This window comes from Helianthus annuus, chromosome 4, assembly GCF_002127325.2.
Source record: "Helianthus annuus cultivar XRQ/B chromosome 4, HanXRQr2.0-SUNRISE, whole genome shotgun sequence".
Lineage (NCBI taxonomy): Eukaryota > Viridiplantae > Streptophyta > Magnoliopsida > Asterales > Asteraceae > Helianthus > Helianthus annuus.
Genome location: NC_035436.2, coordinates 194,824,036 through 194,896,124, shown reverse-complemented (window position 1 = coordinate 194,896,124; position 72,089 = coordinate 194,824,036). Strand labels below are relative to the sequence as shown.

At 37.8% G+C, this 72,089-nt stretch overlaps 4 protein-coding genes and 1 long non-coding RNA gene across 5 annotated transcripts; 1 reads left to right on the top strand and 4 right to left on the bottom strand.

The window, feature by feature from the left end:
- Nucleotides 1–23,434: 23,434 nt before the first annotated feature.
- On the bottom strand, nt 23,435–24,628 carry LOC110937727 (protein SRC2). Its single transcript, XM_022180182.2, has 2 exons — nt 23,813–24,628; nt 23,435–23,649 (listed from the first exon to the last, which is right to left on the bottom strand). Exons 1-2 carry the CDS (start codon nt 24,543–24,545, stop codon nt 23,627–23,629), a joined length of 756 nt encoding a protein of 251 aa, XP_022035874.1. The 5' UTR covers nt 24,546–24,628; the 3' UTR covers nt 23,435–23,626.
- A 15,764-nt stretch (nt 24,629–40,392) lies between these two features.
- On the top strand, nt 40,393–47,940 carry LOC110937725 (LOB domain-containing protein 30). Its single transcript, XM_022180179.2, has 2 exons — nt 40,393–40,789; nt 47,394–47,940. Exons 1-2 carry the CDS (start codon nt 40,478–40,480, stop codon nt 47,793–47,795), a joined length of 714 nt encoding a protein of 237 aa, XP_022035871.1. The 5' UTR covers nt 40,393–40,477; the 3' UTR covers nt 47,796–47,940.
- A 28-nt stretch (nt 47,941–47,968) lies between these two features.
- Nucleotides 47,969–56,351, bottom strand: LOC110937726 (RRP12-like protein). The gene is made up of 17 exons (XM_022180181.2): nt 55,769–56,351; nt 53,940–54,468; nt 53,543–53,797; nt 52,908–52,999; nt 52,244–52,822; nt 51,969–52,147; nt 51,785–51,878; nt 51,637–51,693; nt 51,359–51,493; nt 50,926–50,997; nt 50,695–50,808; nt 50,441–50,602; nt 49,669–49,797; nt 49,483–49,584; nt 48,813–48,895; nt 48,625–48,717; nt 47,969–48,545 (listed from the first exon to the last, which is right to left on the bottom strand). Exons 1-17 carry the CDS (start codon nt 56,246–56,248, stop codon nt 48,080–48,082), a joined length of 3,621 nt encoding a protein of 1,206 aa, XP_022035873.1. The 5' UTR covers nt 56,249–56,351; the 3' UTR covers nt 47,969–48,079.
- Nucleotides 56,352–57,518: 1,167 nt separating this feature from the next.
- LOC110935207 lies at nt 57,519–58,393 on the bottom strand. The gene is made up of 2 exons (XR_004890747.1): nt 58,109–58,393; nt 57,519–57,801 (listed from the first exon to the last, which is right to left on the bottom strand). It is a non-coding gene; the product is annotated as an uncharacterized LOC110935207 (long non-coding RNA).
- Nucleotides 58,394–59,043: 650 nt separating this feature from the next.
- On the bottom strand, nt 59,044–62,471 carry LOC110937724 (pentatricopeptide repeat-containing protein At1g01970). The gene is made up of 3 exons (XM_022180178.2): nt 61,850–62,471; nt 59,849–60,696; nt 59,044–59,390 (listed from the first exon to the last, which is right to left on the bottom strand). Exons 1-2 carry the CDS (start codon nt 62,285–62,287, stop codon nt 59,905–59,907), a joined length of 1,230 nt encoding a protein of 409 aa, XP_022035870.1. The 5' UTR covers nt 62,288–62,471; the 3' UTR covers nt 59,044–59,390; nt 59,849–59,904.
- Between the last annotated feature and the right edge of the window lie 9,618 nt (nt 62,472–72,089).

Below are 72,089 nucleotides of genomic sequence, written 5' to 3'. Positions count from 1 at the left end.
TCAAACGACACAAAGCGAGCAGTTGATGTTGAAGGAGCTTCGAACGTACCATTAACCACGTTGTTATCCCAGAAACCAGCTTTCACTCGCTTGTCGTTGATCTCGGCGGCAAGCAAGTAAGTCTCTTCAATCGATGAGGTTTTCGCGGCGTGAACAAAATCGGCAACACAATCGGGTAGAGCTCTAATGTACTTCTTGATTGCTATCTCGGGCGTCTTGACTTGATCGGGACCGATAATGCTGAGCTGCTTAAAGCGAGCAGTCAAGGCAGCGTTGTCTCCATCCTTCTGCTTAATGTTCCAAAACTCATCCTCCAGCTTTTGGCGTTCATGGGGAGGGCAGAATTCGTCCATCATAATGGCTTTCAGCTCTTCCCAAGTCAGCTCATAAGCTGCATCATTCCCGCATTTGTTTCGTTCGGCCGTCCACCAGTCTAGAGCTCGGGACTGGAAGACGCTGGTTGCGTTTAGGGTACGGAGATTTTCTGGACAACCGCTTTGGCGCAGAGTGACTTCGACGGAATCGAACCATTGAAACATAGCGGTAGGGCCATCTTCTCCGGTAAATTCCTTTGGTCCGCATGCCTTGAACTGTTTGAAGCTGAAAACAGTCTTGGTAGCATCTTTAGGAGCTTCGGTTCTCGACTCCTCAGACGATTTGTTGACGTTCTCATAAACCTCGCTTACAGCTTTTGCTACTTGTTTGGCGATGATAGCAGCAAGACGTTTGTCTCTCTTTTCTTGGCGAGTAAGTAGGTATCGGGATCCAGATGACATTGTCTGCAACAGACATCGTCACACGACTCAACACATCATAATCGAATCTCACCTCACACGTCTAACCCTAACTAAAGCTCAGGAACACGATAGAGCATACATCACATAAACATACAGGCACGAAAATCACATAATCACAGAAGCACATACGCACATAGGGCACAAAATCACAGAAGCACATAAGCACATACGCATTTAATCACAGATGCAGTCAGAATACAGAAACCTATCATTCAGAGTTCGCGTGTCGTTCGTATATAGAGTTTGCGTATAGCATATCGAGTAATATAGTATGATCGTATAGCATGGCGTAATGTCGTTCATATCGTAGCGACTTGTTATCGTTTTGAGATAGAAGAGCAATGCGAGTCGTGTGTGTCGATCGAAGTGATAGCAAAGTCGAATAATTCTTCAAAAATTTAAACATATAAACAGATAAATACACATAAAACACATAAAATCGACGAATTATCAGAGTCAGCAGTTGCGGCTCAGAATTGAAACTCATAAAATCAGGGAGTAGATTGTCTGTGGCTATTACACTTTGACTACCCAAAGCGATTCGACTATCCTCAATGGCTTGTCGTCACAATTCGACTTTTAGGATCGGCCTCTGCCTCGATTCTTGGGCATCCGACACGCATTCCTCTAGTCATACTTCTGAGTTCAGGTCGTTGGAGTCCGTCGAGGCTTTGGTGAGATAAAATTAAAGACGGAACAAGTTGTCAAGGTTAGGGTTTCACCCCTAGCTTAGCAACTTCTTCCTTGTTTTTAGTAAAATTGAGGAGATTATTCATCTAAATATGGATTTCACTCCTGATTTGGTATAATTCTCTTCGTTGAACAAGCGTTCATTATTGAAAAAGAATAATGAAGAAATCATTGACAAGTTGATAAAAATAGCATTGATCAAGCAATTTAGTCGAGAGTTTGCGGTTTTCACACCTAATCTTGACTAAATCACTCGACTTTATTTGAAAATTCGAGTGCAGTGATAGTGTAGTACAGGCGGGAAATAGCAGGATATAGCACATAAACTTGGTCTGTTGGTTCCTAACTATAGTCTAGGTCTCTAAGACATCGACCCGGACTAGGTCATGTCCAGCCTAATTCCCTATAGTTATGGCTCTGATACCAATCTGTCACACCCCAACCGATGGCGGAATCATCGGGGCATGGCACTGAGCGAAACAGATTGTCCAGAAGTTTCCATAACAATTATCATTACTATTCAATTGATATAATACGTCCCATACCGTACCTCAAATAGCAAACAAATTATTACAGATAAAAACCAGGCAAATATTCTGTTCCGACAACTCAGATTTAAATATAAATATTGTTTATCTATGTCTAGAGACTCATGCTGCAAGATCTACAGACAACTATGCTCTAGACTTTTATTCTGGCCTTGCCTTCCTAGCAGATAAGCATCTTAAAAACCTGTCACATACGTTAAAATAAAGTCAATACATAAAATGTAAAGGTGAGCATACAAGTTTGATAATAGCATATAGAGTTTGAAATAGTTTACACATAACCAGCACGTACACAGAGGAAAACGATGCATGTTAATTATCGACATGGATCTATCGATACCAATGACTGCGGGTTGACTGCCCGAGGCAGTTCGCAATACATGATTACCACCGTAATCTATGCAAGTAATTGTCCTTAACAACCCCCGTGTGAACGGGTGCTGAGTCCAAACTATAGTATTATCGTCGTTAAGGCAGGTAGACAGCATTCCACGTGTAAACATAACAACAAGCATTCATTTAGTCACGTAATACATGCGGTAACGGTTAGCGTTAAAGTAATTGCGTAATGTGTTCAATTGTGATTTAGAATAAGTAAAGTATGTAACACCCAAAAGTGTTAAAGCAAAAAGGGTTCGAGTATACTCACAGCGATTGATGGATTGAAGGGAGCGCTTGAGAGTAGGGTTAGCCTGAATAGTTCGAGAGCATAACGGTAAGCAACGCATAAAACGGAAACAAGTGTTGGAGGGTCGGACAGCTGGTCGATCGGACGGTAGTCCGATTGGACGGCTGACCGTTCGGTCGACAGTCCGTTTGGACAGTCTGTCCGGTCGGTCGGTAGACCGATCGGATGGCTGTTCGAGTGGATTGTTTCTTCCTTTGAGTAAGATGTGTTTGTGTATGATGGTTTGACCTTTTGAGGTTTTTCTTGCAGTATTTGATAACATTGAAGTATCTTTACCTTTCAGGTCGGTCGATCGGACGGCTGTTCGATCGGCCGGCAGCCCGATCGGTTAGGTACTCCAGCAAATAAGTTCTCAGCAGGGTGTCACCTGATCGGACGGCTGTTCGATCGGGTGGCACTCCTAGCGCGTTAACCATGTTGAAAAATTGATTAAGTGTTGAAGTATAGTATCTCATGATCCGAAGAGTAATCCAATCGGACGGTAGTCCGATCGAACAACAGTTCGTTCAATACTAGACTTCTAAGTAGATTAGGTGTGGGACCATGTGCTAGCCAATCGGCTGGTCGGTCGATCGACTGCCTATCCGATCGGCTGGCTGTCCGTTTGGACAGCAGTCCGATCGGTCAACATCCTGACCTGTCGGCCTGTTCGTCTAACACTTGGCTGTTCTGATTTGTCTGTCGTTTTATTGAGGTATTTTGAGAACGAGTTGAACAACAGAAAACTCGCCTTTGCTTGGTTCTCCTGATCGGACAGGAATCACCCAAACCCGGTCAGTGAACTGTTCAGGATGGTTGTTTGACGTTTAACCCGAAATCGGTGAACCTCATGGATAGAATCCGGATCTTGAGCCATGCAACCACCGGAATGATTAGCAAGTCGGCACAAGCCCCGTTCTATCGGTTTTTGAAGGCATTGGGTGTAAAAGAGTTGAAAGAAAGTTGGAAAACCATCTTTCAATCCTTTTCACTGTGTAAATGTTTAGATCTATCATCTATAACAGATCTTTGTTTGTTTATGTGGAAATCGGCTAGATCCAAGTCATTCTTGGTGGATTGAGGCCAAAACATGAAGTTCTTCAAGAACACAATGATGACATCATCCTAGAACACTTGAATCTTGATGATTTCACGGTTAAAAGTTAAGATTTGAAAGATAGAAAGGTGTAGGAGTGCGTTTAGATCAAGAAAGTACAAGATTTAGGATGAGATCTTACCGGAATCGAGAGAAATCTAAGTAAAGGTTGAGTTGAGCATGCTGGTCGGACAGAGGTTTCCAAAAGTGGAAAGGATGACAATGACAGTGGTATTTATAGGATGCCAAATGAGGAAAGGGCTGGCCGATCGGTCAGGCAGCTCGATCGGACAGCCTGTCCGATCGGACAACAGTCCGATCGGCTGGCTGTTCGATCGGCTAAAAGCCTGATCGTTCAACTGCCTGATTCGAGTGTTTGGTGCGATGATTTTTGATATTTCGATTTCGATTGAGGACGATGCAAGTACGATTGGATTTCCTATTCAATTTACTTTTAATCCCAACTACTATATCTAACATGCAAGCATCTATATCTTGCACTGTCTTTTCTCCACCAGTTATGTAACACCCCGTGCTTTCGAATGTCAAAGTCAAAGTCAAAGTCCAAGCCAACTTTGACTTAATTTGACTGTAGATAGTCGATTTTATGTTTTAGTTGTATTATGTGGAGTAACTGTTGTAATCAGCAAGAATCGAAGTAATCGAATGTGTTTTTAACGCGAACCGATCTACGACTGTGAATAGTAGGAAGTAACAATGCGATAAAGTTAACTAATCAGTAATCAAACCGATCTAACAATCATCGAACTCGAGACTCGAATTATGCGAATTGTGGTATTGTTATACGTGTGTGTGTGTGCCTTATGTGTTACTTGTGCATGTTTACTTTATGTTTGGTGTGGTATTCAAGCAAATCAATCGAAAATCGAATCGAAACTCGAAAGGCAATCGAACTCAATCGAAACCGACAACGAAACGCGAAAAGTAGATGCTTGTATGTAGATATAGTGGTTGGGATTAAAAGTAATTTGACTAGGAACCCTATCGTATTCGTATCAGCGTCCATCGAAATCGAAACGTCGAAAATCGTCGCAAAATACTCGAAGTGGGTCGCGGATCGAACAGGAAGCATCCGGATCGAACAGGCCAGCTGATCGCTTAGCATCTTGCCAGCCGATCGAGCAGCCCACTCGATCGGAGCTCCTGGCCGATCGGCTACCACTTTCCTCTTTTGGAGCCTATAAATAGGACTGTCATTGTCATATCTTCCATTTTTGGAAAGCTCTGACCGAACCAGCTATCTTCTTCACCTTTTCTCAGATTTCTCTCAATCCCGGTAAGTTTTCACTCTAATTCTTGTACGTTTTTTATCATTACTTGATTCTACACCTTTCTATCTTTCAAAACTTGGATTCTAACCGTGAAATCACCAAGATCTAAGTGTTCTTGGGTGATGTCATTATGGTGTTCTTGAAGAACATCATGTTTTGGCCTCATTCAACTATGATTAGCTTAGATCTAACCGATTTCCACATAAACAAGCTAAGACCTATCAAAGATCTAAACATCCACAAGTTGTGAAGGATTGAAAGAAGGAATCTCAACTTTCTTTCAACTCTTTTACACTCAATGCCTTCAAACCGATAGAAACGGAGCTTGAACCGGCTAACTAATCATTCTAACAAGTTAAAAGGTTCAAGATTCGGGTTCTATGAACAAGGTTCACCGATTTTGGGTTAGACTCTAAACCAACGTTCCGAACCGTTCACCGGCCGGACTTGGGTGATTCCTGTCCGAGCCAGAGAGACGGGTAAGAACGAAGGTATCATAGTTCAACTCGTTATCAAACTACCTCGATATAATGACAAGTAACTAGACGACCAAGTGTTAGACGAAAGGCCGACCAGGTCAGACTTGCTGGCCGAATGGCTAGGCTGATCGAACAGCCCGGCCGATCGGACACACCAGCCGATCGACCGTGCCAGCCGATCGGCTAGCACATGGCGTCCCACTTTTCCAAACTTTTGAAGTATAGTATTGACGAAGTAGTGCTCGATCGAATATGGCGCTCGATTGATAAACATTATTGTTCGGATCATGAGATACTATGCTTCAACACTTAATCGTTTTCACAACTCGTTCGTGGTAGGGAATGCAGCCGATCGAACAGACTGTTCGATCGAGTGACATTCAGTTGAGGACCAATTCTGAAGTTTCTAGCCGATCGAGTGAGCTAGCCGATCGAACGAACCGTTCGATCGATCGACTTGAAAGGTAAGAACACTTCAGTGTTCTCATATACTACAACGAAAACTTCAAAAGTTCAAATCCCCAATCACAAACACACCAGAGGAAGAAACAATCCACTTGAATGGCCCAGCCGATCGAGCCTACCGGCCGATCGAACAGGACTGTCCAACCGGACATACCAGCCGACCGAACAGCCTGTTCGATCGAACCTGCCGTTCGATCGACCAGCCCATTCGATCCATTCACACTTGTTTACCTTTCCGCGTTACTTATTGTTGTGCTATCGAACTATTCAGGCTAATCTTACTCTCAGCGCTCCCTTCAATCCACAATCAATCACTGTGAGTATACTCGATCCCTTTTTGCTTTTAGCACTTTTGGGTGTTATATACGTTACCTATCAAATCACAATCAAACACAAACTATTTGAACGCTAACCAAATTGCATGTGCTACTTGACTAAATGAATGCTGTTTATTATGTTTACACGTGGAGTGCTATCTAGCTGCCTTAGCAACATTTTACTATAGTTTGGACTCAGCACCCGTTCACACGGGGGTTGTTAAGGACAATTACTTGCATGGATAACGGTGGTAATCATGTATTGCGAACCGTCTCGGATGGTCAACCCGCAGTCGTTGGTATCGATGGTCCCATGTCGATAATTAACATGCATCGTTTTCCTCTGTGTACGTGCCTGGTTATGCGTAAACTATTCGAACTCTATATGCTATTATTAAACTTGTGTGCTCACCTTTACATTTTATGTATTGACTTTATTTTAACGTATGTGACAGGTAATTAGGATGCTTATCTGCTAGGAAAGCGAGGCTTGAATAAGTTTCTAGAAGCCCCCAACAAATAGTTGTCTGCCAAGAACAAGCGTCTAAGGCATAGTTGTCTGTAGATCTTGTCCTCTGGCATTACAGCCAGAAAGTCAACAGAATAGGGGTCTAGAAGCAGATAAACAATTGCTGTAATAATATTTGAATCTGAGTTGTCGGAACGGAATTTATTTGCCTAGTTGCTTTCTATGATAACTTGTTTATTTATTTGGGATACGGTATAGGACGTATCATTTAACTGAATTTGTAATAATAGTTGTTGTGGAAACTTCTGGACAATCTGTTTCGCTCAGTGCCGCGCCCCAATGATTCCGCCATCGGTTGGGGTGTGACAGATTGGTATCAGAGCCATAACTATAGGGAATTAGGTTAGACACGACCTAGTCCAGGTTGCTGTCTTAGAGACCTAGACTATAGTTAGGAACCATCAGACCCAGCTTATGTGCTTATTCTGCAATCCTTCACTATCACTGCACTCAAATTTTCAACTAACGTCAGGCGATTCAGTGAGGAATAGGTGTGAAAACCGCAAACTCCCGACTAACTTTCCTGACTTATGGGGATTTTACTCCTTTATCTCAATATTTTCGCCAATAAACGAGGAGAATTATACCAAATCAGGTGTGAAACCCCCATTTTGATGAAAATTCTTCTCGATTTTACTAAAAACAAGGAAGAAATTGCTAAGCCAAGGGGTGAAACCTTAACCTTAGCAGTTTGTTCTGGATTTTATTCATCTCACCAAGGCTACGACGGACTCCAATGACCTGAACTCACAAGTATGACCTAGGGAACGAGTGTGGAAAGCCCAAGAGTCGAGGCAGAAACGCGACCTCTAGAGTCGAAAGTGATGACAGGTCCACTGTGAATAGTCGAGTTGCCTTGGGTAGTCGATGTCTAGTAGCCGCAGACAATCTACTTCTCGATTTTTTGTGTCTCGATTCTGAGAACCGCAGCCGCGTACTTGATGACCCGTTGATTTTGTGTGTTTATGTGTGCTTTCTCTGCTTTGTGTTTATATTTGCTTTCTCTGTTTTATTTTGGGATGATATTCGATTCTGCTATCATTTTAATCGACACCCACAACTCGTACTGTTATTCTATCCCTAATCGATCCCCAGTTATCGCAATTCTAGACGGTATCATACTATGTTATACTATGCGACTAAGTTAGACTATACCATATGATGCTATTCGATACGATATTCGAACGACACGCGAACTTTGAAGGATAGGTTTCTGTTTTCTGACTACCTCAGTGATTAAGTGCCTAGGTATTTACGTGTTTCTGTGTTTTGCGCTCTAGGTACTTATGTGCTTATGTGCTTCTCTGCTTCTGTGATTCTGTGCTCTGTGTACTTATGTGTTCTATGATTATGTGTATCTGTGATTATGTGCCTGTATGTTGCGAAATATGTGATTCGACGTGATTCTAAGCTTTAGTAGTCTAGACGTGTGAGGTGAGATTCGATTTCGTTGTGTTGAGTCTCGTGACGATGTCTAATGCAGACCATGTCATCGTCTGGATCCCGACACCGTTTGACTCGCCAAGAGAAGAGAGACCGACGCCTCGCTGCGATCATCTCCAAAATGGTGGCGAAAGCTATGAGTGAGGTGTATGAAAACGCTAGTAAGTCGTCAGAAGAATCTCGAGCTGAATTCCCTAAGGATTCAAGCAAGCCTGCTTTCGGCTTCAAGCAGTTCAAAGCATGCGGACTAAAAGAGTTCACTGGCGAAGATGGTCCAACAGCCATGTCTCACTGGTTCGACTCAGTCGAAGTCACTCTGCGCCAGAGCGGATGTCCTAAACATCTCCGCACCCTCAATGCTACAGGCGTCTTTCAGTCCCGTGCTCTAGACTGGTGGACGGCCGAACGAAACAAGCGCGGAAATGATGCAGCTTACGGGCTATCATGGAAGGAGTTGAAGGCGATTATGATCGAAGAATTCTGCCCTCCTTATGAACGCCAAAAGCTGGAGGACGAGTTCTGGGGAATCAAGCAGAAGGATGGAGACAACGCTGCACTCACTGCTCGCTTCAAGCAGCTCAGCATCATCTGTCCTGATCAAGTCAAGACCTCAGACCAAGCCATCAAGAAGTACATTTGAGCCCTGCCCAACTGTGTAGCCGACTTTGTTCACGCCGCCAAGCCAGCAACGATCGAAGAAACCTACCTACTCGCCGCTGAGATCAATGATAAGCGAGTAAAGGCTGGTTTCTGGGATAAGCCAACCAAGTCTCTGCATCAAGCCACTGCAACACCCACCGACTCGTCTGCTCAATCCTCCAAGTCTTCAAGAAGGAAGAAGAAGAACAACAATAACAGCTCCAACAACAAGAGCTGTGCTGCCGCAACCACTGCTACTCCTCTACAAGCTGTACCAGCTCAACAGCAGCAGCACCAGCGCTTAGCTCGAGTGATCAATGCACCGCCAGCAAAGCGTGCATAGACAGGCCCTCACCCACTCTGCCCGACATGTTCGTATCATCATCCAGTGGGTCTAGCTTGTCGTTTTTGCGCTCACTGCAACCTCTACGGTCATTTCACTGCGAACTGTCGCTATGGTCCTCGTCAAGCCCCAGTTCAAGCTACTGCCAACCAAGCTCTACTCCCTGCCCCTCAAGGCCAACAAGCAGCTCAAGCACCAGCAGTCAATGCTCGAGTCTGCTTTGCATGTGGTGACCCTAACCACTTTGCAAACAGGTGCCCGAACAGGGTGGTTAAGCAAGAGCCCCAGCAGCAACAACAGCAGCAGCAGCAACAACAGCAGCCTCAGCAACAGCAGCAAGCAGCCCATGCCCGAACCTTCAACATCAATGCCCGTCAGGCTCAGGCGGATGACAACGTGGTTAATGGTACGTTCCTTGTGAATGGTATTTATGCATCATGTTTGTTTGATACTGGAGCCGATAACTGCTTTGTGTCATTTGAATTCGAGAAGCTTCTTAGTCGTAAGCGCTCCTATCTATCCTCGTCATTCGAAGTCGAAGTTGCTACAGGAAGAACTATTACCGTAAATTCAGTACTCCATGATTCTACCCTCGAACTCAACAATCACATCTTCCCAATCGACCTTATTCCGATGCAACTCGGAAGCTTTGATGTCATAATAGGCATGGACTTTCTTCGTGATAACCATGCTGAAGTTGTGTGCTTCGAAAAGATGATTCGATTCTCACTCGCGAATGGTGATCTTCTATGTGTGTACGGTGAAACAGCGTCGAAAGGCCTCAAGCTTATGTCGTGTATTTAAGCCAGCAAGTATCTCCGCAAGGAATACCGAGCCTTCTTGGCCAACATTGTAGTAGCGGAGAAGGGAAAGAAAAAGAAAGTTGAAGTCAAAGATGTTCCAGTGGTTCGTGAATTTCCTCAGGTGTTCCCTGATGATCTTCCCAGACTACCACCGAGTTGTGATATCGACTTTCGTATCGACCTCATTCCTGGAGCTAACCCCGTAGCCAAAGCCCCTTATCGACTCGCTCCGTCCGAAATGCGGGAACTCTCGAACCAACTCCAGGAATTACTCGAAAAAGGCTTTATTCGCTCAAGCACCTCTCCTTGGGGCGCGCCAGTCCTTTTCGTCAAAAAGAAGGACGGGTCGTTCCGGATGTGCATCGACTATCGGGAATTGAATAAGCTAACCATCAAGAACCGATACCCCTTACCCCGAATTGACGATTTGTTTGATCAGCTACAAGGTGCAGCATGCTTCTCTAAGATCGATCTACGTTCAGGATATCATCAGCTACGGATTCAAGAGGAAGACATACCTAAAACCGCTTTCCGAACCCGTTATGGCCATTACGAATTTGTAGTTATGCCATTTGGTCTAACCAACGCACCCGCGGTTTTTATGGATCTAATGAATCGCGTGTGTAAGCCTTATCTTGACCGTTTTGTCATCGTGTTCATCGACGATGTCTTGATTTATTCCAAATCGAAAGCCGAACACGCGCAACATCTACGTTTGGTTCTCGAGTTACTCCAGGGGAACCAACTCTACGCCAAGTTCTCCAAGTGCGAATTCTGGTTGGAGGAGGTTCAATTTCTGGGTCACATAGTGAATAGTCGGGGTATCCATGTCGATCCTGCGAAGATTGAAGCTGTCAAAAGCTGGATTACGCCTAAGAACCCGTCTGAAGTTCGTTCTTTTCTCGGACTAGCGGGATATTATCGACGATTCATTGAAGGATTCTCCAAGATCGCTGTGCCACTTACTGCTCTTACTCATAAGGACAAGCCTTTTGTGTGGGGAAACGCACAAGAGACTGCCTTTCAAACCCTCAAGCATATGCTGTGCAACGCACCGATTCTTACGCTGCCCGACGGAAGCGACAACTTCATTGTCTACTGTAATGCTTCTAACCTTGGTCTCGGCTGTGTTCTTATGCAGCGAGACAAGGTTATAGCCTACGCATCTCGTCAGCTCAAGATCCACGAGAAGAACTATACAACCCTCGACCTCAAGCTAGGCGCGGTTGTCTTTGCATTGAAGATCTGGCGACACTACCTGTATGGCACTAAGTGTACGATCTACACTGATCACAGAAGTTTACAACACATCTTTAATCAGAGAGAGCTTAATATGTGTCAACGCCGATGGGTAGAACTTCTCAACGATTACGACTGTGAGATTCGTTATCACCCAGGCAAGGCGAATGTGGTGGCTGACGCGCTCAGCAGAAAGAGTTACGTGCTCAGTACCCGAAACATCCAAGCCCAGCACAACCTCGAAACCCTTATTCGCGAAGCCCAACATGCTTGCTTTAACGAGCGTACATTGAAGAGAGAAAGAATCTATCACGATGGAGCTCAGTTAGTAAGCAAATCAGATGGGATATTCTATTATCTGGACCGAATTTGGATCCCTAAGCGGACCGATTTGCGAAAGATTATCATGAACGAAGCCCACAAGTCCCGATATTCTATTCATCCCGGTGCAGACAAGATGTACCAGGATCTTCGTTATAAGTACTGGTGGCCGGGTATGAAAAGGGATATCGCTCTGTACGTTGGAAGCTGTTTAACTTGCGCAAGAGTCAAGGCTGAACATCAAAGACCTTCTGGCTTACTCGAACAACCACCGATACCTATATGGAAATGGGAGAGTATAGCTATGGATTTCATAACGAAACTCCCGCCCACGCCATCAGGTCACGACAGTATTTGGGTCATAGTTGATCGTCTCACGAAGTCAGCCCACTTTTTGCCGATACGAGAAGACTACAAGGTGGAACGACTAGCCCAAATCTACACCGACGAGTTCATTCGTAATCATGGTACGCCTCGTGATATCATTTCAGATCGTGACGCTCGGTTCACTTCGCGATTGTGGGAAACGTTTCAAGCGGCCCTTGGTACGTCGCTTAATCTAAGTACTGCATTCCATCCTCAAACCGACGGGCAGACTGAAAGAACGATCCGTACTCTTGAAGACATGCTCCGAGCGTGTGTTATAGATTTTGGTGGTATTTGGAACAAACACCTGCCATTGGTCGAATTCTCGTACAATAATAGCTATCATGCCAGCATTCAAATGGCACACTTCGAGGCTTTGTATGGTAGAAGATGTCGATCGCCTATTGTGTGGCACTAGATCGGTCACTCGCAGCTAACCGGTCCCGAGATTCTACAAGAAACGACTGACAAAATCCACCAGATAAGAGACAACTTGGTAAAAGCTCGGAACAGACAGAAAAGTTACGCCGATAAAAGACGCAAGCCCCTTGAATTTGAAGTTGGTGACTACGTACTCCTAAAGGTATCACCTTGGAAGGGTGTAGTCCGATTCGGCAAGAAAGGGAAACTAGCGCCTCGATATGTTGGACCTTTTAGGATTCTGGAAAGAATCGGAAAAGTCGCCTACAGACTCGAACTACCGGAGGAACTCAGTAACGTCCACCCGACTTTCCAAGTCTCTAACCTCCGAAAATGCCTTGCTGATCATGATCTAATCATACCGCTCGACGATCTTCAGGTCAACGAAACGTTACACTTCATGGAAAAGCCTGTCGAAATCATGGATCGCCAAACCAAGCAGCTCAGGCGCTCTCGCATCCCGATCGTGAAGGTCCGATGGGAAGACAAACGAGGCGCGGAGTTCACTTGGGAACTCGAAAGCGACATGAAGGCCAAGTACCCGCAGCTGTTTAAATAAATAGATCTGAAGCATCAAATTGGTAAATCACGGCGTTGTGTAGCCTTCAAGCCTAATTTCGGGACGAAATTCCCTAAACAAGGGGAGGCTGTAACACCCCGTGTTTTCGAATGTCAAAGTCAAAGTCAAATTCCAAGCCAACTTTGACTTTCTTTGACTGTAGATAGTCGATTTTATGTTTTAGTTGTATTATGTGGAGTAAGTGTTGTAATCAGCAAGAATCGAAGTAATCGAATGTGTTTTTAACGCGAACCGATCTACGACTGTGAATAGTAGGAAGTAACAATGCGATAAAGTTAACTAATCAGTAATCAAACCGATCTAACAATCATCGAACTTGAGACTCGAATTATGCGAATTGTGGTATTGTTATACGTGTGTGTGTGCCTTATGTGTTACCTGTGCATGTTTACTTTATGTTTGGTGTGGTATTCAAGCAAATCAATCGAAAATCGAATCGAAACTCGAAAGGCAATCGAACTCAATCGAAACCGACAACGAAACGCGAAAAGTAGATGCTTGTATGTAGATATAGTGGTTGGGATTAAAAGTAATTTGACTAGGAACCCTATCGTATTCGTATCAGCGTCCATCGAAATCGAAACGTCGAAAATCGTCGCAAAATACTCGAAGTGGGTCGCGGATCGAACAGGCCAGCCGATCGGCTAGCATCTTGCCAGCCGATCGAGCAGCCCACTCGATCGGAGCTCCTGGCCGATCGGCTGCCACTTTCCTCTTTTGGAGCCTATAAATAGGGCTGTCATTGTCATACTTTCCATTTTTGGAAAGCTCTGACCGAACCAGCTATCTTCTTCACCTTTTCTCAGATTTCTCTCAATCCCGGTAAGTTTTCACTCTAATTCTTGTACGTTTTTTATCATTACTTGATTCTACACCTTTCTATCTTTCAAAACTTGGATTCTAACCGTGAAATCACCAAGATCTAAGTGTTCTTGGGTGATGTCATCATGGTGTTCTTGAAGAACATCATGTTTTGGCCTCATTCAACTATGATTAGCTTAGATCTAACCGATTTCCACATAAACAAGCTAAGACCTATCAAAGATCTAAACATCCACAAGTTGTGAAGGATTGAAAGAAGGAATCCCAACTTTCTTTCAACTCTTTTACACTCAATGCCTTCAAACCGATAGAAACGGAGCTTGAACCGGCTAACTAATCATTCTAACAAGTTAAAAGGTTCAAGATTCGGGTTCTATGAACAAGGTTCACCGATTTTGGGTTAGACTCTAAACCAACGTTCCGAACCGTTCACCGGCCGGACTTGGGTGATTCCTGTCCGAGCCAGAGAGACGGGTAAGAACGAAGGTATCATAGTTCAACTCGTTATCAAACTACCTCGATATAATGACAAGTAACAGACGACCAAGTGTTAGACGAAAGGCCGACCAGGTCAGACTTGCTGGCCGAACGGCTAGGCTGATCGAACAGCCCAGCCGATCGGACACACCAGCCGATCAACCGGGCCAGCCGATCGGCTAGCACATGGCGTCCCACTTTTCCAAACTTTTGAAGTATAGTATTGACGAAGTAGTGCTTGATCGAATATGGCGCTCGATTGATAAACATTACTGTTCGGATCATGAGATACTATGCTTCAACACTTAATCGTTTTCACAACTCGTTCGTGGTAGGGAATGCCAGCCGATCGAACAGACTGTTCGATCGAGTGACATTCAGTTGAGGACCAATTCTGAAGTTTCTAGCCGATCGAGTGAGCTAGCCGATCGAACGAACAGTTCGATCGATCGACTTGAAAGGTAAGAACACTTCAGTGTTCCCATATACTACAACGAAAACTTCAAAGTTCAAATCCCCAAACACAAACACACCAGAGGAAGAAACAATCCACTTGAATGGCCCAGCCGATCGAGCCTACCGGCCGATCGAACAGGACTGTCCAACCGGACATACCAGCCGACCGAACAGCCCGTTCGATCGAACCTGCCGTTCGATCGACCATCCCATTCGATCCATTCACACTTGTTTACCTTTCCGCGTTACTTATTGTTGTGCTATCGAACTATTCAGGCTAATCTTACTCTCGGCGCTCCCTTCAATCCACAATCAATCACTGTGAGTATACTCGATCCCTTTTAGCTTTTAGCACTTTTGGGTGTTACATACGTTACCTATCAAATCACAATCAAACACAAACTGTTTGAACGCTAACCAAATTGCATGTGCTACTTGACTAAATGAATGCTGTTTATTATGTTTACACGTGGAGTGCTATCTACCTGCCTTAGCAACATAGTACTATAGTTTGGACTCAGCACCCGTTCACACGGGGGTTGTTAAGGACAATTTCTTGCATAGATTACGGTGGTAATCATGTATTGCGAACCGTCTCGGACGGTCAACCCGCAGTCGTTGGTATCGATGGTCCCATGTCGATAATTAACATGCATCGTTTTCCTCTGTGTACGTGCCTGGTTATGCGTAAACTATTCGAACTCTATATGCTATTATTAAACTTGTGTGCTCACCTTTACATTTTATGTATTGACTTTATTTTAACGTATGTGACAGGTAATTAGGATGCTTATCTGCTAGGAAAGCGAGGCTTGAATAAGTTTCTAGAAGCCCCCAACAAATAGTTGTCTGCCAAGAACAAGCGTCTAAGGCATAGTTGTCTGTAGATCTTGTCCTCTGGCATTACAGCCAGAAAGTCAACAGAATAGGGGTCTAGAAGCAGATAAACAATTGCTGTAATAATATTTGAATCTGAGTTGTCGGAACAGAATTTATTTGCCCAGTTGCTTTCTATGATAACTTGTTTATTTATTTGGGATACGGTATGGGACGTATCATTTAACTGAATTTATAATAATAGTTTTTGTGGAAACTTCTGGACAATCTGTTTCGCTCAGTGCCGCGCCCCGATGATTCCGCATCGGTTGGGGTGTGACAAGTTATCATAATTCGATTTCGGTTGAGTTCGATTGGGTTTCGATTTTGATTCGAGTTTCGATTGATTAGCACACATAACATAAAGTAAACACGCACAACTAACACATAAGGCACACACACACGTATAATAATAATACCGAAGTTGCACAATTCGAGCTTCGAGTTCAATGATGATTTGATTAACTTGGTTATTGATTAATTGACTTTATCGCATTGTTACTTCCTATTATTCACAGTCGTAACGCGTTTCACAGCGATAAACATTCTATTACTTCGATTTTATAACTACTCCACATAATACAACCAACGTGAACATAAAATAGACTAACTACGGTCAAAGAAGTCAAAACAGTAATTTGAACAAGGAGTGACAGATCGCAATTAGCGATCTTTTCCTCCTTTGACTTCAATCTTGACTTTGACTTTGACTTTTGAAAACACGGGGTGTTACATTTCCAAACGCTAATCAAAATGGCTCTCTCTCTCTCTCTCTCTCTCTCTCTAAAGCACATGATGATCCTATAAATGCCCTTTATAGACCTCCTATTTTCAATAACACATTGAACAATATCTCAGTCTTCATGGCGCGAAAATCCGCTCTCATGTATGGAGACTTCTACAATGAACATGTACCGATTAATTTGTCACACCCCTAATTTTCGCATGTCACCGGTAGGCCCGGTGGGGGAGTATCGTGACGTAGTTGATATCATCATAGTCGAACAACACAAATTATAATGCACAGCGGAAGCAAAAAGATAGATTTATTTCAACCAAACAAACTGTAATATCCAAGTATCGCAATGTAGCTGAAATAGATCCACCGGCGGATCAAAATAAAAAGGAGAAACTGTTCAACAGATAATGGCATCCAAGCTTGCGAGACTCTAACGATGCTAAGGAGTGGCCAACCTATTACGTGTAGAACCTGCACTTAATCTTTTTGGGGAAAATACGTCAGTTTACACTGGTAAATACAATTTAACTGACTCATTTTGAAAACTTTTAAAAATTGATTTGAATGCACATGGCACAAAACTTTTTATAACTTGGGATATTTAATCAATTTTAAACTTGTAAAAGAATTACATGTTTGTTATGCGTTTAGTCGCCCGGTTCGTGCCGGGTTTAAGATTAATAGACACACCACATAGTATAAATCCGCGGCGGGAAACCAACGGAATATACCTTAATAAATATGGACACATTGTCGGGTGTACGCCTACACCCGCGTGTCAAGGTCGTGGCCATTTCATGAATGATGCCAAGGATATCCGGGACATGGTCATTAAACTCCCAAAGGCGTAAGACAAACAAAACCAATTTTTAAACGGGTCACATTGATAATACCCAACTACTAATGAGTTAGGGTCAATTGCCCGACCAAGCGGTATTTTATATACCGTACCCCAAGCCCGTATAAGGGAAAATAAGTTAAAAGTATTTACCTAAGTAAATATAAACCACAACAAGCAAGTGTAAGTATCTTTTACTGGGTCTCCTATTCTGGAACGAAGGTTTACAATAACCTATTAGAATCCTAACGGGTCTTTTACTTAGCCTAAGCTTACACCGGTTAGTTTCAAAAATAAATGCGGTTTAATCGCATGAAAGGCGAAAACCGGGAAGGAATGTGATTTAGACCCAACAAGTTTGGAGACTTGTATAATATGGGTAAACTATACACATTCTGGATTTTGAGACAAAGATGATATGGTTTGACCCGTTTCGGCTAATATGTGCAAACTAGTTACATAAGCCGATCCGAACGCGAGAGTGCGTAACGGGTAACCATATAAATCATATACAAGTTTCCTGAGATTATATGCACTAAATATGTTGTGACATCAGTAAGATATGTCCAATCATGCCCAAAATAATTTTAAACTCAATTTATGCCTTATAAGGGCGTTTTGGTCATTTTAAAGGGTATAATAGAGTTAAACTAGTAACCTGAGTTACATATCTGAATAAATCAGTAATTACACTTAATTTATTATGTTATAACAGTAGGGTATCATATATATGTGAATTTTATTAATTATAACCATCCTATGCACCGAAATGGCACTTTGGTAATTTCACATAGGCCTAAAAGGTCAAAACTGGAAACCTGAGTTTAAAACTTTAGTTTACTGTTATAATTATAGAAATTTACTGAATATATCAGTAGGTATCACTCTTATATATATAAACTAGTTTCGACACATACTATGTCGTAAAAATGCCTAAAAAGGCGATTTGGAGCCATTTCCGGATTTTGAAAGAAAAGCTGATATTTTTATAATTTCACAAGGCTCAAAATAATATATTTAACATAATAAATCAGTAGAAAAAGGTTTAAGGTCAAAAGGATTTATAAAACTCATTTTATAGCCTAAAAGGGCATAATCGGCAATAACCGAAATAAGCTTAGAATTCTAAGTTATGCTCAGTCTAAAAATAAATAAAAATCTCTAAAAATCCCCAAATATTATTATATATCAGTGGGTATAAAATTTGATATAAAAATTTGGGTTTAGATAGGCTACATGCTAATTATGCAAATTAATTACTAAGAAAGCTTCTAATTACGCTAATGAGCACATCTCTTAATCTAGACCTCAAACTGATGTCAAATTTTAGGTACAAGTTTATAATTCAGTAACTAAGATGTCTACCCTTTTATATTTTCAAAAAATCATATTTTATGGACATTTGGGCATAATGGTCAACATATGGGCATTTAACGGAAACTTGCATGATAATTAGACAACTAGTGAACCAAGCCGTATAATCACAGAGGGTTATACTAACATGTTACTAGGTCCAAAAGAAGCTCAAAGGCAATCCTAAACTTGACTAAAACGGGTCAGAACTGAAAGTCAAAGCGAAAGTCAAACTATGCGACTTTCAGTTCCAAACCGGGACTAAACAGAAAATTGTCGAGTTGAACATGTTGGGACATGTTCTTACATTAGTTACCAAGTTATATTAATGATCAAACATGTTGCATGTATCCTACATTGCTAATTATGTGTTAATTTTGATTTAAGCATTCTGTTGACTTTTCAAAGTAAGCTTTGACTCTACAATTATCATGGTTAGAGTGGGAATCTGAAAATACCCTTTTAAGGGTTTGTTACCCACATAATTACCTACTTATTGGTAATTTAAATTCGAGATTTGACTGAGTAATTATTGCCTAATCTTGAAATCAAACCTTAATTACAATGGTTTGACTTTTAGCTAATTAACTAAGCTAAACTTAATTATGAATGATTAGGATCACTTACAAAGGTCCTAAATAGGATTAGGGACTTAAGAGGAACTTGTTTGCTGTCCAGAGAAGCTCCAAGAATGCTCCAAGTGAGTTGCAAATGAATGATTCAAATGTTGCAAACCTTCACTCCTTTATATAGTGACCAAAGTGCCACAAGATCAAGCCAAGATAGTCTAGGATAGTTACAAGATCATCCCAGGTGCCCCTATGTGGCTAAATACTGCCTAGCAAGTCCCTGATTTCGAAAACCACTCATGAAAGGCGGTGCAACTGGCTGAACAGGCAGCTATCCATTTTCTGCTGCCAGCGACAGCCTTACAGACCGTAAGCCAAAGCTCTTGCGGTCCGTATGCTCCTCTTGCGGACCGTATGCTTGAACGGTTGCGGTCCGTAACCGACCCTGGTCAGATACGCCCAGATATGCACCTTGCGGACCGTAAGCCTAGGGCCTTACGGTCCGTAACCGCTGACCAGAACCAAAATTTTTTTATAAATTTCAAGCCTTGACCATGCAACTTCGTGGACTCCGAATTTTCATGCTTTTACTGCAGTAGGAGGGTCCCTTGCTCAACCTTTGCATGCCCTTACACTATTTGGCCTTTTGTGTCAAGTTTTTTTGAAAGTGTCGGAACATAGGGAATGCATTCTTATTAAGTTTAAATTTCTTAAAACAAGAATGCAATCTTTCAAATGTTTACAACAATATTCTAAAAATCAAATTTTCCATATAAGATGGAATTTTATTTATTTAAAACAACCGGCTAATAACAGATGTTTATCGAAATGATTCAAGGATCTTGGGATTTACAACTTGGGCCGCTCAGAGGTATTTTAATAACATGTCGCCCTTAGGTCGTTCAGAGGTATTTTAATAACATGACGCCCTTTTTCAAATCCTACCATAAATCTTTATTCGATTCGGTTTCTGTCCCACATGACACGTGTCTTTATTTTATTGGGTATGAATTTTCGAGGTGTTACATAATTTTTCCATGTTAATCAGATGCGATTAGTCCTTGGATTTAGCAGTTTCATGTTTTATTTTGAACACTCCATTGTTTCATTTATAGATTCAATTACTGTAATAATTTGTTAGTTATTTATATTATCTAGATGACAATAAAATTTTGTGTGTGTATAAGACTTGATTTGTTCGTTTTGGGGAAATTTTGGTAAGTGTCGTTGATTGGATATGAGTTAGAATGTTAAAGTGTTGGCGGAGCATGAGTGTAAGTAGACATTCTTACAGGCCTACATTGATACCACATATTCTCTATTGTGTACCTATTCAAGATGCAAATAGAATATTCTCTCCCAAATGGAGGAATTGCCGGAAAAAAAAACGCCTAAATTAGTTTCTGGAGAGGACGCCTTTGATGTGGCAGGGCATTTTTATGTTTTGAAACAAACACATTTCTTTTTGCTAATGGCACTTTGGTTGTATTCTATCCAACAAAAAAACTTTTGGATTTTTTTGGTAGCCATTATCTTGCGCATAACAATATTTCTATTAACTATCTGATCAAACTTATGGAGAAGCAACCGATGAATCTCCCAGCCAAACCCATCAGGAGCTTTTAAAACGGCTTTGCCTTATAAATTAACTATAACTTTACAGTTCAGAAACTTCTCCTTCTGTTAATAGGTTTCTAGCCCAATTCCAATGAACATCTAAGTTAAACTATAACTTTCCAACTCCGGTTGGTGTTTTCTTTAGCTGGAAAGACCGTCGGTTTAATTACCAGCCAGGTCTTCAAAATTGCATGTTACATTTAGCATTCTAGACTTTTCCATAGATGTTTTGCAAAATAAGATTATACAGACTTTTTATATAAATTATAGCATTGATATATGTATAATAACTACAATATGTATCTTAGTTTTAAAAATATTAACAACTATGATTATATCTATTAAACGAATGGGCATAAATATCGAGTCAAGCTTATGTTTCTTATTAGATGAAAGCCAACTATTGTAATGTAATCCAAACCAAAACTCCAAAAGGTTAGTTTAGTAGCCCAATTTAAGATCTGACGGTCTTCTGCCAACCAACCTAAATACACATACCCGAGTGACTTTTTAGTCTACCGTAGAGACGGTGTAGCCGACGGTAGAGACAAGAGGCTACGGCAACATGAGGGAGTTGTACGATAGAGATGATCGGTTTTTCAGGTTTCAAGTTTTGTCTATATTGTTTCGAAGGAGTTACCAGGACCTGTCACTAATCCCCTATGAATAAGGGTTAACCCAAAACAACCCCCAACTTGTATTTGAAGTCTAAATCAGCATCAATTTAAACATTTGGGTCAAAGTTGTCTGGTGTTTTTTTTTTTTTTTGGTCGGGTGTAATTATAACGAACTTTTAATATGTTCAACTACCGTTTATCTCCCCGCGTTGCGGGGCATGAGTTGTAAAACCGTGCAAGGTTGCAAGCAAACGGTGACTAAAATCGACAAAAAAATGTAAAGCAACAATGTTAATTTATGTTGTCACGTGACGTAAAACGCAGGTAAAGACAAACGTAAACTTATACCACGACCCGTCGTAAAATGTAAACAAACTAAATGTATACCAACACGATTGATTATACTCTTAGATCAAAGATACAGTTTTAAAAGAGACAAATACCAATTATTTAACTAACTAATATTACTTTTTATAAACATAAAAAATCATTTAATATTTAAAAGTGTTCACTACCCTTATGTGTAAAAGTAAAGAAAGAAGTAGCATATTCAATTCAATTCAATTAAGTTTCAAATCAAATAAGTACGAAGTGACAGTTTTGTAGTTAAGTAACAAATGAAGGGTAAACTAATTACTGTAGCTAAGATACTACTTAAATTGTTATATAGAATAATAATAGCATGTATAGAGTTCAAAAAATTATTAGCCCGTCCTCATGAAGACATATCAACACCACCTAACAGGAAATGATATTAACAGAAAAAAAAAAAAAAAAACAAACAAAAAATATCGGCACTTAACGACATGGTCAAAAAGCCCATCCACGAAAGTATATCAAAATAGTGTATGAAGAAATAACAACCCACAAGGCCCTTATAACAATATTAATTAAATAATTAACTTGGCTTTATATTTGCAAGGCACTTACAATTGATAAACGCAACCCAAATTGTAAGAAATAAGAGTAAAGAGAGACACATCATCACATGATCTTACAACAATCGACGAATGCAAAACTAGAGAAACAACTCAATTAGGAAAATCATAACGCACTTACAATTGATAAGCCCAACCCAAACAGTAAGAAATAAGAGTAAAGAAAGACGATAACACATGATCTTACAATCGACGAACGCAAGACTAGAGAAACAACTCAATTATGTCGTTGACCGAGTAATGGAAAAGTCACAATAATACCAATAGTCGATGAACGCAAGCAAGTGAGAGATCATATTTACCGTAAAAATCAACGAAGACTGCAAGACTAGTGACCCAATCGTCTACATATGCGAGAAAACTTGAAAGCTATTCAACCGATCATGGATGTAAAACACTTCAACGAATGAACCACAATCAGGGATTGTGTGTATAATGTAGATGATTTTAATTTTTGAAAGTTAATCACACAACAGCTGCAAATACTTGTTTGAGCCTTTTACCAATCCCCCAAGTAGATAAGAGCAGCTATATTTGTTCACAGCCTTATGTTTTCCTTCTATTTTCTTTATTTATCACAGGCAGAGGTGTAAGACTATACGTGGTGGAGAGCTTGAAAAAGAGACGTTATACGACACGTTGACATCATGTCAACACACGTCAGAAAAGTGACGTAAGACTATACGGGGTGGAGAGCTTGAAAAGGAGACATTATACGACATGTTGACACCATGTCAACACACGTCAGAAAAGTGACATGATGCCAAAAAACGCAGAGTGGGATGTGGGTGAAAGGGTGGCATGGTGTAAGACATGACACACTTTTTGTATTTTCATTTTATAAAACAAATCTATTAAATAATAAAAAAACAAACAAATCTCCAACTACACCCAATCACCATCGCCCGCACCATTATCGTCAAAAACACGCCTATGGAATTTCTTCCGCCCCTCTCTCACGCCAGCCACAACGCCGCATCCGGGTGGTGTTTCTGCGTAGTTTTCCATACCTCCAATCCGTATGGTCTAATGCGCAACACTTGCAATAGAAACGTAAAATCAAACCAAAGTAGCTCACAAACAGCTAAACTCGTTCAATCAAACCAAAGTAGCTCACAAACAGCTAAACTCGTTCAATCAAACCAAAGTAGCTCACAAACAGCTAAACTCGTTCATACCGTTACTTTTCCTTTCTAATTTCTTTATTCATTACAATTAAAACGTATACCAGGCCATATGTACATAACACGTAACATACTAAAACCATAAAACCAAACAAAACATATCCACTCAAAAACCACCACAACCACCACCTCCACACAGTGGCGGATCCAGCAATTTTTTCACCGGGTTCCTTTTGATAGATTCTCACTAATTTTTTCCAAAGCATACAAGGTTTCCACTAACTTTTTCCATTATTTTCCAAACCGAGGGGGTTCCTGGGAACCCCCAAAACACCCCTAGATCCGCCCCTGCCTCCACAACCACCACCGCCACACCCTCCACCACCACATCCCCCACCACCACATCCCCCACCACCACCAGACATCATCTCACCAAGCAACATCCCACCAAGCGCACCACCCAACAACCCGGTTCCAAACCCCATACCAGAGTTCCCCATCCTACCTCCACGCGGCGGAACCACCACCGGCGGCGGAGGAGGATAACCACCATACCCCGACGACGCCGGAGGCGGTGGAGGATAGTAACCGTAACCCGGTTGTTGCTGCTGGTAACCGTAACCTGGTGGATACGCCGTCACCGGTTCTTCCGGTTTACCGGTAAACTTCTCTCCAACCTCATACGAAAAACTCAAAACCCCTTTAACTTTCCCCGACGGTCTTCTCACCTGATAACTAACAACCTGCATCGTCTTCCCTTCATCTTTTACACCTTCTAGAAGCTCCTTCACCGGAACGTGAACTTCTCCGAGGTTCCTGCCGCCGAAAATCCCCGCCGCCTTAATTTTAACGACGAGTGTGAGGCGGTTTTGGAATCCTGCGGCTTCGTTGATGATGAACTTCATCGGAAAGTTCCATGTGGGGTCGGAATTACCGTGTTTGGATATGTTGGTTTTGAGCTTTTGAGGGTTGCCGACGGTGCCGAAGATTGAAACGACGGCGTATACGTCCATTTTGCCCATGAAAGTGGGTTTTTTAAGGCCAGATGCGGAGATGATTGTGAGGTTTAAATTTCTGTAGTTCATTGTTGGAATCTGTATGAAATCTTGATGAAGTGATATCAGTTATGAAAGATCAGTTTAATACTGAAACTGTGTAACCGACTTGCCTATCAGAAAAAAAAAAAAAATTGTTTAACCGACTCAAAGAATTGCTATTTAATATTATCACGAAAAAAGATATAGTAAATAATTTGATTTAAATAATATTAAAACATAAAAAGATATTATAAATAATTTGATTTAAATGATTAAAGAAACATACGGTTAGTCGGTTGTGATATTTCGATCGGACTATTCAGTTCAAATATAAAATAACGAACAATTCAAAACCCTAAGAAATCTCACAGTAATACTAAGAATCGATCGATGAACAGTAGCGAGTGAGAGAGAAATCGGATTTACCGTAACAGTAGATGAAAGCTTGTGGTTGATCGGCGATGTAAAACAGTAAACGGAATGAAGTTGATCAGGTATAAACGTGGGTAGAATCAAGAATGTAGATGATTACAATTTTTTAAAGTTAGAGAAAAATGCCCGGATAGTCCCTGTGGTTTCGCCTTTTTTCACCTATAGTCCCCAACTTTCTAAAATTACCTGAATAGTCCCCAAGTTTTCATTTTTTGTTCCCGGATAGTCCCTGGGTCTAACTTCAGTTTGTTTTCTCTGTTAAGAGGGTGTGAAATGACAAAAATACCCTTACCTTAAAAGGCCAAACCATAGGGACTATCCGGGCATCTTCTTCATTTTTATTTATAAAACCCCACCACCACACTTCATCTTCAACCTTCATCCACCATCACCCTCCTCCACCCTCCACCGTCACCGCCACAGTCACCATCACCGCCCCACCCCACCCCTCCAAATCAAATTTATTAAAACCCCCCTGCCTGTTAAATCAAAATCAAAATTAGAAACAATAAGCCCAACTCATCTTTCACAAAAGTAAGTGCAAGAACACAAGTGTTGTCAAGTATCAAACAGTTGGTGGAAAAATACAAAAATGAAGAAATCAACATAATCACCACTTGACACAGCCTTGTTTTCCCTTCAAATCCCAGCCCTACATTCGTCACACCTCCAAATTATTATTCGACCTCTGATTCAATCTCTGATTTCACCATCTTTCCTTTCAACTAAGGGTTCCAGTTCTCACTCCATCGTCTCTGGTTTCACCATCATCTCACCCAGAAGCAACACGTTTCACCGGTTCATCACCAGTTTCAAGCTACAATTCAGGTATTGTTTTTGTGGGGATTGTTTAGTTCTTGTGTAGTTCATGTTTAGTTCAGTTACATGGTGTGAAAATTCTCAGTTTGGGGCTGAATTGACCAACAAAATGTATTCTTTTTTATTGATTCAGTAATGCACTCCAACGGTATCACAAACATCCCAATTTCAGCAATCGTGTTCGCTTCACCACACGTGGGTAACCAAGCATTCAACGATCGTCTCAATCAATTCTCCAACGTCAAGATCCTAAACATAAGGAACAAGATCGACCTCATTCTGCTTTACCCAAGCAGGTGTTGGGATATGTGGACTCGGGGGGTCAATTTGAAATCGATACCAGAAAGTCCAGAAGCCTATAGGAATCAGTTAACCCAAGTGATAGGGTTTCAATAATTTTGATTTGGGGGAAGAAGAAGACCAGTGGTTGGTTGGGAAAGAAATGGGATAGGGGAGGGGTGGGGTGGGGTGGGGTGGGGCGGTGATGGTGACTGTGGCGGTGATGGTGGAGGGTGGAGGAGGGTGATGGTGGGTGGAGGTTGAAGATGAAGTGTGGTGGTGGGGTTTTATAAATAAAAATGAAGAAGATGCCCGGATAGTCCCTATGGTTTGGCCTTTTAAGGTAAGGGTATTTTTGTCATTTCACACCCTCTTAACAGAGAACACAAACTGAAGTTAGACCCAGGGACTATCCGGGAACAAAAAATGAAAACTTGGGGACTATTCAGGTAATTTTAGAAAGTTGGGGACTATAGGTGAAAAAAGGCGAAACCACAGAGACTATCCGGGCATTTTTCTCTTAAAGTTATAGACTTAATTGAAAATGGGCTGCGAAAGATATTGGGCTTTATCATCGTTGGTTACCTGCTTAAATAATTGAAAGTATGTTTGGCCCGTCATTTGTCTAAAACTAAAAAAAGGGTAGATGCACGGTACCCTGACTGCGGAAGGGATCCCCGTTCCCAAGCTAGTGATCCGACAATACCGCCTGGCGGCCAACCCGAGGGGCTGAAACATGTTTCGAACCCGTGACCTCGAGTGTCCTCGGGCCGGTTTAAGGTGGGGGTCGGTGGCCACTTAGCTGACACCCAATGGTTAATTTGTCTAAAACTAGAGGTGTATAAAAACCGGTTTGGCCCAAACCGAACCGTTTTTTTTAAATGGTTAAAATTAGTTTGGGTTATAAACAAATCCAACCCACTCAAACTGATTTGGATTGGGTTCAAACCGGTTGGACCATTAAAACCATTTTTATAGGGCCTAAATCGATTGTTGGAACCGGTTCTCAACACAAAAGTCACGAACATATGCCAAACCAGCTTTTTTTTTTGTTTTTTTGGAATCAGGCCAGGTTGAAGACTAGTTATCAGACCCAAACCGGTTTTTTTACACCACTAGTCTAAACTGGCTTCGGATATAATGTTCGACTGGTTCGTTTACACTTTTACATTTTCTTTTTAATTTCTACCTTTTTAAATCAAAATATGAGGCATGACTGTCAATGTTTAAATACAGGTGTGATGATTACATACATACAAACATGGGTTAATCAACTAAGGACCTATCGGTAAATTTTATTATACGTTATATACACATGCGATATGTTGGAATTTCCGTGTAACTTTTAGAAAATAATTTTAGTCAATTTGTCAAACAAACTGAACGCAGCGGAAAAACTTGTACACGAGGTTCGGTTCTAAACCGTTTCCACCAGTGATCTCTTTACAATCAAAACAGGTTATAATAAAATTAAAGAATCGTGACATCCAAGAAAGACACCTTGGTTCAACGAACGATCTCGCTAGATGATCGTTGACCACGAAATTTGATTTGTTCGTTTGAAACGATTTCAAACGAAACCTAAATCTAAAGAAAATAAAGTTTGAAACTTTACTTACCTTTTTGCGTAATCAAAGAAACAAATTATTTGTTTGTAAATTGTTGCTCCTCTCCCTTTTTCCCTTTTGCGGCAGCCGATAAAAAACCGAAATCGAAGTTCCGCAAATTGAAGTTAAATATATTGTTTTTCTGTTTCTTGTTGACTTTTCGAAAAGCACTATCAAAGGAATCGAAAAATATCCTCCAAAAGCAACGTCCAGAACCATATATATATTAACTTGAGAGGTATATCTCTAGATTAATTAGTAATCCTTTTTATATATAACTTCCATATATCCTTTTTATATATATATATATATCTATCTAGCATTTGATAGATCATATAGTATGGAAGTCTTTTTATTGAAAGATATAAAGGATTAGGAATTATAATCTAATCATAATTCCTTTATAATTATCTTATAATTAAAATAAGTATCTCCTTTTTAATTATCTAAATAATTAACAATATATATATATATATAATTTTTTATAATTAACAAATTAATTATAATATTAATCTGGCTCACTGTAATTATTCTAAATAATTACCAGTTTCTTTTATTACGCTTATTATTTCGTGATCCAGTGATTAACGATTAAAATACCGTGAAATGTTCGTTGCCCAAAGTGTAACTCTTTGGGTCGTACCTTGACGGTAACGTTGAATTTTAATCGACAATTGAACATTATATCCAACAATCTCCCACTTGGTCGATTGGCCGATTAAGTTTCAATGTAGACAATAGTGGGTGCCTAGCTGCATCATATTGCCCCCGACAAGGTATGACAAATTTATGTCAACTAATTCTTTGCACTAATCAAACCTTTGGTTATGCAAATACTATAGCCCTGGTTATCGACTCATTTATCCCTCTGTATTGAACACTTGTTGAACATGAGACATGGATCATATTCATTCTCATATATTATTCAACCATTTCTAATTTCGTTCCTGATTTAAAGTGGTTTATCAAACTACTACTAGTTCGAGCGTGGCCACGCATTTAACACCAGTTCAAATCAACGAAAGGCGCCAGAGTGTTCTTCTTCTAAGTATAGAAGTACAGATCCCTTTGGCTACAAACAACTCCCACTAAACTTCAGATCATTCCCAAAACTATCCTTATTACTGCCAGTTACGTACAGCGTTAGATAAAATCAAAGAGCAACCATTCATTTAAGTTAGTTCTAGTATGTACCGCAGGTCTAAGGATACAATGATCGTACCTATTCAAAACGTCTTATGACTAAGATCCATGAAGATCATTTTGAAACGAGTTACGCCCAATATGATTCAACTAATCATATCAGTGAATATGGTTCTCAACACTTTGAGTATCCATTATATGGATCAACCATCTAATTCACAATAGTCTTTTACCAGATTGGTTCTCACGAATCTGATAGACTACGGACATTTTAGAATACAATATTCATAGATACTTAACGTACTAATATTTGAACACAGATATAATAGTTTAAAAGACATTCAACCATTAAATTCAAATAAACATAAAATACTGTTTACAGTTCAAAATGCACCAAATTACTAAATTACAAAATCAGACCCACTGTCTAGCATATCTAAGACCTATACAATCAGCATGCTTCTCGTGTCTCACTTGAGGTATAGGCTTAGTAAACGGGTCCGCTAGATTCTGATCAGTATCAATTTTCTCTACTACGATGTCTCCTCTTTCCAAAACTTCCCGTATGTAATGGAATTTTCTGAGAATATGCTTCGTGCTGTGATGCGACCTTGGTTCCTTTGCCTGAGCAATTGCACCTGTATTGTCGCAAAATATCTCGATACGCTTCTGTATGCTTGGTATAACTTCGAGATCAGCAATGAACTTTTTCATCCAAACAGCTTCCTTAGCAGCTTCTGAAGCCGCTATATATTCTGATTCAGTGGTCGACTGGGCCACCACGCTTTGCTTAGAACTCTTCCAAGTTATAGCACCACCATTTAAAGTAAAAACATAGCCCGTCTGAGATCGTGAATCGTCACGATCCGTTTGGAAGCTTGCGTCAGTGTAACATTTTACTTTCAGCTCTTCTTCCAAACCGCCAAATATCAGAAACATATCCTTAGTTCTTTTTAAGTACTTTAGGATATTTTTCACAGCAATCCAGTGACTTTTACCAGGATTTTGTTGATATCTGCTAGTCAAGCTCAGAGCAAACGATACATCCGGTCTAGTACATAACATGGCATACATGATGGAACCGATAGCAGAGGCATATGGAACCTTTTTCATATCCTCTTTATCTTTGTCCAATTTGGGACACTGATGACTATTTAATACGGTTCCACTTGCCATTGGCAAGAGACCCTTCTTGGAATCTTGCATCGAAAAGCGCCGAATGACCTTATCGATATACGTACTTTGACTAAGTCCAAGTAGCCGCTTAGATCTATCTCTATAAATCTTTATTCCTAGAATATAAGCAGCTTCTCCAAGATCCTTCATTGAGAAACATTTACCAAGCCAGGATTTAACGTCCTGCAATATTGGGATATCGTTTCCAATGAGAAGTATGTCATCTACATACAGGATTAGAAAAGTAATAGAACTCCCACTTGCCTTCTTGTAAACACACGGCTCATCTTCATTTTTGATAAAACCAAATTGTTTGATTTTCTGATCAAAACGAAGATTCCAGGTTCGAGATGCTTGTTTCAATCCATAAATGGATTTATTCAACTTGCAAACTTTCTTAGGATTCTTAGGATCTACAAAACCTTCAGGCTGCTCCATATAGACATTTTCTGTAAGGTGTCCATTTAGGAACGCGGTCTTGACATCCATTTGCCATATCTCATAGTCATAATACGCGGCTATGGCAAGTAGAATCCTAATAGACTTAAGCATGGCTACTGGCGAGAAGGTTTCCTCATAATCAACTCCTTGAGTCTGAGTAAAACCTTTAGCAACCAATCGAGCCTTATAGGTTTGCACATTTCCATCCATATCTGTTTTCAATTTGAAAACCCATTTACTTCCTACAGTCCGACATTCGGGAGGAAGTTCAACCAAATCCCAGACTTGGTTGTCATACATGGATTGCATCTCGACGCCCATGGCTTCGAGCCATTTTTCAGATTCATTACCTGAAATCGCAGCTTTGTAGGTTGAGGGCTCTTCTTGATCAATTATCAAGACGTACCTATCAGGTGAATACCGATTAGGTTCATGACGATCCCTCGTACTTCTGCGGACGCCTAGTGTTACATCAGATTCCTGAATCCTATCAGGTTCAGATCCAACAACATTTTGTTGAGAGGCAGATTCGACTATTGGTTGATTAATTTGTGGTTCTCGAATTTCCTCAAGATCCACAAGATTATCTCCAATTCCTCGCGCCATAAGCTCATCCTCTAGGAATGTTCCTCGACGCTTAGTGAAAACTCTATTTTCAGTAGGATTATAGAAATAATAACCAACCGGGTATGCATATCCAATGAAAACAACTTTTTCACCGCGAGGATCAAGTTTGTCCGAAGACTCACTGGTAACATAAGCGTTACATCCCCATATGCGAAGGTTTAGGTGGTTTACCATGCCACATCTTATATGGTGTCTTTTCTACCTTTTTAGTAGGAGCAATATTTACAAGACGTGTAGCAGTTTCAAGAGCATAACTCCAAAAGGAGTGTGGTAAGTTTGTACGACACATCATTGATCGAACCATATCTAATAAGGTTCGATTTCTCCTCTCAGACACACCATTGAGTTGTGGTGTTCCGGGTGGAGTTAGTTGGGATATAATCCCACACTTCTTGAGATGTTCATCAAACTCTTGATTAATGTATTCACCACCTCGATCGGATCGAAGTGCCTTAATCGTTTTCCCTAGTTGATTCTGTACTTCATTTTGGAATTCTTTGAACTTTTCAAAGGTTTCATGTTTAAACTTCATAAGATAAACATATCCATATCTACTATAATCATCAGTAAATGTAACGAAGTATCTTTCCCCGTTCCTTGACATAGTCCTGAATGGACCACATACATCAGTATGTATGAGTCCTAACAGGTCTTTGGCCCTTTCACTAGTTCCGGTAAAAGGGGCCTTAGTCATCTTGCCACTTAGACAACATTCGCATAAATCATAAGTCTCCTGACCCGTGGATTCTAGAATCCCTGCGGTCTGGAGCTTCCTCATGCGATTGATGTTAATATGGCCAAGACGACAATGCCAACGATATGTTTGATTAAAGCTAGTTTTAACACGTTTAGAGGAAAGAGAGCATACTATATTATTTGATCTACTGTTAGAAGTATCTATTTCATAGACACCATTGTGAGGCTTAGCCTCAAAATAGAACACACCATTTAAAAATGCAGAAATGCTACCATTAACATTATCAAAAGCATAATTAAAACCTTGTTCTCTTAAAGCAGAAACAGAAATAATATTCTTAGTCAAACTAGGAACATAAAAAACATTGTCTAAAGTAATAAACAATCCAGAAGGTAATTCAAGAATAAATTCTCCAACTGCCTTCACAGCAACATTCTGCCCGTTCCCAACGTGCAGCTCTAAGTCACCCTGCTTCAGCTTCCTAATCCTTTTTAGTCCCTGCAAATCATTACAAATGTGAAAACCACATCCAGTGTCAAACACCCAAGATTTGCTCGAAAAGGAAAATAGATCAATAACATGTATACCTGAGGATTCTCCAATCTGCAGCTTCTTAAGCTTCAACTCAGCCAGGTACTTGGGACAATTCCTCTTCCAATGCCCGATCTCATCACAGTGAAAACACTTGGCATCTTTATGAGGCTTTGCCTTCGGAGTGGCAACCTTTTTGCCTTTGCCCTTGTCTTGCTTACTCGCCTTGCCTTTTCCCTTGGATTGCTTCTTCTTGGTAATTCTTCCTTCCCTGATCGCCAGCACTGGATTGCCCTTAGTTGGGATGTTTATCTCAGCAGTTTTTAGCATCTGATGCAACTCTGGGATCGTTCTTTCCCACCCATTCATGTTATAGTTCATTACGAACTGATGATATGAATTGGGTAGCGAGTTAAGGATCACATCCGTAGCTAACTCATTACTAAGGGGTGCGTTCAGACGCTCCAGTTGATCAACGAAAGACTTCATTTTCAGTACATGAGCACTGACCGAAGTACCTTCCTGCATGCGACATGTAATGAGAGATCTCATCACCTCAAAACGTTCATGACGAGCTTGCTGCTGAAACATGTTTTTCAGCTGCTCACTCATCTCATATGCTCCCAAGTTTTCCAGATTCTTCTGAAGTTCTGGAATCATCATAGCAAGCATAAGATATGTCACATCTTGGGAATCATCAACATGTTTTTCCCATGTCCTACGGGCTGCACCCGTATTAGCAGCAGGTGCTTCGGGAATTGGTCCTTCAAGGACATAAGCCTTTTTCTCCGCCCTGAGAACAATTTTCAGGTTGCGGTACCAATCCATGAAGTTAGAATTATCAAGTTTAGCATTTTCAAGGATGGACTTAAGCGAGAATTTGGTGTTATCAGAATTGTTTGTAGACATCTGTAGAATTTAGAAGAAAATTTTATTAGTAATTTTCATGCATTAACCTAATTCAATTTTGACCCAAGATATACAAAATTTTAGGAATTAGGATGAGATCCCATCTCCCCATAACTCAGTGAATGGACTTAGCACTCTTCACTGGCATAGATTGAAGGGTAGGTGACGATCACCAATTGTGTCAACTACACAATTCTCGGTTTGGGGTCGCATGACGAGTGTTGTCAAGCATTGGTACGTTAACCCCAACTACGCCCACTTTCACAACCGTAGAAGACGAATGCAGGGTAAACACTAACATTCGCTCTCGTGTCGCAGAAGTGATATTTGTCCTCAAATAAGAACTGTAGCCCGGCCCATGTAAGCATGGAAATCGCGGAACTACCCCTAACCAAAACCGTAGGCCTGGATGCAGGGTAAACACTAGCACCAGGGGTTCGGATAGATCAGTTCGGGTGTTCTTAATTTAGGGTGGCGTAGAATATCGATTCTAATTTGGGTTATATTTTAAAATTACCAGTTCGGGTCGTTTTAAAATACTTGTACGGCCTATGGCATGAACATAGGCTATACAATTCCTTTGTAAAATTCAATTTTACGTTTTAATTTGTGACGATTTGAAACACCTTTCAATCACTCGACCGATTAATTTTAAATACCCTATTTAATCTAAGTTGGTCGTGTCGCAAATTTATTTTAATTAATAACATTTATTAATTACGGTTTTCAAATTAACTTTTATTTTTTTTTGAAAAACCAATTTTGATTTTTGTATTTTAAAATAAACTGTTTATTTTAATTACCTATCCAATACTTAATAAACCTTTTATTAAAATTGTCGTTTTAATGATCGTGTATTAGTTATTAATTTTATGGCGTAATAAACATCTCATGGCAAAACGCAAAATAAATAAATAAATATGCAATTCCGGGTTCATAATATGTTCGGTTCGTTCGAGCCCAAGAACGTGAACCGAGCCCATTAAGTGTAGCAAAAACCTTTTTGTGCTCCCACTTAATCTTGGATCCAATCCCTAAAAAAAAACTTCCTTTTTTTTGTTTGTTTAAATTTCCGATTGGAAAAATTTAATGAGTTCTATATTTTTTTTAATAAAAAAAATATATATATCGCTTTCATATTAAAATCATTATTTCAATATTTCCAACTTTTTAATTTATTTAACCGCGTAGCTAAAAAAAAACTAATTTCGTACGCGTGTCATAAAAAAAAAAAATCTAAACCCGGATTTGCATAGTACGATCATTAAGCTAAACGAAATAGGTTAAGGCCAAAAATTATTTCAAAGAAGACTTTGACAAGTGTTAGTTTTGGCCTTAATACAAACTTGCCTATAACTATTGTACGCGACAAGTTCCTATGCCAAATCTACTCGATTTTAAGCATGCAATCCTATAAACTATTTTATAGATCTACAAACACTATAACCTACTTTGATTTGTAAGGTGGCTCTGATACCACTGTTGGAATTTCCGTGTAACTTTTAGAAAATAATTTTAGTCAATTTGTCAAACAAACTGAACGCAGCGGAAAAACTTGTACACGAGGTTCGGTTCTAAACCGTTTCCACCAGTGATCTCTTTACAATCAAAACAGGTTATAATAAAATTAAAGAATCGTGACATCCAAGAAAGACACCTTGGTTCAACGAACGATCTCGCTAGATGATCGTTGACCACGAAATTTGATTTGTTCTTTTGAAACGATTTCAAACGAAACCTAAATCTAAAGAAAATAAAGTTTGAAACTTTACTTACCTTTTTGCGTAATCAAAGAAACAAATTATTTGTTTGTAAATTGTTGCTCCTCTCCCTTTTTCCCTTTTGCGGCAGCCGATAAAAAACCGAAATCGAAGTTCCGCAAATTGAAGTTAAATATATTGTTTTTCTGTTTCTTGTTGACTTTTCGAAAAGCACTATCAAAGGAATCGAAAAATATCCTCCAAAAGCAACGTCCAGAACCATATATATATTAACTTGAGAGGTATATCTCTAGATTAATTAGTAATCCTTTTTATATATAACTTCCATATATCCTTTTTATATATATATATATCTATCTAGCATTTGATAGATCATATAGTATGGAAGTCTTTTTATTGAAAGATATAAAGGATTAGGAATTATAATCTAATCATAATTCCTTTATAATTATCTTATAATTAAAATAAGTATCTCCTTTTTAATTATCTAAATAATTAACAATATATATATATATATATATATAATTTATTATAATTAACAAATTAATTATAATATTAATCTGGCTCACTGTAATTATTCTAAATAATTACCAGTTTCTTTTATTACACTTATTATTTCGTGATCCAGTGATTAACGATTAAAACACCGTGAAATGTTCGTTGCCCAAAGTGTAACTCTTTGGGTCGTACCTTGACGGTAACGTTGAATTTTAATCGACAATTGAACATTATATCCAACACGATATTAGTGACACCGATTCATAGCCGGACCTACCTCATGATATTTTATATCTAGTGTATAGATGATCCAATCTCAACGGACTCTCAAGAATTATTGAGATGAACCTCTATGAAATTTTACGCGGATCCCGAAGAAAATATTGACAATAATCCTTAAGAATTAATAATTTAAGATTTTATAAATATACAAACGTAAACTAGTTATCAACTTATAAACCAATTAACTACTTTAAAAAATTGAGCTCGTAACTTAGCTCAATAACCATTATTATACTGAATTCCTAGTTTAAACATTTAAATTGTTAATCTAATAAACAATTAAATTTTAATATTCTTATTTTGAGCGACAATTGAAGCCTGAAGAATGAAGGGTTGCTGTCGGGGCTGCCTCATGGACATATTAATCGATTTCAAAAATGAAAAACATGTGCATTTCTAATGACAATTGATGTATATTTATTATGCATTTGATATTTAATCTGTATTTTTTTCCCTTTTAAAATGTGACCCACTTGGACATGACCCGAATCAAAAAAAATCTTAAATTTAACGATAGAGAATCGAACCCAAAAATTTCTAACTCTCGTAACAAAATTCATGTAATCATCTATACGCCATGTCCCCATATACATTATAAGTATAGACTAGGGCTGTCCAAAAAGCTCGCTCGAATTTAGCTCGGAAAAAGCTCGCTCAATATGGCTCGGTTTGAAAGTGAGCCAAGCCGGCTTGGCTCAGTTAGAAAGTGAGCCTAGCTCGGCTCGGCTCGTGACGAGCCAAATTGGCTCGGTTTGGCTCGCTTGGTAGCTCGGCTCGGCTTAGCTCGAATTGTTTTACTTATAATATATTTTATTTTTATATACATATAATATATTACAAAAAAGTGATTATTATTTACATGTATTTAGGCTTATAATTTGATATTTATGACATATTTAAAGGTTGATTGCCGTGCTAATGAACAAATATTGTATTTACTTGAAATATAAAACTTATTTTGCGTTGTTGAACGTGATTTTGGCTTGTAATGTATTAGGTTGAACTTATTTTGAATATGTTCTTTTGAATTATTGAATAATATTTTAGAATACTGAATTTTGAGAACTATGTATTAATTTTTATTTTTAAAATCGAGCCAAACCAAGCCGAGCCGAGCCGGCTCGGTTTAAAACCAAGTCGAGCCCGAGCTTAGATTTTCAGCTCGGTTTCAAATCCGAGCCGAGCCGAGCCAGCTCGGTTTATAATCAAGCCGAACCCGAGCTTGCCCTAGCTCGGCTTGGCTCATGAACAGCCCCAGTATAGACAAGGGTTAGATAAGTTGACCGAACAGGTGGGGGTTGGATCCAAATGACAAAGCCATTGAAGTTAAGATGTTGCTTTCGTTGAGGTTAAGTATTCCAACCCAGCCGAAGACCAATCGATGTAAAAAATTTGTTGTTCAAAAAAAAAGATAGGTTGACCGAACTTTCTTTTTTATACCATAAAGTCATCCCAAGTTTCATGATTAGTTGTTCTTAAAAACACTTTAACGACTTTGAATTTCATGATTTCGAATTAAACTTGTATTAATTAAATTAATTATTTTGATTTACTTTATTTTTTTCAGGTGCTATCATTTTTAATTTAATAAAGCTCCCCTTGCCCTTTGTCTGCCCAACATACTCTTTAATTTGACATCTTTTTTTTTCTTTTTTCAGAAAGAACTAAACTTTTATTTAGTTGTTGGGTAGAGTACTGAACATCCAACTCATAACTAGGATCTTTGTTTTATTCTGTGTACAAAGATTTATTTGGTTCGTGTATACATCACATAACTACTAAATTTTTAATTATTTGTAATTTCATATTGTTGTTAATTCTATATATATTAGCAAAAGTTTGATATTATATTGGCCTCTAACGTCATTTTATGGTATCTGTTAGATGGTCATTCTTTTTCATAAAACCCATTAGATTGAGCTAGTTATATATACAATGGTAAAAATCAATTCATTTGCGGTGAACTATTTTTTTTATGATGTTCTACTTTTGAAAGAGTCGTCCTCCAAGAACGCCAAATATATTTTAGATTCTTCTATGTTTTTATGGCTCTAGCCTCTAAAGTAAATTTTCTAGGACTAGCCAAACTGGAGTTTGTGATCTAAGTTGGGGCTTGACAGCTCGTGACGTATACATACTTATTTTCTAACTTCAAATCCCCTTTTAAAGTTATGAACTTACTTGATGCTAGAAAGTGGGAATTAAACTCGGGATCAAAGAAGGATCTTTCTAGTTTCTACTAAAAAAAATGATCGTTTTAGCAATCTAGCTATGTTGGCTAAGTGGTAGTGAACGTTTCCTACACAACCCGATGCTTTTAGGTGTAAGCTTACCGGATTGATCAATCTATGGGAAATGGTATAACGAGTGATTTGAGCAATGATAAATTCCTTCGATTCCATGACACTACAAGACCTTTGTCGCGAGTACTATAGGTCCATGTTAAACCGATTGAAGCTAGTTTGATTGCATTTGAATTGCAACTTCATATTTTTCTAGATTAGGTAAATAGTCCCTAAAGTTTTAGCACACATGATAGAATACCAAAGTATGCCAAAAGCATGTTGAAAGCATAGTGACATAAAGTGAAACTTTCACCTGCATCTTTATTCTATTTAGTTGTAAATTATTCTCTAAGATCCACGTACATATCTAACATGATGCATATACATATACAGGGGGATTAAATACAAAATGTATTTTGTCTAAAATGCATAGAAAACAAAATATATTTTATGGACTATTGATCAAATTAGTTTAATAGTTAAGATTAAATCAGTGGCAGTTTTGCTACTAATTGGTTGTTATATATAAAAGGCTGCAAATTGGTAGTTAAGATTTAGTTTTTTTTTTTTTTTTGTCTAATTGTACTATATGCATATACCCTATATGTCCGATAGCCTCTTATACTACAAGAAAAAGGACCAATAGCGGTAGCCACACGTTTCTATTCATCATCCAACGGCTGGGGTGTGTCCCGGTTAATAGCGGTGACATCTGTACTATTAGCGGCGACAAGTGTCGCCGCTATTAATCGACTTTCTTGTAGTGTTGGCCTAGTTACACAAGATATTATTCTCATCATAGTGGTGCGAGTTCAAGTCCCACAAATTAAAGGGAACAAAAGGTAGATTTTAGAAGTAATTTTATGGGACGTTAGGGGTGGGTGTGTTTGTCGTTCAAAATATATGCATATACACCATATGTGCATGCGTACACACAGGGGTGCAACATAGTGGGGGCGGGAGTGGGCGGCCGATTCCCCGAACTTTTTGCTCAACAGTGGAGAGTATGTAGTTTTCGTATTGAAATTTTGGGTATATATATACGTATTCGACCCCCCGGTTTTATAGAAATTTTTGGGTATACATGTTTTTGACCCCTCGTCGGAAATCTCAAACTTCGTCACTCCGTACACATATATCCACGTATGTCAAAAGATAATATCAAAAATCAGTAAGGAGATAGATAAATTAAACATTAAACATTGTTTTTTAATTTTACTTTCTCACGACAAAGAAATTACACATATAGATACATGCATGTTTAGATACACATATGTGATAAAGTTGAACATAGTCACATAGAGTTGGAGAGAGAAATAAATACATGCATGTACATTTATACATATATAGAGTATATATGTTTGTGTGTGAGGTTGAGAGAGTTTCGTTTAACTAACTAATTAAGTTAAGGAGATTATAAACAGGGGCGCAGGATTGAAGGGGCGGGGAGGGGCGGCCGACCCCCCGAACTTTTCGCGCAGTAGTGTTACGTATGTACTTTTCGTATAGAATTTTTTAGGTATATACGTTTTCGACCCCTCGGTTTAAAAAAAAATTAGATGTATACGTTTTCGACCCCCGGTTTTATAAAAAAAAAATTTAAGTATATACATTTTCGACCCCCGGTTTTATAAAAGAAAGTTTATTTATATAGCCCAAATTAGATTGTTATGTTTATTATAGTCTAAATTATTATATAAAGCCCAAATTAAAAGCCCGCCTAACATTCTATCCAAAAAAACCCCAAATTGTTGGATTTGGGAGGATTACGAACTGATCAACAGAACACTCTAAAAAACAAAAAAACCAGCACTTTTGTGGTCTTGTTCGCTGGAATCGCTGACTGCTGAGGAGACGAGGACAGAAGAACAGAAAGGTTGCGCTACTTGTGGTCTTGTTCAACTTCTTCAATCTTCAAGATATGTGTTTTGTATCTTTAGGTTTAATTTAGGGCTTCAATTTATGTGGTTTAGGTTGAAATTATGGGTGAAATTGGTCCGATTTTTTGCCCTAAACTTGTTGAATCTTAGTTTCCGTAACTATTAGAGTTTGCAATTTGGGTGATTTGTTTTGTTAACTTGTGTTATTAGATTATGCTATGGGGAAGAATAAAATCATAACTACGCGATAAAATTGGTCCGATTTTAATGTTTGAGAACGTTTTTTATTTGATACTAATTTTTGACCCGACCCGAATCGAATCATCGACGCCTGACCTGAACATACACATCGAAACTACGCGATAAATTAGGATTTTTAGGTCCGTTACCTTCCGACCCCCCGAACTTTTTTTTCAAGCTTCGCCACTGATTATAAAGAAAGAAGCAAGTGGCAATATATATCGGATGTTTGCTTCACGCAAACAATCTTATTTTGGGTCTTTGCTTCTTCAATCCGTGCCTTTAAAGTCTTCAACTTTCTCATAAAACTCACCCATCAAACCCTAAACTCTCTCTCTCTCTCTCTCTCCAAACAAACCCTAATAACTACGTGACAAACTGACAATATTCAAATTTGAAAACAAACCCACATAATGAGTACAAATCCTCCTGGTGGTGCTGGAAGTAGCACAGGAGGTGGTGGACCATGTGGAGCATGCAAGTTCTTGAGAAGAAAGTGTGTGGCTGACTGCATATTCGCCCCATATTTCGATTCCGAACAAGGTGCTAGCCATTTCGCTACGGTGCACAAGGTGTTTGGAGCGAGTAATGTGTCCAAACTCCTTTTGAATATCCCGGTGCATAAGAGGGTTGATGCAGTGGTAACTATATGTTATGAAGCTCAGGCTAGGCTTCGAGACCCTGTCTATGGCTGTGTTGCTCATCTCTTTTCCTTGCAACAACAGGTTCGTACACACACGACACGTACTGACAATCTATTCTCACACTGATTTCAAACGGTTGTTTGAGGTTACAGTGTTAACAGTTGTTTGAAGTTAGGGCTTGCATCATAGCCCCTACCTTTAAACAACTGTTTGAGTTTGAGGGTGGGTATATTATATATATAATTTGTGCTTCAATTTATGTATAAAAATATGTTACTCTAGTGGTATTTTATTTGATGCTTATATGATCTTTAAGTCTCAGTTAATCAGGAAATTAATAGCATATCCAAATAAAATTATTTATAATAATTTCTAATAATTGAGATTTTATGGATGAGATAAGATTATTGTTTTATTGGAATTAATACATGAATAATGTAGAGTTATATTAAAAAAAATCAATGGTTCTAATAATCCATGTTAGTTTTTCATATGATACATTGAAAATGAATTAAATACTACTTTTTGGTGAAAACTAAGTTTATTTTATTGGCTATACATATGCATTCTAAATGATATTAGCATGAACAAACAATAGTTTAATTTATGCGTGGTGAAGACTGAAGATTAAATAGAAATTATTTGTCCAGTTAATACTATATATAAAGAAAAACGTATAAAATTTAAATTATACTAATATCCTCATAATCCATATCAGAATCGAACCAAGTTGTGCACACCTCTTTGTTATGTTACAATTATAAAATTACATCCTTATAGAAATTTTTTTTTTACCGATTTTAAGAGGAACTTCATTCTTTAAAACATTGTTTGCCTTAGCCTGCTTAGCCTTAGCTTTAGTGTTTTTAAGGAGAATAGGCTTGTTGAAAGGTTTAATTATATAGGTACTCTTGTAATGGCCCATTTGCGGTATGCACATATAATGTATTTATTTATCGGCTATCGGGTGGGGGGGGGGGCAAAAGTGAAAGTGCAGTAATTTTAACGTTATTTTACTAATTTGTGAAAATAACGTTAAAAGCTGAGGACGATTAATCATACATCATCTGATGGCGTTGATAGCTGAAAGACAAAGGGGGGGGGGGGCAAAAGTGAAAGTGCAGTAATTTTAACATTATTTTACTAATTTGTGAAAATAACGTTAAAAGCTGAGGACGGTTAATCATGCATCATGTGGTGGCGTTGATAGCTGAAAGACAAAAGGGTACATGCATTAATCGGTCTTTGTCCCGATTGCTGAGTGTTTTGTGCCTTATGTCCAAGGCTTAATGCAAAACTATTATCAAGCCGGGGGTCTTACTGGAAGCAACTTCTCTATTCCTACGGGGTAGAGGTAAGGCTGTCTACATCATACCCTCCTCAGACCCTACCTTTGCTTTGTTATTAGTGGGATTTTTACTGAGTATGATGATGATGACTCTTGTAAGGATAAGTCCGTGTTTTGTTTGTCTATTTGCTATATTATATGTGACTGCTATAGTTACAACTTTCATTAGTGGTACTAGAACGAAAGAGAGTTAGACACGAAATCACTATCTAATGTTTAGAAACCGGATCGGTGATCAAACCACCTGTTGTATCGATTTTTTGCCAGTTAAGCTAATATCTATCTAGTTGTCCGACAGTGGTTGCGATTGATTATATATCCATGCTTATATATATAGAGTTCTATTCCATCCAAATGAGCTTGCAACAACCAATTTTATCTTCTATAAATAAGAAAATGTCTCACATCTAAATATATTTTTTCAGAAATTCGTACATAGCTATACTTATATATATTGGGAAATTATGTAACCACGACAATAATACCCTTTCCCTTTACGTGCATCACTACAAAAAGGTTTTAAAGTAGTTATAATGGAATTTCGTAAATTTATAAGATTGTTATGCATTAGTAAAATACATATATTCTAAACTTTCTTTTCTTAAACAAGTTACATTGTCGTACGTCAAACATTGCTTTTCCTCCACAAATTAGAGAAGGGGTAGCAGGTTCATTGAACTAGTTAGCCAATAATATATATATACTTTTTCATAATTCGTATTTTTATATTTTTAGGTTAAATAGTTATGGTTTTTGAGTATTGTTAACCGAACTAAACTCATAAAATCAAAACTCAACCAAACCAAGTTGTTACTAACAGTTTGACTTCGGCTAAGGGGCTGTTTGTTTACCTCTTAATGAGACCGTTAATGGTTCAGACCTATTACTGGTTCAACACTTAATGGTTCAGACTGTTTGTTTCGTGAACAGATGTCTGAATGGTCCAGACATTTGCCTCTGAATGGTTAAGTTTTATACAGAGTGTGAATGGTTAAGACCTTTAATCTGAATTAGTCAGACATTTGCCTCTGAAGGGTTTAGCATTATACTACCTCTTAATGGTTCAAACCTCTTACTGGTTCAGCACTTAATGGTTCAGAACTCTTACTGGTTCAGCACTTAACCATTCAGAAGTTCCCAAACAGCCTCTTAGTTTTACAATTTAGTAATTGTAATACAAAATTGGGTGCACAGTTGTCCGGGTACAAATAAAAAAAATAGTTGCAAAATGTGATGTAAAATAAATTGTAAAGTAATTATTCATGAGGTCGTAAATATAAAACAATTAATTATGACTTATGATTGAATGACAAGTGAAGCATTTTAGTGGTATAAAAACAATTTCTATCAACGAAAATTGCAAGAAATTGAGGGGGTGCATTGGGAGCAAACATGAACAAGTGTAAAGGGTGATGTTGCTAAAATTGATGAAAAGGTTGATTATTTTAGTGTTAAAAAAGCTTGTAAATCGTGTGTAATATCTTAAAAGGAGATTAGTTTTTTGATTAAATAATTGATTATTTTGATTCTGGTATATGACAACTATTGCGGGCTACAATGTTTCCTTTGTTACATTGAAGCCTGTTTTGTTTTTCTGTTTTTTGGTTTTCAGGAAATGGTCTGTCTTTTTGCTAACCTTGCATGCCTTTTAAGGTTACCAATCGTTTAAATATTATTTCATATATTCCATTTCCTTTTTAATAATCTATTATTACCATTATTTGCTTTATGTACACATGCATATGCAGTTGATTTATTGGTGCTAATAGTGTATTACTTATAATAATTAAACCGTCACCATTTCGGAAAAAATAAAGAGAAATTAGATTTAGAAGTTTTAGTTGTTAATTAAGTATCTAAACTATTTCATGCTTGAATTACTAAAATATCGTGTGTATCTTTATGGTTGTAAAGTAACCATAGTTTTTAAAGTTAGAATCGAACTTTTGTCGGGCTATAGCTTGTTTGAGTTGATTTTGTTAACGAGTTCAAACAATATATATTATAAGAAACAAGCTAATCGGGATTAAGTTTCCACGAGGTGCGAGGAAGGGCTCTGCACTGCACTCCCCCTCACTCGAACCCGGGTGGCTGTGCTTCCGATAAAAAGGGTTGAAGCACAATCGATAGTGGGTTTCCAATCGATCTACACCTTTAAAAAAAAATGGCATATATACTCAGTCAAGACGAATCCTTTTGTAATAAGTAAGCTAACATGTATATGAATACTTATGAATTATATTTTCAGTTGATGTTATTGCTAAGTATTATTATAACTGGACTTATATGGAAAAAGCAACTTATGTATATTTTCAATATATTTGGTTATCAAAAATACTTTTTATATGAATATTACTTGTTTAAGTTGATCTTGAATCATTCTTGAGTGTAGCTCAAACATGCATCATGAAAGCTCATCGAGCTATTAGATTGAGCTCGAGATTGTCATGTGTTTGGACCATATTAATTACTCTCTAGTTAATTGTATGTATATATATTTTTTCTTTTACAATTTGTATAGTATGAAGATAAAATTGTCTAGAAACATATAGGTGTCGTGTAGAAGTAAAATAACTTATTATACAAATTACCTCCCGTACATAAATATTTTGAGAAAATTTGATGAGAAATTAAATGGAATGTGATTGAGTGAAGGGTACAATCAACATATTGAGAATTTAGAATGTTGCAGTCTAGTTTTCTATTGCTTCCAAGGAACAACTTCCCCCTTTCGAAAATTATTAAATTAGAACATATTTTAGTATATTATTTTATGTTTAAAAAATATATTTATTAAATAGGAAAACAAGGTCACAAGATACATATTCAAAAACTCTACTTAAATTATTGTTGATTCGTCATACGATTAATCGGTATTCTTTTCATCAACTCTCGTGTTTTAAGTATTTTTAGTTTAATTTTAAACCGGCTTGAAAATAAACTTTATCTAGAATCGATAGAATTTTGCATTTTATAACCATGTGGAAGTTTGAGATTAAGATTTAAGACTATGTTAATTTGACTTAGTTTGGCTACAACCATCTGGATAAAAAAGTAACGACATGACATGTATAAACAAGTCTTGAAAATAACCATTATGGTACATTTATATTTATATTTATATTTATAAACTACTACATATACAAGTGGCTGACATCAGCCGGTAACAGTTGAATCATTCAATTGGGCAAAAAAGGGCGGCGGGGTAATAGTGCCAGGCAGCTGCCTGGCACTCCGCTATTGGCCCAATAAAATTACGATTTTATCCTAAATTAAAATTACGATTTTGCCATCAGTTCAAATTTATGTTTTCGTCCCCGCTTAAAAATAAATTTACGCTTTTGCTCCCAGCTAAATAAAATAAATTTGCGCTTTTACTCTTAGCTAAAAATTTCGATTTCGCCCTCGGTTAAAAATTACGATTTTGCCCCGTTTAATTTTACACTTTTGCTATTAGTTTTTTCCCCTTAAAATTACGATTTTGCCATATGTTCAAAATTATGTTCTTACCTCCACTTAAAAAAAATCTCTTTTACTCCCAGCTAAAAATTTTGATTTTGCCGTCGGTTCAAAATTACGATTTTGCCCCGTATAAATTTATAGTTTTGCCATTAGTTTTTTTTTCTCACAGCCAAGTTACGATTTTACTCTCAACTTAACTTTACATTTTCCCAATCGTTTTTGTTTGTTTTCCTGGTGACATTACAATTTTGACCACAGTGTAAAATTACAGTCGTGCCGACAACTTCCTGGCACTCCCCCGTTGGTCCATTTAGTTTACAATTTATCCCCAAATTAAATTTATGATTTGACCCTCAGTTAAAAATTACGTTTTTCCCATTGTTTTAGGTTTTTTTTACCAAAACTATAAAGGTTTTTTGTTTTAATTGGTTTCCTACGGCCTTATCATCGTTTTTGTTTTTTTTTCCCTTGGAAAATTATAGTAGTCTTTTTTTAATTGGTTGAGAATTATTCGGCCCTCGCCCCGCAACGCGGGCGGGGCAACTACTAGTTAGATACATATTAAATAAACCCAACTTGAAAATAAATTTTCTCTTGAATCAAGTCTAGCTTGACTTAGTTTGGTTACAACCTTAGGTATATAAAAGTAACATGTATTAAAAAGGTAGGCAAAAGATCAAATACAAATAATCTTAACATACTAAACATACAAATTGAAGGAAAACCCAAAAAGACAATGTGGCATTTTTGTAATTACCACCAACTATCAAAGTTACAACCAAAAATACCTAAAAAAACACAAATTTTTTTTAACATTTTTTATTAAAAAAATCGCTACATTTCGTTAGCAAAAAAAAAAAAAAAAAAAAAATTGCTGCTACTAAAAGTAGCGATTTTTTAATAAAAAATGTTAAATAATAAAATAAAATAATTTGTGTGTTTTTTTTTATTTTTTTAGATTTTTTTAGGTTTTTTGGGGGTTTAGTTTTTAGCATTTTAGCTTGGGTGGGGGGGAGGGGGGGCGGGGGGTTAGGTTTTTTTTATGTTTTTTTTTTTTTTTTTGGGGGGGGGGGGGGGGGGTTAGGTTTTTTTTAGGTTTTTGGGGGTGGGGGGGTTAGGTTTTTTTAGGTTTTTGGGGGTGGGGGGGTTAGGTTTTTTTTTAGGTTTTTGGGGGGTGGGGCGGGGGGGGGGGGGGGGGGGGTAGGTTTTTTTTAGGTTTTTGGGGGGTGGGGGGGGGGGGTTTAGGTTTTTTTTTTGGGTGGGGGAGTGGTTAGGTTTTTTTAGGTATATTTGTAGAGTAACTTTGATAGTTATTGATAATTACAAAAATGTCACCTTGTCTTTTTGAGTTTTCCTTCAATTTGTATGTTTAGTATGTTAAGATTATTTGTATAAGAACTTTACCCTAAAAAGGTATGGTACCTTAGATATATATCAATTGTGAGATACACATGGACTATTTTTCAGGATAAACTATATTTTAAACTTAGAAATTTTTAAACTCAACAATGTCAAACTAAAAACTTAAAGAAGGGTAGGCCAAGGTGATGCTTTCTCTAGTCGTGTTACATATAGATGTTTCAAAATCAGTATTAAATTTTATTGGTCTTAATCAATCATGAGCTTAAGCTTGAAAACAAGGCCCGATTAAGTTTGAATCGAGTTTCCAACTTTATAATAAAGTGGAGCTTGAGTTAACAATGTGTCGACTTGATTTGGCTCAATTATACACTCGTAGCTTTTGATGAAGTTACGTTAAATAAAGATCTATTAGATTATTTTCATATGAAAACTCGTTGGGAACAACTCTAAAAACTTCAATCGTAAGTTTGATTATATACTCGTGTTTTGATATTAACGAAGTACTTTGAATAGGTCGCAAATTTGCAAGCTGAGCTCTCTTATCTCCAAGCCCATCTAGCAAGCCTAGAAGTTCCAACGCCGCCTCCACCACCTCTACCGCCGCAACCACCAACTCCACCCGCCGGATTTTCCATCGCGCACCTCCCGATCACCTCATGTTTTCCGGCTAACTACGATTTATCTGTACTTTTTGATCCAGTGATACAAGCTTCTGCACATACCATGCAACCGCCAGCACGACAAGCGGTTCCAATGCAATTCAGTGGTAGCAACACCGGAACTCCACCCCCACACAGTGGTGGTAGTGGTGGCTCTAGTGATCTTCATGAGCTAGCTAGGGAGCTTTTACAAAGGCAAAACATTGGGTCTTCAGAAATTTCATCTTTATCTTTACCACCACATGATACTAGATGAGATAATGGATTTGACCATCTATGTTGACTTTGTTAGTTGACTACTAATGATACAGGAGTTTGACCTTGAAATTCCTATCATCCAATTACTTTCTGTGTTTTAATTTTCAAGTTGTCTTGATTAATGGTTACTGACTTTTTAGATTTCTTTTTAATTTATCAATTGTCTATATATTTAAAGAAATAAATATAAAAGTGTGATTATATTTTTGTATTTTTTTTACATAGTTAAGCAATTATATAAATGTTTTACTACTGAATGCATCAAAATGTCAAAACATATCTTTAGATGTTAACCACACTGGACATGCCCTTCCTTGCAGCCACCAGATGCTCGGGTCTTCGGCTAACCATCTTGCGGTCCAGTGGCCAATAAGCATACGGCTCAAACTTCCCCTTCCTCTTCAAATCTTCACCTGCCTTCTTACTGGAGTATTCTGACCCCGTATACGCCCAACCAGACTGGACCGTTTTCCTGCGTTTTTTTGTTTTTCGAATCGCTACACTCCTCACGTCAGAGTCTGACCCCGTGCCTGTCGTAACCTCTCTTTTAATACCTTTTTCCTCCTCGGAAATGACCAGCCTTCCATCAGCATCTATCTCTGGCTCATCATCAGACCATAGCTTCCTTTTCAGACTGTCGAAAGATCTAAGGGACAATCTCGTCTTTTCACGGTCAAGCAGGTCAAGTGGTTCGTCATCGAGCTGTTCATAACTGTCTTCTGCCAACCTCTTCCTTGCTCTCTTGGACCTGCAAATTATTCATTTAATTTAACATGTGTATCTATATCTACTATAGAATAAAATATATACTGTATCAAAGCACAAACTTGAATGAAGACTTTTTGGAGTTGAGCATATCTTCAGTTTCTTCATCATCACCGAAATCAGAATATATTTTTGTATGATTCCGTCTGCTCAACCTGTTAAAGAGCCAAAAGTATAATTTAATTAACCGACGGTGATAATACGAGAGCAAAATATATGTAAGATGCATTATATTTATAGCAGACAGAACCTTGAGGTAGTTGCTTTTGATGATAAACGAGATTTTGTTTCCTCGGTGTTAGCAGAATGTTTTCGCTCTTTTCGTTCATTTTTCTCCATTCCAACAGTAACCGGTAACTGATATTGTTTAGTTCAAACTTCAAACTAACTTTAAATATATATTGTTCATTTCATCCACAACTAGGGGTGCAAACGAGCCGAGCCCGAGCTCGAGCTCGATTAACTTATGAGAGCTCGGGCTCGATTCGAGCTTTGTTTTCAAAGCTCGAGCTCGGCTCGGGCTCGGCTCGTTTATTATTAATTAATTAATATATTAATTATTATAAATAATATAAATAATAGACTTTTTAGGCTCGCGAGCTCGATAAGCGAAGCTCGGGCTCAGGCTCGTTTACTAAATAAGCTTATTTTAGGTTCGAGGTCGGCTTGTAAACAAGTTTAAATAAGCTCGGCTCGACTCGGCTCGTTTACACTAAGGCTCGATAAGGCTCGACGAGCCTAACGAGCTTCACATGCGAGGCTCGAGCTCGGGCTCGATAAACAAACGAGCTTTATTTTAGGCTCAAGCTCGGCTCGGGCTCGGGCTCGATAAGGCTCGTCTCGTTTCGAGCTTTTTCTCAAGCCGATCTCGAGTAGCTCACGAGCCGCTCGGCTCGTTTGCACCCCTATCCACAACAAACCTTTTTTATATTTGTGAGCAGCTTCATATGTTCTTCAGGCATTGCTTCCTTAACAGCATCAATCCCGCATTTCTTGACAAGCATTTCCAAGAGCTGCTTCACCTGTAGGTTATTTCAACAACAAAAATTAGTTTTCACTCGACGAAAATACATACGTATAATACAAGGTAGATGTGGAAAACAAACCTTTGCTTTGAAATGATTCTTGTTGCTACTTTGCCAGCTCAGCAACGCCTCCACCATGTCCCGCATATGGATTTGCAACCCTTCAGCTTGTGACTTGGCAACTAATACCTTTAGAAAACCTAAACTGGCCTGCAGTAATAAGGAATTAGACTCTTGAAGATAAATTAAAATGTACTAAAAATATTTATCTTGGTTAGGGCTGCAAACGAACTGAACTTGCAGTGACCAGTTCATGAACCGTTCCGCGGGAAGTTCGTTTGTGTTCGTTCGTTTAATAAATGAACGAACACGAAAATTTGTTCATTTAGTTAAAGAAATGAACATGAACAGAGGCCGCGTTCGTTCATTTATGTTCGTGAACGTTCGGTAACGTGTTCATTTGTGCCCGTTTATGTTTGGGGTTTTTACATTTTTATATGTATTAATAATTAATAATATATATTTATTTGTTTTATATTTTATTCGCCAAGTAATATATATATTGATGCCGATCATATTCGAAATTTAATATATGTTCGTTTGTGTTTGTCGTTCATTAACGCCCGTTTATGTTTATGTTCATGAACACTTGTTTGTGTTCGTTTGTGTTCGTGTGTGTTCATGAATTGTGTTCGGTACCTAAAATTAACAAACGAACACGAGCATAAAATCTCGTTCAGTAAGCGTTCGAACACATGTATATCCTTAACAAACGAAAACGAACAAGGCCTTGTTCGTGTTCGTTCGGTTCCTTTGTAGCCCTAATCTTGGTTATAGATTAAAATATTCTTACTTTATTTATTTCTCTGTTCTTTCTCTGGAGAAGGAGAAACGTGGATGGGAGAACATCAAACGCATTCGATAGAAGATCGTTAAACTCGTATGTCAAACGAGCCATGCCCTTCACCGCTGCGCTGATCATGTGAGGTGACTCGCCTGCAAGACCACCAGCCACCTACACGAAAATATAAAAAGCAAAATGAATATTCTTTTCAATAATTAAAGCAAACCGAAATGTTTTTTTTTTTTTTCAGGAAGCTTCTATACCATGTTGAAAAAGTTATACAAGTTCTCCTTGTTTCCACCTTTGTCTTCATCCACGCACGCATGGCCAATTTCGACAATAATCTCATATGCTCTATTTCTCGTTTTCTTGTTAGACTGCAAATCATATAGATTCAGATGTAATGAACAAAACGACAAGATGTAAAACTCTAATTAGCTTCTTAAATAGTTAATTTTACGAAAAGTTCCAACGTGAATCGTCTTGTATAGTACCTCTTTAAGTCCGAGTAAAATTTCAGTCAACAAAGAAGCAACAATTTCACGTTTCATATGTTCTGATTCATCCTGCAAAACAAGTCTTTTATTGCATCTTGTCTCTGGTTTACTCATACATGTGTGAACCCCGCCGCAAAGGCCGGCAAATCGTGTCTTAACAGGTTTCTGACGGCGCGCACAACGTAAGTTTCAAACATGATTACGACTCATTTAACTACTTTCTACCTCATGTTTATAAAACAGTTTTATGTTTTATTTACAAAGACGTATAAATGATAGATCCTAACATTGTAATTTTAATTATTTTAAAAATTAAAAAAGTCAAAGGGTGTATTTTTCAGTCAAACAGGTCTAATCGTGTCTTAACAGGTACCCAATTGCCAGCCCTTACTGAACCCTTGACTAATTAAAGTTTATGTTTGCTTGTTACCTTTGAGACATGCACAATCAAAAAATATAAACAGTCAAGTCTGTGCCGCTTGGCTGAAAAATGACATGAATGCATCGCCTCAAACATCAGTTTAAGCAACTCTTCAAATCTTCTTGCTATGAAACTGTCATCGTGCTGTCCAAAAATAAACGTAAGGTTTATATAAAAAATGGCAAATATTCCGGTCGTTTAAGTAAACGTACTGCCTATCAAAAGTACAATGCCAGTTTAAAAGAAACCGACATAAAGAAAAACCATTACGATGCAAAATAGAATACCTCGAGGATTGTTGAGAGAACTTTGTACGCCTTCTTTTGAATCAAACTTTCGCTATCCTTCAATCATATGTACATCAGTTACGTTAGCTTTACTCATCAAACAGAACGGGATAAATTTTAGCAACTAGACTCGTTAAATTGAGCTAACCTTCAAAGCAAGTTCAACGGCATCAAATAAATGATCAACCTCCTTTGTACCAAAGCCTGGTAAAAGCGCGGCTGCCAAGTCATATAGCTTTGCCCTGTTAATTAAAAATAAGACTATAAGAGTATGCTAAAAACATTCAAATCAAGTTGACAATTAAAACTGGGACTTACATAAAGAAGCTTACCGCGTTAGTGATGGTGAAGTTTCATTTGGCAAGTTGTCAATTTCCATAGAACTGGAACCTTTGGTATTCTGTATTTTGCTAGCTTCGTGTGTCACCTTTAGTAATTTCTCCATTGTGCTCTTATATAACTTTGAGACTACACTTTTGTCGGCAATAGATGCAAACTCACCAATTGTTCTCTACGAAACAGAAATTTTATAAATATAAGATATTAAAAAACCACAATAAATATAAGATATTAAAAAAACACAATCTATGCAAGTCAAAATTGCTACCCGCAAAGATCCACCGTCATCTTTGGTAGATTTCATGAAAACTCGTGATAGTGTGGACAAAATCTCACGTGCAGAGGATCTTAACACGTCCAAATTACGAGCAGCAACTTCTGGTGTGTAAACGGAAACGGCTCGCTGTTGACTAATGCTGACTTTACCATAGGGTTCGTTTTCCGCTCCCGTTATTCTTCTATTTTGTTGAACGAGAATCTGCAGACTCGAGCATATTACTCCGCGAAAATCAGATTCTTCGCGAAGAGAACGACATAATTCTTTTTCTAAATCGTTAAAACTCTCGGCAGTATCCACAGGATAGTTGCAAAATGAAGGCAATAACGACCACATAGAATATACAAGCCCATCAAGATTCCTGGTAGATTTCAGCTTCAAGAATTTAATATTGTCCAATAAAGATTCATTAAAAAAGCTTAAACGAGCACCGACTATATTCTGCTTTAAGATAGGGAAAAGCCACACATTGACGTCAGATAGATCTTTAGCTTCTACATTCAAAGGTAGAAGCTTTAAGAATGTTTCAGGCCCTAACGCAACTACAGCTACACCCATGCAATCATGCAACTGTAAAGAAACACGTGGTACCTTAATGATTGATAATAACAACATATGAACAAATAAAAAAACATTCTTCACATACGGAACTCACCTGTTTCCTGTAGAGGAAATCGTCATCCGGCAGCTTTTGTATGCCTTCCAAACTCTTGAGGGTGCCTTTTAAGAAGCATGAGCTGAACTCGCCTGAAAAAGTAAGGTCAAGGCTTAAGATTACTTGCATGAACTTTTTTATTGTAGAGTAAATTGCATTTTACGTCCTTCAACTTTGAGCCAAATTGTAGACGCGGTCCTTTAACTAACGAAATTACATTACACTGGATGTCCTTTATGTTATTGTTTCTCATCAGGCGTTGTCCTGTTGGCCTAACCCAGATAATTTTTTCTGTTAACTCTTAACACGTACCACTCACATGAGGGCATAATGGTCATTTTCACTTAAAAACTAAAACAAATTTAAACAAAAATAGTATATATTAACAACAAAAATAAGTGAGAATGGCCTTTATGCCCTCATGTGAGTGACATGTGGTAAGATTTAGCAAAAAAAAGTTAACTGAGCTAGGACAAAAGGACACCGCCTGATGAGAAACACTAACATAAAGGACTTCCGGTGTAATTTCGTTATTTAAAGGACAGCGCCTGCAATTTGGCTCAAACTTAAAGGACATAAAATGCAAGTTACTCTTTATTTACATGAAAGTCGAGAACAAAGCTGGGATTACTTACCGAGTTTATCAAACATTGCTGCCACAACTTGAAATGACATGTCCCAAACGGCAGCAAAACGATAATCGAGTAAACTTTCAACAGTTGCACAAAGTTTCTCAATAATTGTTGGCGCAGATTTTCTCACACTCCCACTTGCCATAATCTGATCCACGCCCTGCTTGATCAAGCTCCCATCAATGCACGTATGTATTAAGCTCTTTAACGCCTCCATTGCAACCGATAACGGCTCCTCGTGTTCAGAAGCTAATATGTCTGTCACCCCATAGTCAGAAACACAAATTCTCAGTTTTTGATTATTTAAGTTATAATATCGATTCCAGTTTTCGTTTCTTATTTGTGTTTGATCCGGCTTGGTGGTTAAGGAAAATTGCATCACAAAATTTAACAAACAAACCTTTGAATGCACTGAAAACAACCGGAAGCTTGACCACACATGCGTGACGGTTAAGAGAACAAACTTTCTTCATCCCAGCATCTAAGAGTCTAGCAACGAAACTCAAATTGTCACCAGACATCTCATTTGAAGAAACCGACGTAGCTAACGAGCATAACAAATCAACCAACGCTTCAGGAGAGACATCCACAGTTGGTTGGAGACAAAGTAAATACAAAGCATCCGTAATCCGCCGGGTGGCTACAGGTTGGTGCAGTGCTAAAAGATATTTGAAGTAATAAAGAATCCTTGTTGAGAACTTGAGAGACACAAGTGGGAGAGTATCTTTCAGTGAATCCAACACGTATAAGACCTCCTGAGCTCTAGAACCTTCTTGAGGGTTTGGGTTTGGGTTTGTATCTAACCCACCAGCAAGCTGAAGAAACTTCTCAAAGGTGGTTGCAATGGCTTCACTGGCAGGTGAAAGCACCGACGTTTCTTGGAAGCCTTGCATGACATCACGGAGACAAAGATGTGCTTGTTTTCTTACCTATATGACATCATCACATGCAATGATTGGTCAGACATCTAGTGTATATGCTGGATTGAGAAAGACTTGGTGCTAAAAATATTCAACTTTTATTCAAAATTCAGTTTAAAAATAAGTTTGGCAAAAGTGGAAGCAGCTAAACAGAATATAGTTCTTATGTTGCATAGTGAATAACAAACTGATTCATCAACTAAACCTCTATGTTGTCAAAAGCGCACTAGGCGTGCCCCTAGACACAAAAGCGCAGCGCAGGAAAAGTGCATCGCCTGGACAGAAGCAGTTTCAAGCTGTTTTCCGGCCCAAAAAATTCTAGACCAGTTTGAAGTTGAACATGTCTAAAACCTCTAAACAAGCCTGGAATCAACCTAAAACAGCCTAAACATGCCTAAAACATGTCTAGAATCCCTAATAATGATATTTTTAGACTACACCCCTCACTTTTTTCGTCTTACGCCTTTGACAAAGCTACACATGACTGATGCGGTTTATCACTTCCAATCTTCAAAGTTGACAAGACTTGGTCTTAGCATGGGTATTATAAAACTGTCATCAAGGTAAGCAAGAACCCTCAAGTGGGACCCAGTTTACAATAATCTTGCTGCAATAAGGACACCCATTGTGCATTAGTGCCCCTTGCCACATCGGCAGGGTAGCCCCGTGAACACCTTGCCAGAGGCGCCATCATGGGGCGCCAACCATGAACCGCCTCCTCGCCAAGCCCATAACAAGCGTTAAAGGGAGAAGGGTGCAAATCCACCCCATTCCAACCAATCACCTTTTTTTGTTCTTTTTTTCTTTTTCAATTTTCAGTTAAGCCACAATGTGATAGTTAGACTATGTGTAAATAATGGGCCCACTTTTTCTAACCGTCATGTCATAAAGTGGATGCCACATCAGCTCTCAATCACTTTCTTTACATTTAGTGTCTAATGGTTTCACAAGTTTTCACTACCAACTATCCCAATAAAATAATATATAAATCTAATACATTAAAAAACAAAACATGTGATTGGTCATCATGGGGCCCACCCACTACCCCCTTTAACCATGGTTGCTGTAGGATTAAGTGACTAACGCCCAGAAGCTTTAACGTATGGCCGCCGGAATGGTGTGTAACGCCAGATCACCGCCACCGTGGCAGGGGCGTGATCCGGTTACGCGCAGTCTTAAGTGATAGGGCATTATGCACTTTTTAGTTCGGGTAATTTAAACAACAATTTAAGTCAGTAAGTGCATTACAATTTATACATCAGCTACCATTGAATCTTGAGTAATTAGTCCTCGTATAAAATAAAACTACCTTGAGACGAGAATCGGCAATAAACCTTAAAAGAACTCCAAACAAACAATTCGAAACATGAGACCAGCTAGTCCGGTGACCAACAACCAACAAATGCGAAACGCACTTCAACCCAGAAACTACAACACCATCATCATGTGACATCATCATAACCACCCGAGTAAGTAAACCGGAAACGCAGTCGTTTTGCTTGCGGATAACAGCAGGAGAGATGGTGGGTAGAACCATGCAGACGATGGTAATGAGAGGATGTATGTGGTGGGGTGGTGGGTTGGGGTCGGAAGATAAGAGTTTATCGAGAGAGGTGCATGTTGCGAGCAAATATGCGAGAGGTGTAAGAGGGTGGTTCAGGTGTTTAAGGCTTTGAGATATGTTGCTGATGATGGAACAGAGGTGGTGGTGTTGGGGGTCGGTGGAGGTACTGAACCGTGAGAGAATTGTGGTGCAGAAGTCGGGTTCGGGTTGATTTTCGTCTTCCATGCTGCTGCTGCACAATCTCTGTGAGTGAAAACGGAAAACCCTGACTGACGGCAAAATTGGCGAGTTTGAGAAGAAGCCGGTAGGTTTGAATGAGAGAATGAAACCCTTTTTGATATTTAGGTCCATCAAGTTTTTGAATATTGTCATTTTCATATGTTAAATCGAAAATATTTTTGTTTTTGTTTCGAGTATAGTGCAAATTTACCCCATGAAGTTTGTGCTTGCTGACACCATTACCCCCTAATTTAAAAAAAAATGATGTCTTACTTTCCTCGTTTGCCTGATTGCATCGATCTTGAACCATGTTGTTAAATTCATAACAGTTTTGTTGGTTGTAATGAGAAATGATAATTTTAACCTTTTTCTTACCCTCTGTTCTTTGTAACAAGAAAACGGTTTACACCATGCATAATTCCTAATCATTTCTACCTAAATTGTTTGACCTTGGCAAAGTTAAAGCCTAAAATTGCAAAACCCAATTCGTGCTGATCTTTTCAGATGCAAATGTAGAACATCCAATCAACATATAATGCCCGGTAAACCTTAATAATTTCCTAATCAAACGATTCAACATCTAGTCCTGATCATATAATTTCTTAATCAAACGATTCAACATCTAGTCCTAATCGTTTCCTGATCATTTCCAAGGTACAATCCACAAAGAATCCATGTATACGATCCAATTCCTGTTAGGATGAACATGTAATCATAATCATAGTTATTAAAGGCGCTAGGCACACTCAAGGCGCATAGGCCTCGCCTGGGGCTTAGGCGCAAAGCGCAAAAAAAGCGAGGGCCTAAGAAAAATAAAGCGCATAATGAAAAAATAATAAAAATATATTGTGTATTAGAAAAAGAATACTATTCTTCAAATAAAATAAACAAAATCTATTATATAACACTTTATATCATCTATTTAGTACCAAAAGTTCTAAATATTAGTGTATTAGTGTAGACAAGTAGTTTCCTTAGATAAAAGTAGAAATCTGGCTAGAATCTTGTTGGAATTTAGAGAATTTGGCAGGAATGTGTGCATGAACCATCAACTCGAGAATTAAAGCGCAATTTCCTCGACTTAAAGCGCAACTGCCTCGCCTTGCCTGAAAAATGGGCCTAGGCGCAAGAGGCGATGGCTCTTAACAACTATGATCATAATCAAGGTATAATCCACAAATAATGCACAAAGAAAGACCTTTCTGGTTCTCATCCACAAAACAATGGTTTGACTATCGGAAGTCACATAAACACATAATGGTTACTAACCCAGCAATTCAAATAATGCACATAAGATCGTCATCCATAATCAGTCAAACAAAACAACATCCATAATCCAAAATAAGTTAAATTAGACAATCATCCATAACTACTTAAACTAAATACATCCATAATAAATTAAGCATAAGATCATATAATACTCCTACACTTCACTTATCAGTTAAACTATTCAATCCTCTGATTTCCAGGTGGATATTGGAAGTGGAGGAATGGGCGACCATACAGAGTGACCACCACGTGGATGACAAGAGTTGTGACGGAAATGTTCATCCTCACATCTACTATAAAAAACAATACACAGTTAGTCTATATGCATTTGAACATAGTACAATATGTGTATAATCATTCGAATTGTTTTAATCAGGGAATTAACATTTCCATAAACCATAATATTAGTCGATTCAAACACAACAATATTAACTATAAACCCTAATACGATGAACATCATGAACACCCCTGTTTTAGTCGACGTTTTCCAATAATAATAACAAGTAAACCCTTGTTTCGGTCGACGTTTCCCAATAATAATGAACACCCTAATACGATTCAAACCACATTCACCAAAGTTAACCACACAAACCTAACCTAATTTGTTATCTTAGACCCTGAAACATCAAAATTAACGTTTGTGATTGTGTCCAAAATCCTTTGCTTTGTGATCGTGCCCGGAATCCTTCATCGGCGATGGAACGAAGAAAGAAGACGTGTGAATTGGTGTGGGGGGGGGAGGGGTTAATTCTAATTGGGTTGACATAAGTAGGGTTTTTTTGGTTGATATGACGAAGTAAGAAACGGTGAAAAGACTATTCTTCCCTTTGACCCTTTTAGAGAAACGTTGACAGTTACTGGTGAGTAATGGCAGGGTCCAAGATCGATGCAATCAGGCAAATGAGGAGGGTAAGACATCAATTTTTTGAAAATAGGGGGTAAGGGTGTCAGCGCAGTTTACTCTTTTGTTTTTTACAACTAGGTTTATGCCCCGCTCGTGTTGTGGCACGCTAAACCGAATATTTCTCAGTTTGACAACATGTACGCTTGTGTTTCGGTTACTTGTACATATTACTCATAACACGATCTCAATAAAATTACATTAAGACGTAGATAAAAAAACGTTTGCCAAAGAAAAAAATTAAAGCAACTTTATTAAAGTCTAAAGAGCAGCGTAACCTGAGTTAAGGAAAAAACTGAGTAAAATGAGATTCAAACCCAAGTCCACTCTTTTCACTTATTCTTAAGTCCAACGTGAGAGCCACTCCACCACATGCCTTTTTAATATTGGGATTTTCTTTCAATTATATATATATATACTAACATTAAAATCGGAACCTGTAAAAAATATTACATAATTCTAGTGGATGCCACATGGCATCAACTGGTTGGGTGACCGCCCACCTCCACCAACAGCATGGAATAACTATTCCCGCCCATTACTTTTGTCTACATAAGTTGACCGTTATAAAAGATGTATTAGATTATTTTCATGATATGAAATGTTAGTGAGAACAATTATAAATAAAGAATGATTATAAATGTTTTACTATTGCATGCAAACTATCAAACAGAGCTTTATATGATGAACTTTCAAGAATAACATTTTGACCTACTATAATAGCAAGGCTAGAGCTGTTGTAGAGTCCCAGAGCAATTGTATTTTAAATAGGGAGTTAAATTGTAGTTCATCTAAAAATGTTTGTGCTAAATTGTTCCTCAAAGAAACAACACCTTCCTCTCTGGCATTTGGTGATTTTGAGATGCTGCACTTAATTATGATCTTCGTGTGCAGGCAGGCGTGCAGCTTCTGTTGAATTACTGCTGCAAGTCGGCCATAGCAACTACTTGTTTCTCGAGTGTCTTACAAATCATGATCCTGAATTGCAAAAATGTAGAAAACAACTTCAGCAAAAAGACATCAAATGGGCCATGTTCATGTCAAACTGCAGGTTCACGGGTTGACCGGTTTAAACCATTTGTTTTATTTTTTCATAAAATGTGATTTATGTAATAACTTAAATTATTTGGGTATTTTAAACATAAATGGTTCAGAAAATAATTTTTTTTTTTTTTTTTTTTTTTTTGTAAATTTAGAGTTTTAAAGTATAACTATGCAAAACAAACTCCAGGTTAAACGGGTCGTGTTCGGGTTCATGTGTGATGAATTTTGGGATTGTGTCGTGTTCATGTTAATGTAAAATTCCCGTGTTCAAGTCGTGCTTAACCTGCGAACACGACTCGTTTAACAGATAAAAAGACCTAGCCCCTAAATAGTAAATACAACTCCTATCAAATGACAGGTGATAATCATTAATAAGCGAATGTGAGGATTACATGCAACGATGCTCGATTTAGTCCCCCTCCAAGTATTTGCAAAGTTATCACAAACATCAAAATGAGTCGCCAATTTGTAACAATTCCATTGAACTATAATCTCTCAAAACACGCTCAACTTCTTCTACAACTCCCAACTCTTTAAACCAACGAGCCAATTTCTCCGAAGCTTCTTTCCCGATCATTATCCCATCTCGCTCCAAACCCATCAAAAAATCCATCACTTCTTTAAGCTTATTATCCTTTTGATAAACATCTAACATCAAACCTACACATTTGTCATTAGGAAGAATCCCAGCTTTCCTCATGTTCTCAAACACAACACACGCTTCTTGACTTTGACCTGCGGTTACATATGCATTGATGAGGACAGCGCATATTTTAACATCAGGAATAATACCCGCGATCTGAATTGCGTCAAATGTTCTCTGAGCTCCTAAACTATCACCACTCATGGAATACGCTCGTAACATTGCTTTATAAACTTCGCTTTTCGCATAAACTTGTTGAGATTCCATTTCTCTAAGTAGCGTTTCCCCTTCTTTTAACATTCCAGCTCTTATGTATGCCATAACCATTGACCCGTAAGCTCTGTTATCTAAAGGAAGCCCGAGAAGTTTCATCTCTTCAAACGTATCTTTTGCAAGATTAAAGTTACCAGCTTTACTGTACATGTGAATCAAAGCTGTTAAAGTCACTTGATCACATTCAAAGCCTCTGTGCTTCATAGCTTGTAGTGCGTTTTCAGCATCTTGTAATCGACTTTGTTTGGCATAACCGTGAATTATCTTACTATAGTCACGAATATTCGGTTCAAAGGATTCTTCAAGAAGTGCAAATTCAGCCACCTACAACAAAGTTTTAAGTACAATTTTATCTAAATAGTAAAATTCCCAATATTCCAGGCATTTATACCTAAAACTGCAACAGAAGTCATATAAACTATCCCCAAAATTAGGGCTTTCAACGAACTGAACGTTAAGCGAACAATTCATGAACCGTTCGGCGGGAAGTTCGTTTATGTTCGTTCATTTAATTAAACGAACGAACCCGAACAAGAAATTATGTTCGTTAAGGTAAATGAACGAACATGAACAAAGGATGTGTTCATTCGTTTATGTTCGTGAACGCTATGTAGTTAGTATCATATATCAATTATCGGTCCCCTGCCGAGATATCGGTGCAAAATATCAGTCAGAATATCGATACCGATAATATCAGTGATATTAACCGATATTGAACCGATATATCACCGATTTTACCAATATCAGTACATTTCTTCTTAGTTCTATCATTGTCTTTCTTGTTATTGTTGCTCTTAGTGTTTTAAGTCTTAATTGTTAGTTGTTAGTGTTAAATGTTAGTGTTTTACTTCTTAGTCGGTTCCTACTTCTAGTTGTTAGTGTTTTGCAAGTTGCAAAAGGTTAATTTTTTACGGGTAGGAGAGTATACTAAGCTATACATCTAAATTTAGCATGATACTAAAATTACCGATATCCCACCGCGATAACCGATATCTCAAATACCGGTCCTTGACCGATATCCGATATTTTACCGCATTAACTACTAAGTGTGAATGTTCGATAAGGTGTTCAATTATGTTCGTGAATGTTCGGTAATATGTTCATTTATGTTCGCCCGTACATGTTCATTTTTGTTTATTCACTTAAAGGTTTTAATATTAAAATTTTATTTTATTGGTTTTAGTTTTTTAAAAATTTTGAAACCCTAGTCATACTATATATGTCCGTTTGTATTTGTTTATGTGCATGAACGTTCGGTTGTTTTCATGTATGTTCATGAACATTTGTTTGTGTTCGTTTATGTTCTTAGTAATGTTCGTGAACAGTTCATGAAAACATTCATTTCCTTAACGAACAAACACGAACAAGAAATCTCGTTCGATAAGCGTTCGTGAATAGTTCATAAACAGGATCATTCCTTAATGAATTCTTTTACAGCCAAAATGCATTAATAAGTACAAAAAGAAATAATGTATACCTCAAAACGCAATGGATGATTCATGTTGTCTAATTCTTTAAGAACAACAAGCCAATCAGCTCGAGCAGGTTTCATACTCCTCACCCACGCAGATAACAACACAGACATGCTAACCTTCTCTGGCGTAAAACAAATCAATTGTTTCATCAAAGCCCTGCACCGATTGGTCAACTTTTTCGGCAATCGAGATATATGATTCCTTTGAGCCTCATTCATTTCATCAAGGTTGATTTCAACCCACTTAAACTTGGGTCTTGCATCTTCAACTTCTTGCATTTGACCTAACTCGCCAACGGCGCATATTAACCGGAAAATTTGAGGTTTTAGATTATTTGAATTGGTGGGTTTAGGGAATGGAGATGGGTTAAATGAGCGGGAACGATGGAGTGATTGAGTTTTGCAGATTGGGGCACAGTTGGGATTTGAAAAGGATAACATGATTACTGGGGATATGAGCAAATAAACCTGGAATTTATGAAATTGGAGAACATTCGTACAGAGTTTGGTTATGGAAAAAGAACAGAGGATGAAATCAGATAGAATGAAGCTAACCCGGGTGTTTGGACATGGGTTGACATTGCGGATACGAGCAGGGGGTGCTTGGGTTTGTAGTTATAACAATAGTGTGTGTGTGTGGTGTGGGGGGGGGGGGGGTGGGTGGGTTGTGGTTAAAGAAAATAGCCCTTTGACTTGTTAAGTTTTCCAAAATAGCCCTTTGAAACCTAACCATGAGTTTTCTCACCAAAACCAAGGCTACCGAAGCCTTTTTAAAAATCCTCTCAATGTTGATTAACTAGCTTGCGTTACGTGTTAAAAAACGATTGTAGAGGCTTAGAGCCGTTTCAAGCGTCGTCATATACTTGAGACCCCTCTATGGCATTCAAAATCATGTAGTCATGTACTGATATTCAAATTCATATAATCACGTAATGGGTATTGAAAATCTTGATTTAAAAAAAAAGTTATAACAATAGGCTGCTTGAGTTAAAAAGAATGAAATTCTTATTAATACGATGTATTTTTTTTAAATATTAATGTATGAAAAAATTATAGCCATTTGAAAGTTAAGAGGGAAACTAATTCACTTGAGAAAGTACTAAATTACCCTTTCCGCCTTAAATTGAAAAGAACACTTGTCAAGCTATGATTCTCACGTACACTTCACACACATTTTCTCTGTTCTACCTGATCCTTTCTTAATAACATACTAGCTTACAACCCCGTGTATTACACGGGTTGAATGACAAAAAATGTAAATTATAAACTTGTATATAATCCTTATTAATGAAATGACCTATTTAGATAAATTAGTAAAACAAAAGAACAGTTATATTTTCGTTACTTGTACATGTGATTTGATACTTTATTAGTAATTATTGTTTATATCCAAATAATATATTTTATCTTAACAAATATATATGGTTAGGTTAAAATGAAAACTTCTACGAGTTGTGAGAACTTAGAGAACTCAACCTTACAAAAGGTTTTTTGAATTTTTTACAGAGGGTGTGAATGAGCGGTTAGAGACTCAAGGTGTTAAACTTTTCGGTTTTGGATTCAAGTGGTTAAAACCACTAAAACATAGGGACTCAAAAAGTAATTTACTATTAATTAAATTTGAAATTATACATTTGATCTCTAACAACTTTTTGGTTTTGGATTCAAGTGGTTAAAACCACTAAAACATAGGGACTCAAAAAGTAATTTACTATTAATTAAATTTGAAATTATACATTTGATCTCTAACTATATTAAATAATATTATACTTATTATATCAGTAATTTTTTTAATAAAACTTATATCAAACATAAATTAAAATAAATACATTGCAACACTCTACTTAGAATTTTTACATTGTAAAAGTTGTTCTAAAAAGGAAAAATAAATAAATTAATGTGATCTTGGAACTTTTAAATATAAAAAAATTAAAAACATATGAATTAATAATAATAATAATAATAATAATAATAATAAATCATCAAATACATTTCCTAATCTGAATTTAGTTACGTGCATTAACTTGATTTCCCACATTCGTTTAAATTTATTAATTTATATAATATCATAATATATAATATATACTAGCTTACAATCCCGTGTATTACACGGGTTAAATAACGAAAAAATGTAAATTATAAACTTGTATATAATCTTTATTAATGAAATGACTTATTTAGATAAAATAGTAAAACAAAAGAACAGTTATATTTTCACTATTTAAAATAATTTTCTAAGTTTTCACTTCTCTTTTGAGATACTACAATCCATTTTATTATGTCTTCAAAAGAAGTAACACTTAAAAAAAATAATAATGATCATAAAATTATAAGTATTTTTAAAAATAATTATAAGTTATGAGGTTATGGTAAATGAATTGTAATTAAATTCTACTATGTATATTAATGATATAATAAATACTTTCATATAGATACTACTTTTAGATATATGGATTATGAGACAAGATACGAATATCATCATTATATTAAAAATATTACATAATAAAAAATCATACTAAAAGTAAAGTATACGTTTAAAAAAGTAGGACAAAAGTTTTTTAAACTATAAATTTGAGCACAACAACTTTTTTAATTAGTATTTGACATTTAAATATTCAAATTAATTTTTTTATAATATTATATAATGTATTTATTTAGCATGATGATAATGTCTTTAATTGCTTAATATGATTGAAATTAAGTTTAATATTTAAAACTCAATGTTATTAGGAAGTTGGAACATTTTTTAAGATGAAAACATATTGATAGTAACATAAATTTAAAATTGGAAGAAAATATTGAACATATGTATTACATGGCTTAAGTAAATATACTGTTATATACGCAAAAAATGTCTTTTAAAAACCATTTAGTGTTCGCTTTAAAGATAATTTGGTACTTTATTTAGATAATCCGTTGGTAATTTTAGTCTTCTAAGTTATATAATATAAGTACTTGTACATGTGATTTGATACTTTATTAGTAATTACTGGTTATATTCAAATAATATATTTTATCTTAACAAATATATATGGTTAGGGTAAAATGAAAATTTCGACAAGTTGTGAGAACTTAGAGAACTTGGCCTTACAAAAGGTTTTTTGAATTTTTTTACAGGGGGTGTGAATGAGCGGTTAGAGACTCAGGACGTTAAACTTTTTGATTTTGGATTCAAATGGTTAAAACCACTTAAACATAAGGACTCAAAAAGTAATTTATTATTAATTAAATTTGAAATTATACGTTTAATTTCTAAATATATTAAATAATATTATACTTATTATATTATTTGATGCATTTATATTTGTTATAGATAATTATTAATTAAATTTGAGTTTATACGTTTATCTCTAACTATATTAATTAATATTATATTATATTTTGTGTATAAAAATTAATATGTAATACTATTATTAAAAGGGAGGAAGCACCAAAGAGTGACACGTACACAAAAAGATTTTTGTTTATTAGTATAGGAAGATTTATTTGAAATCTTTTATTAATAGTTAGATATTATACTATATTATATTATTTGATACATTTATATTAGTTGTAGATAATTATTAATTAAATTTGAATTTATACATTTATCTCTAACTATATTAATTAATATTATATTATTATTAAAAATGAGAAGGCATCAGAGAGTGACATGTGTACAAAAAGATTTTCGTTTACTTTTTGATTTTGGATTCAAATGGTTAAAACCACTTAAACATAAGGACTCAAAAAGTAATTTACTATTAATTAAATTTGAAATTATACGTTTAATTTCTAAATATATTAAATAATATTATACTTATTATATTATTTGATGCATTTATATTTGTTATAGATAATTATTAATTAAATTTGAGTTTATACGTTTATCTCTAACTATATTAATTAATATTATATTATATTTTGTGTATAAAAATTAATATGTAATACTATTATTAAAAGGGAGGAAGCACCAAAGAGTGACACGTATACAAAAAGATTTTTGTTTATTAGTATAGGAAGATTTATTTGAAATCTTTTATTAATAGTTAGATATTATACTATATTATATTATTTGATACATTTATATTAGTTGTAGATAATTATTAATTAAATTTGAATTTATGCATTTATCTCTAACTATATTAATTAATATTATATTATTATTAAAAATGAGAAGGCACCAGAGAGTGACATGTGTACAAAAAGATTTTCGTTTATTAGTATAGGAAGATTATTACATATCTTAAAAGAGAATGTCGGTGGTATTTACCACCAACACTCTCCATTTTTTAAACTTTTAGTTTTTAAACCATTGGGTGTCAGCCCAATGGCCACCAACCCGCATTCTAACCCGGAGGTGACGGGTTCGAGTCTTGCTCGTTCCCAATGCTCCTACGGTAGCGGATTTACCCCCCAGACTCAGGCTTGCTGGGTGGCGGTTTGCGAGGAGGGATCACGTCGGCGGTTGGGAGGACCGTGGAATACCCCCCTACTATCCATTTTACAATTTTTATAACAACTTTTAAAATTCATATTTTTAACCCAAACACTATCACTTCATTTTACATCTGTTAAACTTTTAAAGTTTGTCTATTTAACCCTCAGGGACCAATAATGCATAGGAGGAGCTGACGAACATCCATCGTGGATTTTAAGTCCGAAACCTTTTAAGCTCTCTCCTCCTCACGGACCCTCTCCATTTATCTCCCTCTTCAATCACAATTTTCATCCATAAAGGTCGTTGAACAAGAACTTTGTCATGGGATCACATGAAAAGTTTTTGTGCACCTCAGTCCCACATCACTCTAAAGTAGGGGTGTGCATAAGTCGGTTTGGGTCGGTTTTTACTATTAACTATAACCGCTAGTTCGGTTATGGAGTTTTGGTAACCATAACCATAACCAAACTTCGGTTATGGTTAATCGGTTATGGTTCGGTTTTGGTTAATTTCGGTTAAGTAACCAAACAAGGTTTGAAATAAATAGGGTTGTACACGATTTGAACTTAGCTTGAGCCTATTTTATAAGATAACAAAGACTAAACTTTTTGGTTAAACTACCGATTTAGAGTTCTTTTTAGGTAATTCTCAAACAAAAACAATTATGGCCATAACACCTTAGTTCTTTATCAAAATAAATAACATCTACATCAAGATCATTTTGTTACTAACATGCTTTTTTCTTAGTAAAAACTCTCTATATGGTTTTGTAAAACACAAATCTATTATATAAAGTTAACATCACAACTTCGGTTCGGTTTCAGTTATATTCGGTTAGCCAAAGCTTCATAATCATAACCATAACCGATTGAGGGGTTATACAAAGTTTCATAACCATAACATTGGTTATATTGGTTATCGGTTATTAGTGGTTCGATTATGTCGGTTATGGTTTGGTTATCGGTTGTGGTGGTTAATTTGCTCACCCCTACTCTAAAGACATCCTTACGATTATTAGAGGAAATGATTTGTAAATAATTGTATTTATTTAGCTTATTTATTATCTTGTAAATTAGTGGTTGACTCTCCTTATTACAGGAGAGATTTTCGTATACCTTTGAATATAAATACACATATCGATCACCTCATTGATCATTGAGGTTTGATCTCTTACATGGTATCAGCCTATCTCTAAACCCTTCTTTTTTTTCCTCATCCCCTTCTTTCTCTTCCCTTCGATCCTTTCATGGCTACCCCCAATGAACCCGCTGTTCCTCATCTTTCCTCTGTCAAACTTTCTTCAACCAATTACCTTATCTGGCGCAACCATATGACCTTGTTGCTGGGACTCCACAAACTTTCAGCCCACATCGATGAATCCCCTGTACCTGCTGAAACCATCACGGCTGATGGTAAATCTGCGCCAAATCCAGAATTCACATCCTGGACCACCGCTGATCAGAAGGCTGCGCTCCTTATTCTTTCTTCTCTGACCGAGGAAGCCGCAACCGAAGTACTGGGTATCTCTAGTGCTCGACAAATCTGGGTTGCGTTGGAGAATACCTATAGTAATGCGTCCATTGAACGCGTTCAAACCTTACGTGACTCTCTTCAACAACTTAAAAAAGGTACGTCATCCGTCACGGACTTCTCCAGAAAATTCAAGCTTATTTGTGAACAACTTGATGCCATTGGTCATCCTTTTGCGGAAACCGACAAGATACACTGGTTCCTTCGTGGTCTTGGCCCTTCTTATGAAGGTTTTTCGATTTTTATTCGCGCCGTCAAACCGGCTCCGTTATTTCGTGATTTGGTTTCACAAGCAGAGAGCCACGATCTATTTTCCCAATCTCTTCATGAGACTACCACACCTCCGGCTGCGTTTCATGTTCAACATAAACGTGAATTTTCAACGTCTAGTCGAGGTCGTGGCTCGTATCGCGGTACATCTTCTCGTGGTTCCTATGCCTGGGGCCGTAGCAACAATCGTCGTCCGCCCCACTTCCAATTGTGCAGAACCAATGGCCACTATGCTTCGGCCTGTCCAGATCTTAAAACTTTTGCTACTCGATCCTCTACTTCGGATGAGGACTTGGTCAAGGTGTTTCATGCTCAATGTCATGTTACTCACGATACTCCCGATTGGACCGGTGATACGGGGGCCACTGACCATATGACTTCCACTCAAGATTGTCTTCATCATTCCACCCCTTACAAAGGTAATAATCAGGTTATTTTCGGAAATGGTAAGCGACTTTCTATAACGCATATTGGATCCTCTAAAGTTGGTGATCAAATTCCCCTTCGAAATGTACTTGTTGTCCCACATCTCACCAAAAACTTATTATCAATCAGCAAGCTTACTAATGATCTTCCAGTTGATGTGTTGTTCTCTAAAAATTTTTTTCACATTCAGGATCGAACAACAAAACAGGTACTTGCTCGGGGAACATGCGTTGATGGTCTTTATGTGCTTCGGAATGAACCACAAGCTCTTGTTGTTGGCGTCTCAAAGAAAGCTTCTTATGAATTATGGCATGCCCGCTTGGGTCATGTATCGTTTGATGTTATTTCTAATTTGAATAAAACTGGCTGTTTGTCACTTACTTCTTTATTACCAAAACCGGATATTTGTTCTTCATGTCAACTTGCAAAAGGACAACGATTGTCATTTGTTAACAATGAAAAACGAGCTTCTTTTCCGTTAGACTTAATTCATTGTGATTTATGGGGCCCTGCACATGTAGCTTCTACGGATGGTTATCGTTATTATGTGGTTTTTATTGATGACTATTCACGGTTCACGTGGTTTTATCCACTCACAACAAAAACAGGTTTTTATGCGGTCTTATCGGCCTTCATTCAACTTGTGCAAACTCAATTTTCACGTAAAATCAAAACGTTTCAAAGTGATGGTGGCGGTGAGTTTATGAATCACACCGTTCGAAAAATTTTTGAAGCTAATGGAACATTTCACAGATTTTCTTGTCCACATACGCCTCAACAAAACGGGCGTGCCGAAAGAAAACATCGCCATATAGTTGAAACCGGTCTCGCTATGTTATTTAATGCTCACGTGCCTGCCTCTTTTTGGGTTGATGCTTTTACTACGACGACTTACGTTATCAATCGTGTGCCAACACCGCTTCTACAAAACAAGTCTCCGTTTCAGATGCTGTTTGATCAACTTCCAAACTATTCAAATTTTCGGGTTTTTGGTTGCCTCGTTTTCCCGTATCTTCGTGATTATGCAAAACATAAGCTTGAGCCGCGAAGTCTACCGTGTGTTTTTCTTGGCTATAGTTCATCCTACAAGGGTTTTCGTTGCTTGGATCCGTCTGCAAATCGGATTTTTATCTCCCGCCATGCTCGCTTTGATGAGTCGTTATTTCCCTTTAAAGGTACAACTGTCTCTGTGCATTCACACCAATTCATTTTGACCACTTTCTGTGAAGACCTACCCACTTCCAGCCCACCTTCATCCGCAAATGGACCTTCACCTCCTGGCCCAATCCCTTCCGAAAGCCAAGCTATCTCTTGCCCAGTTTGTACCCTTTCACCTACTCCCTCACAAGCCCACAACACTAACCCACCAGCCACCTCACCCGAATCCACAACCGAGCCCACTACCCTACCTACTGAGCCCATTAACCAACATATTCAACCCACTCCTAGCCACAATGATCCCTCTGTTGCTTCTGAGTCTCTCGGCTCCCCCACCCAAACCGACTCCATTATTACCGACCCCACCCCAACCGATTCCACTATTACCGACCCCACCCCAACCGAGCCCACTTTCACTATAGCTAACTCTCATCCTATGACGACTCGAGCAAAGGCAGACATTTTTAAACCGAAACATCAAGCAAATCTCGTGGCTCTACACTCTTATGCTTTACATGTGGCTTTGTCCACTAATACTGAACCACGTGGCTTCAAGTCGGCTGCCAAAGACCCCAAGTGGATGGCAGCAATGATCGACGAAATTCAAGCACTCCATCGCAACAATACTTGGACGTTGGTTCCAAGGCCATCCTCTATGAATATTGTCGGTTCTAAATGGGTGTTCCGCATTAAATACCACTCTGATGGGTCTATTGATCGGTATAAAGCTAGACTAGTGGCTCAAGGTTTCACTCAAATTTCGGGGTTGGATTATTCTCATACCTTCAGTCCGGTGGTAAAGTGTCACACCCCGATTTCCACGTGTCTCACCGGTGGGCCCGGTGGGGGATTACCGTGACGATGTTGGCAACAATATAGTTAAACCACACAATTATATAATGCACAGCGGAAGCATAAGATAAATATATGTATTTCAACCTCTGGTGATAATATCAATGTATTACAGAAGTTGAATATCCACAGTGGATCGTAAATAATCATAAAGTATTGTTCCATTAGATACTGCAATCAAGCTTGCGAGGCTTATCCCGACGCTAGGGAGCTAATACCAGCCAATTACGTTTAGGTACCTGCACTTAATCTTTTTGGGGAAAATACGTCAGTTTACACTGGTAAATACATTCAACTGACACATTTGAAAATGTTTATTAAAATTGATTTGAATGCACAAGGCACAAACTCTTTTATAACTTGGGAAAATTCATAATGATCTTGTGAACGTTTTACATGTTCTTTTATGCGTTCAGTAGCCCGGGTCGTGCCGGGTTAAAGATTTATAGACACACCACGTTTGCGTAAAACCGTAGTATAAAAACCAACGGCTACGTCTTTTAATTTTAATGTCGACACTTTATACCGGGTGTACGCCTACACCGGGATGTCGATGGTCGTGGCCATTTCGTAAAATGATGCCAAGGATATCCGGGACAACGGTCATTAAACCCCCCAAAGGCTTATAAGCAACAAAACTGTTTAAATGAGCCGATCATATTTAATCAATTAACCACCTAAGCGATGGAATTATATAATGCTCAATCAAGCGGTATTAATATACCGTAACCCAAGCCCATATAGGGGAAATAAGTTAAAGTATTTACCTTTGCAAGTATAAATCCTTAATTTAGATCAAGTCACCGATAGCTTTTACTGGGGCTCCTAATCTGGAACGAAGGTTTTAATTAACCTCTTAGAATCCTAACGGTCCTTGTATTAGCCGTAGCTTAAACCGGTTGATTCCGATATATATAGATATGGTTAATTCGCACGAAAAGGCGAAAACCGAGAATGGAGTATGATTTGGACCCAACAAGTTCAGTGACTTGTTTTATATGGGTTTATAGTTCATACTCTGGATTTTGGGGTTCAAACAATATAATTTGACCCATATCGGCTATTGCACGAAAACTAGTTTCATGAGCCGTACCGTGTGCGCAAATAGGCGAAACGGTTAACCATAAGTGTCCTACGCTTATTTCCTAAGTCAATATGCCTTAAAAGTATTTTGGTATCAGTAGGATACCTTCCGTAATGCCCGTAACGAGTTTAAGTTAATATTATGCCCCGTAGGGGCTTTTCGGTCATTTTAAAGATTTTTAAAGAGCTTTTCGGGTTCTACAGGAAATCTGAGTTTCCCGAACAGTTTATAAAGTTTAAAATACTTTATTTATTATTTAAAATCAGTGGCAACTGGAATCGGGTCAAAAGACCTTGTAGAACTCCCGTTTTGGCCAAAAAGGGCATATTCGGTATTTACCGAACCGTAGCCATAACCGCAGGTTATGAGCAAGGTAAAAATTATTAAAAATCTTTAAAATTCCCAAAATATTATTTTACCACAGTGGGTAAAAGTTTTGGTGACGAAAACTTGGGTTAGATGGGCGTTATGCTAATTGCGCCGTTAATTACAAAACTTTCTTA

What these genes read in the sequence shown, in the direction of transcription:
- LOC110937727 (XM_022180182.2), bottom strand. Translation starts at nt 24,545, where the DNA reads ATGAACTACAGAAATTTAAACCTCACAATCATCTCCGCATCTGGCCTT. An exon ending in TGGCGGTGGTGGTTGTGGAG is followed by an intron (nt 23,650 to 23,812) that starts GCAGGGGCGGAT and finishes CACTGTGTGGAG; the next exon opens with GTGGTGGTTGTGGTGGTTTT.
- LOC110937725 (XM_022180179.2), top strand. Translation starts at nt 40,478, where the DNA reads ATGAGTACAAATCCTCCTGGTGGTGCTGGAAGTAGCACAGGAGGTGGT. An exon ending in TCTTTTCCTTGCAACAACAG is followed by an intron (nt 40,790 to 47,393) that starts GTTCGTACACAC and finishes TACTTTGAATAG; the next exon opens with GTCGCAAATTTGCAAGCTGA.
- LOC110937726 (XM_022180181.2), bottom strand. Translation starts at nt 56,248, where the DNA reads ATGGAAGACGAAAATCAACCCGAACCCGACTTCTGCACCACAATTCTC. An exon ending in TTGCCGATTCTCGTCTCAAG is followed by an intron (nt 54,469 to 55,768) that starts GTAGTTTTATTT and finishes GATGTCATATAG; the next exon opens with GTAAGAAAACAAGCACATCT. An exon ending in CCGTTGAACTTGCTTTGAAG is followed by an intron (nt 51,694 to 51,784) that starts GTTAGCTCAATT and finishes ATATGATTGAAG; the next exon opens with GATAGCGAAAGTTTGATTCA.
- LOC110937724 (XM_022180178.2), bottom strand. Translation starts at nt 62,287, where the DNA reads ATGTTATCCTTTTCAAATCCCAACTGTGCCCCAATCTGCAAAACTCAA. An exon ending in ATCATCCATTGCGTTTTGAG is followed by an intron (nt 60,697 to 61,849) that starts GTATACATTATT and finishes ACTTTGTTGTAG; the next exon opens with GTGGCTGAATTTGCACTTCT.